The sequence below is a fragment of the Diceros bicornis genome, chromosome 30 (genome assembly GCF_020826845.1).
Source record: "Diceros bicornis minor isolate mBicDic1 chromosome 30, mDicBic1.mat.cur, whole genome shotgun sequence".
Taxonomy (NCBI): domain Eukaryota; kingdom Metazoa; phylum Chordata; class Mammalia; order Perissodactyla; family Rhinocerotidae; genus Diceros; species Diceros bicornis.
The window spans coordinates 10,881,136-10,953,224 of NC_080769.1; the positions used below are offsets into that span (position 1 = coordinate 10,881,136).

Consider the following 72,089-nt stretch of genomic DNA (forward strand, 5'->3'; position numbering starts at 1 on the left):
TAGGATTGCAGAGGACCATGATGTCAGCAAACAGGAGCTCTTTCTAGTAACAGCTTGGTTAGGACTTCACTTAATTATCTGTCTTCTGTCATGATAACTCAGTCTTTGGGCTCCTTTTGAGTTCTACCACATGGGTATCCGTCTCCCTTATAGATGTCACACATCATTTTTGTGGTAGTAATCTTAACTTTCTGAAAAGCTGTCCATAACTAGTTTAGTTTACTTTGCCTTTAAGGAAAATCACCTACTAAGTACATTGCTGAGAAACTTTGATATTAGAGAAAGGAATGTAGTGGAAGAGGATTAATTCAATTTATATGAGTTAATGGGAAGAGATTTCACCCAGTAAAAATTACTAAAATATTATATTTGCGTATCCATGTATGCAAACCTACATGATAGCCAAAGAACTTTGGAAAGTGCCAAAGTAAAGTTGCTTTTTTATGTGTGTGGTTTAATTTCCAGTTTATGTTCTATTAAATTTACTACCTCTGGTTTTCATATTACATCATTAAAATTCACAAAGGGAAATGAATATAGAAATTTGAAATCTGAAAATATTATAATAGAACATAGATACCTGAGTACTAAACCTAAACTTTCTACTTGTTTGAAATACTTTTCCATAATGTTCACAAGTGGTAAAATGGGAGTAATACACTTGTATCACAAGGTAGGGTTGAATTTAAATGATAAAACAATGTGAAAATTATTTAATTTTAAGATGTTCCCAGATGACTAGAAAATGGGATATTAGACTTACATTTCAACTTGTCATACAGGCCAAACACTTTACATCCTCTTTTCTGGCTATTATAACATATCATTAGTTCTTCTGGAACAGTAGTGATCAAGACAAGAAGTATTATTCTGGAGGTAGATGCATCTGTTTGCACACAAAAATGGGGCATTTCTTGTTTTGTTTTGTTCAGTTTTTTTCACAGAATTATTGAGACATAATTGACATATGACATTTTGTAAGTTTAAGGTGTACAAGATGATGTTTTGATACACATGTATATTGCAAAATGTTTACCAAAATAAGGTTAGTTAACACACGCTTTACCTCACATAATTACCATTGTGCTGTCTTGTAGTTATAGTGAGAACATTAACTCTACTCTCATAACAACTTTCAAGCACACAACACAGTATTGTTAACTATAGTCACCATGATGTACATTAGATCCTTGGAACTTATTCATCTTATAACTGAACGTTTGTACCCTTTGGCCAATATCTTTCCATTTCCACCCCCCATCAGCCCCTAGGAACTACTAATCTACTCTCTGTTTCTATGAGTTCAATGTTTTTTAGATTCCACATATAAGCAAGATAGTACAGTATTTGTCTTTCTCTCCTGGCTTATTTCACTGAGCATAATGCTCTCAAGGTCTATGCATGTTGTAACAAATGTCAGGATCTCTTTCTTTTTCATGGCTGAATAATATTGTATTGTGTGTGTGTGTGTGTACAGAACCTGAGTCTTGAAGTGCTTAGAGCTCAAAGTTCTTATAGAGGATGAAGCCTGTGTGGTGGAGAGTATCTGAGATGCTCCCAATGATCTCAATTCCTGGTTTTCATGCCCTTGTATATATCGCTCCCACTGAGTTAGAGATGGACATAGTGACTCGCTTCCAACATTAAGAATGTGGATCAAATGTTTGGAAGTCACTTCTGAGAAAAGAGTGAAAAAAATCTGTCTTTCTTCTTCCTGCGTCTCTCTTGCTCTCTTGGTTGCTCATGTTGATAGAACCCAACTGCCATGTTGTGAGCTGCCTCATCAAGAGACCCATGTGTCAAAGACCCGAGAGAATTCTCTCTTCAATAACCTGAGAACACGTGAATCTTGCCAACAACCCATGAGTGAGCTTGAAAATAGGCCTCTGCCAGTCAAGCATCGAGATGACTGCGGCCCTGGCCAACATCTTGATTGCAACGTTATAAGAGGGCCTCTGAAGTATTTAAATAAACTATCAGTTGCCAAATAAACATGTAAAAATCAATAGTTCTGTAATATGCCAATATAGTTCAATTAGCTAAAAAAATGTAGAATTGAAGATTATCTTGAAGATAATCAAACTTGAACTTGAAGATCATCAAAATTAGCAAAAAGCAAAAAAAAAATTAAAAAAAACACCTATAAAACTCCAACATATTAAATGCCAACCCAAGCAAGAGCTAAGAAAACAAAAATAACAACTTAACCTTAGAGACAAGTATAAACTGAATGGAAATAGTATCACATTCTTGGTATAGAAGACCTGAATCTGCCTAGATTTTGTGAGTAATAAAATGGATTTATAGATATCAAAATCACACACTGAGTTGTTAAATTGAAAAGAAGTCTGAATTTTATGTTAAGGTCCTGTAACTGGGAAGTAAGAAGCAAGGAGTACGGTTGAACCGCCTCCTGAGTAGAGGAAGGATCCAGACCCTTCTAAGGATATTCACTTGTCTCCTTTTCCTCTTCCATTAACATTAGCAAGTCCTCAGAGATTGGGATGACATGGACCAATTGGCTAATTATGAGCTGTGTGTATTGAGCCCCCAAGGTCATACAATTGTAAATAATTGGTCATACAACTGTAAATAATCGGCTGGTGCCACCAGCTCTTTACTTTGCCAGTTCTAGTATCATGCCTCTGGGCCTGTCTCTCCTCCCTTCATGGACATCTTCATCAGAAGGTCCCAACCTGAGTCTGTCTTCCTGCCAGGCCTGAGGAGGGACCCTGAGACTTCATTACATGCCAGGCTGGAGAGGGGCAGAGAATCTATACTCCTTGGTCATGCTCCAGCAGAGATGCAGCCCAGCCCAGTAAGTGCTGTGGGAGATGGTGATTGGAAGAGGGACTGTTGGGAGCAATATTTCCTCCTCAAGAAGGCAAACATGACAGTTGCATTAGACAGATGGCAGGGCACCAAAATACAAAATTTCAGATCAGACACCTATGAAGTTTATGTTCTTGGTTCTGGTGGGGGTGTGAGAATTCTGAGAGTTCTGCTTCCACCCTCACTAGTTCTGGCTCTGGTTCATATTTCCCCCTCCATAGCAGCTAATGTGTCTCTTTAAACTTTCTCCTAAGAACTTGAAAATGATCATGAAGGTGGTGATGAGGATGAAGAGGAGGAGGATGACATTAATCATAACAATGTTTATTGATGTCTTCCTAAGTGCCAGACACCAATGTATGTGTTTTATGTATCTTGTTGGATTTCATCTGCATGATCTTTCCCAAGTTATAAATGCACACACTATTATTATTTTCTGTAAGTGGAAAGGGCGGCAGCATTCTACGTAATTTTACCAGGTTGTGAGTTAGAAAGAGTTGCAGGCATATTTGAATCTGGGCAGTCTGACTGCAGACTCAGGGCATTTGCCCAGTCTTCTCGCCTGCTAAACCAAACGGTCATTTCACTTCCCTGTCAGTTCCGGCTGAGACCACTTGCTCACTATGCTCTTCCCTTTAGTGGTTTCTGGTAGACCACAGTGGAGAGTAGTAGGTGGGACTTGCTGTATCAACTATAGGAAGCATGGTTGAGATCACAGGCAATGATCGTAGAGAGTTGGCTCATGATAATTAGGGGCAGATCTCTCTCTCTCTTGCCTCTGCTCCTGGATTTCACTTCACCTGTCCACTTCCTCCCACATTCTTATTATCAGCCTACTCAATCACAGAAGGAGACATAAAGTCGAAGTCTTGGAGTCCATTCCTTCTCAGGAAACAGAAACAGTTAAAAATTGTATCTCAGATGTACCTGTGGTTATGACCTCTGTTCCTCTGCTTAAAATTTTCAGAAATTCTGGAAACAAAGAAGTTGAGTACATGGGACTCAGAGATGAACAATTTACTTTTGAATCCTGTCTGCTTTACTTATTATTAGCGTGTTACGAGGCAAGTTCTTAGTATCTCTGGGACTTAAGGTTGTCATCTGAGTTGGTTCCTAGTTGATACAGCTCCACCGAATAAGGATTAAACTAATAATAGATGTTCTCTATGCAATAAATATGAGATGAATGCATAAACTAAGGGCAAAATAAATTTCAGATATTTTATTACTAGTTTTCATGTCATTTGACTTAGATATCTGGTAACTTGAAGTTATGGTTTTCCTACATTCCTGACAGGACATTTTATTATTGTTTATACAAGTATATGGTTTGTATATGGAGAGAAATGACTGAGTCCTATTTCTGATTCCTCAGATCCTCTATCTTTCTGGCACAGAGGATGCATTGAAAACAAAATGGTCTCAGTTAAATATTGAATAGACCCTTGCATTGTTCATAGAAATAATGTGTGGGCAATATGGTTTACACACATTTGCCCATTCATGCCTTTTCAGGACTGTCCCATATGACTACAGACAAGTTAAAACAGTGTTTGTTTGTGTCTGTCGTAGACTTGCTATGGGACTTATTTTTTTCCATTTAATAGCATCTACAGCATTCAATTATCAAAAAACCATTGCAGAGATTTTCATAAATATAAAGAAAAGAGGCAGAAACAGACAAGGCAGTAAATCTTATTGCATGAGTTGAGACACACTTTAGGATTTCATGTCATTATATGCTCCAGTGTGCTGAGACAGGAAAGGTTCTGACCTCTCTGCCATATAATCCATAAAATGTAATTAAATTTTGGGGATTGTATTTCATTACTAAACACACTATTTCAATAATGATTTAAATTTTTATTAAAAAATAATCAAATATTTATGAAGTTCCAAACTTCCTTTAGGTGTCACACATGTTCCAGAGATGGGTGTTAGATTCTCCAAGAAGGAACAGAAACACGGAGAGGTTGAGAGATTTACACACACTCCACACATAGGTGGTGAAAGATTCACGACTGAAACATTGATCTTATCCCTGCATCGGTTCTCTGTCACCTTCACTGTAGCTAACCAATAGTTCTTTTCAAACCTACTTTGGTTCCACATGAGCAAATGGAGGTAGAGGAATTGATTCATCCTCTTTTGGTTCAGTGAGTCCACCTGTGAATTATGGTAATGAGCCAGTGGTTTATAGAGGCAATAATGGCATTAATGTGGTGGATTATAGGGCTTTCTATGAATAGTTGTGCAGTCTACAGTCAGTTATGAAATCTAAGATTGAAAATATTTTCTACACAAGATGAATATTTAATGTGGATCATGGAATGATTATCCCAAGTCAGACTTCAAGGATATTTTCAAATGTATACCTTAATATTAGAGGATGTAGCTGATAGAAAATGCTTTTTGTAATGGGACAATAAATATAGGCAATTATTATTAAAATTGAACATGCACTGAATGTTAGAAGTTGAATGACTTATCCCCACTCACCAATTGTATACAAATTTTCACTTGCATGATATGGAAGGGACACAATAATTTTCATAGAATTGCGGTAAGAAGAAAGTGATATAAAATAAATATAATAGAAATATAAAATATAGAATATAAAATAAATACTTATTTAATATATAAATAAAGTATATTAAATTATAAATATGTTATAATTTATATTAAAATGTATGAACTTCTATAAACTGAATAAAATTATGTCTTCTCTCATGTAATTATGTGCATCAGTAAAATATTTGAAGTAGTGGTACATACTTCACAAAGAGACTTAAACACCATCTCCTGGTAACAAGTACATTTCAGAGGCAACATATGTAGTACACTGTTTAGGTAAGCTTTTAAGAAAACTAGTTATGGATATATAAATCAATATTGACATCATGGAAACATTGACAAGAATATAGACCCATCAAATTCATAACACTGGTTGCCTTTGGAGGACAGGTATGCAGAGGAATCTGATTGAGCAGAGATACCAAGAAAAGTCAAATATTATCAATAATGTTTCAAATCTCTATAAAATATGAAATCTGAAGCACGTATTATTAAATGTTTATATTTTAATATAGATGGTGGGTACTGATGATAGCAATGATAGGTAATATTAAAGCAGCATTTTCTAAGTGTTGGGCAATATTCTAAAGCAATGTTTCTCAATCCCAGCTGCATATTAGGATGACCAAAACCTCCTGTGTAGAGATCCTGAATAAATTGGTTCTAGGTGAGGCCAGGGTTTCTGTATCTTTTAAAATAACCACAAGTAAATATATCAATCAACAGGACCTGAGGATCACTGGCCCAAGCAATTTAAATGATTTTTTTTTTCTTAATCAGCTGAGTTTTTTTTTCTTTTTTATTAAAAATCATGAAATGTAAGTAAAGTTATTTATCTTCAATAAATATTCAAAAAATAAATCTGAGTAGGGAAAGGAGCCAAGTACATGTCTCTCTTGTTTGCCAATAGAATCCAAAATATACCTTTTGCTTTAGCAAATAACATTAGGTATTTCTTTTTTTTTTTTTTTTTTTTGACATCTGTTTCGTTTATTGCAGTAGCATTGGTTTATAACATTGTAAAAATTTCAGGTGTACATCATTGTACTTCTATTTCTGCATAGATGAAATGATTTTTAAAAACTTTCTTACAGTATTGCTATAAGGTAGGTTCAATTATTATCCCAATTTTACAGATGAGGAAACTGCCCAGAAGCATTTATATTTTTTATTTTGCATTTTTTCTCAATGAAATCATAGTGTGACCTGCCAAAATAATAAACCTGAAGTACCTTCAGGTAGCTGAATTTAGAGAATTGCAGTCCCTGTATCAGGAAGGATTAACATGAAAATCTGCTAACTTGACATAGGAAGGCTGGGCCTTAAACCTGACCCTGGGACTTCCCCTAGAGCTAAACTCCCCAACTGTAAATAAGAGGGCTTGTGATCAGAAAAACAAGACCAACAAGTATCTGAAAAGGTGCTCAGCATCACTAATCATCAGGGAAATGCAACTCAAAATCACAATGAGATATCACCTCACACCTGTTAGAATGGCTATGACCAAAAAAAACAAAAGACAACAAGTATTGTTGAGGTCGTGCAGAAAAAGGGAACTCGGGCACACTGTTGGTGGGAATGAATGTTGGTATAGCCATTACAGAAAACAGTATGGAGTTTCCTCAAAAATTAAAAACTACTACTACTAATTAAAATGGAACTACCATATGAACCAATAACCCCACCTCTGGGAATACATCCAAAGGAAGTGAAATCAGTATCTCAAAGAGATATCTGCACTCTCATGTTCATTGCACTATTATTCACAGTAGCAAAGATATGAAAGATATCTTTGCAAAGATTGTAAAGTGTGTCTGTTGACAGATGAATGCATAAAGAAAATGTGATACACACACACATATACGCTGGAAAATTGTTCAGCTATAAAAAAGGAAATCTTACCACAGCAACAACATGGATGGACCTGGAGGACATTAGGTTTATTGAAATACTTCAGACATAGAAAGATAAGTTCTGTATGATCTCACGTATGTGGAATCTAAGAAAATCAAACTCATAGGACCAGGGATTAGAACTTGTCATGGGCTGAGGGTTGGGGGAAATGGGGAGGTGTTGGTTGAAGGGTGCAAACTTCCAGTTAGAAGATTTATAAGATCTGGGGATCTAATGCACTGCATGGTGACCATAGTTAATTATACAATATCTAATACTTAAAATCCACTAAGAGAATAGATCTTAAGTGTTCTCACCTCACACCAAAAAAATGGTAAGTATGTGAGGTGATGGATGTGTTAATTAATTTGGTTGTGGTAATCATTTAATAAGTATACTAAATCCTCACATTGTACAACCTAAAAAAACCTTCATGTTGTAAAACCTAAATATATACATTTTTTTTGTCAATCATACCTCAATAAAGCTGGAAAAAAAGAAAAAAACAATGAAGCAGTATTATTAGGCCACTACAGAATAGACTCCAAAAGCAGCGAAGAGTGGTTTCACACACCAAACATTTTACTGAGATTGTATGTGGTTGATACAAATAAATCTGTATAAAATTAAAAATAATTAGTGTTTCTTAAATTTTATTATTGTTTAATCATTGACAGATGCTCTGTACACTAACACCACCTTCGTAGTTATCAATGCTGTACGATTATGTGCACTTAAGTAAATTATATTTACCAAAATTTGAAGTCCATCAAAGCTGAAGATAGGAATTATACATGAAATGACTTTCCAAAGACAGCCATCATATTTGAGTAATCACTTATTTCCATGAAGGAGGTAAGACAGAAAACCAAGAATGATAAAATTCGTGAAGATAACTATCATATAAAAATGTTTTCTTTTTATAAACATTCAATTTTAATTTATAATCCAGATTACATAGTCCTGTCTTTTATAGAGTATTTTTTAAAATATTCCAAATGAAGAATATTTAGCATTGTATTTGAATAAAATAAGGTCTATTTAACTACTTCTTAATTTCTTTAAATTCAAATGATTTTTGTTTTTTCTTGAAAGGGGAAGAGTATTTCTTATTCTATATTTTTTCTTAAAGAACTAGGCTGTATTTTACCACTGTCAACTTAAAAAGCAAATTCACCTGTGATTTTACCCTCAAAATTAGTTTATTCAAGAATAGCCAAGAGTATTCCAATTTGAGATGTGCATGCTATGGTGAACCATAGGAAAATCTGGAAAAAAAAAAAACAAACGGGAGGAGCTGCTTTTATAGAGTAAAATGGAGTTGGGGGCGGAAAGGAAGAAGCAAATGAAAGTCTATTGGGGGGAAATAACAATCTATCGTGATAACAGCTCCTTACTGGCTAAGCTGCGACATTTCTCATTGGGTGGGCTGTTGCCAGGTGTGGAGAGAAATCTTCCTTCGTCATAAAGCAGTTTGACTTCCTGACCAAAATGCAAGCTTACATCTCTTCCTGTTTGGTTTAATTGACCATGTGTGATAGGGTGTGAGAGCTCCCCTTAGAGGCTTTCTTGACTTCAATTTAGTTTAGGTTTCTTTTATTAATTTCCACACTGTGATCATGGGTTTATTATCTCTAATGTTCTTGCTCCTCTAGTACTCTTCAGTTGAGTTTCTCTAAAGTGTGTATAGAAAGAGATGAATAACACAGAAACCAATGAGGAAACACTTCTAAGAAAACTGAATTTGAGACAGTCAGGAATATTGCTTAAAGGACTAGGGTGTTTGACTTTACAAGTGAATTGCTTGAATCCAAAATATAGACACAGTGCTGGGTGTTCATTGACTGTTTTCTTTTTTCCAGTGCTCTTTTCTTTTTCAAAAGGTGTCCAAGCTACACAGAACCACAAAACCTAACACATGTCTCAGAATTCTTCCTCATGGGCCTCTCAGATCATCCAGAACTGCAGCCTTTGCTCTTTGGGTTGCTCCTGTCCATGTACCTGGTCACCATCTTTGGGAACCTACTGATATCCTGGCTGTCAGCTCTGACTCCCACCTCCACACCCCGATGTACTTCTTCCTCTCCAACCTGTCCTTGGTTGACATTGGTTTCATCTCCACCACTGTCCCCAAGATGATTGTGGACATCCAAACTCACAGCAGAGTCATCTCCTATGTGGGATGCCTGACTCAGTTGTCTTTTTTTATCCTTTTTGGATGTATGGATGGTATGCTTCTAATTGCGATGGCCTATGACTGATTTGTGGCCATCTGTCACCCTCTGCATTACTCAGTCATCATGAATCCATGTCTCTGCGGCTTCTTAGTTTTGGCATCGTTTTTAATTAGCCTTTTGGACTCCCAGCTGCACAATTTGATTGTGTTACAACTTACCTGCTTCAAGGATGTGGAAATTTCTAATTTATTCTGTGACCCTTCTCAGCTCCTCAACCTTGCCTGTTCTGACACCTTCACCAATAACATAGTCATGTATTTTGTTGGTGCCATTTTTGGTTTTCTCCCTTTCTCAGGGATCTTTTTTTCTTACTACAAAATTATTTCCTCTATTCTGAGAGTTCCCTCAATAGCTGGGAAATATAAAGCTTTCTCCACCTGTGGCTCTCACCTGTCAGTGGTTTGCTTATTTTACAGAACAGGTCTTGGAGTTTACTTTGGATCAGCATTGTCACCTTCTCCCTGGAAGGATGTGGTGGCCTCAGTCATGTACACCATAGTCACCCCCATGCTGAACCCCTTCATTTACAGCCTGAGGAACAGGGACATCAAGAGCGCCCTAGGGAGGCTCCACAGCAGACAAGTCTAATCTCAGTTTATGTTCAGTCCATTCTGGAGCATGGGTTGGAAAAATCCGCAAAACCGTATATGTAGGCCAGCGAATACTGCTTCCTTGATCACATTATTTTCTCAGTCTCATGATATTAATTCCACTCCGTGTTTCAAATATGAATGCTACTTCTTTTGATTTGTCCTTAATTGGATGGGGGGCATGTTATGGGATCCTTTGTACATCACAATGAATGCATGAAAGGTTTTCCTCAATGACCCTGGTATCAGGTGAAGTGAACAACTCTCTTGTAGTGTACTTAAATTTTAAATCCTTTTCCATGGTTCCTGTGCATTTTCCATATAAATTTGGCATCTATCACATCTGTTTACTCAGGTAACATCTGAGGATGCAGTTCACTGTTCCTCAACCATGGATTTTATTGGAAGCCCCTGGGGAGTTTTATAAATATTGATGACTGGGTGTCATCACCAGAAATTCTGATTTAATTGGTCTAGAGTGTGTCTAGGTATGAGGATTTTTAAAAGCATCCAAGATGGTTCAGTGTTCAGTTCCTAAAGAGATGAAGCTCAAAGGGGCAAGTTATGAAAGAGCTTATTGTAGCTCCAGGCAATGTGATTTTCATCAAACACATTATACTTCCACACCCTAAGGTTTTCATTTGTGCTCATTACTGAGGTATTATCTCTCTGCTACAAACTCATTCTTCTATATTATCTTGTGGTGCTAGGGCGGGTCTCTTAAAATCACTACTCTATTTTCCATCTGGCTTTCTTGTTACATACATTTAATAACGGTCAGTACTTTTCACTACACTCTAAAGTTACGTATACCCCTGACACTCATAAGCCCTTGGTATTTGTTGGCTTCCACCTGGCACCACATTGTTCTGTTCTGTTCATTGTTGCCTTTGTCCTGCAGTAACTATTTAACCAACTTCCTATACTCAATTTTCTTCATTGAAGTAATTAGCTTGGTTTTATTTTTCCTGACTGAATCCTGAATGATAAATCATAGCATGGCATGAAAAGTATATTATGAATTGTGTGCAATTGGAATATTGCAAAATGTACTCAGAAAATAAAAGTGATTTTAAATATGTATCTTTGTCAAGAGTGTACAACTGAGATTTAAGTACTAGTATGATACTGGTAGTTGATGTGTGGCTCTAATGGTGTCTGAGGATTATTCAATCACAAATTTCATCATAAATAAATTGAATTTTGTCTTCTTTTAGTTTATCCTACACAGCAAAGGTCCATGTTGTCAGCAAAGGGGAACTCTTTCCTTTCACTAGTAACAGCCTGGTTAGGACTTCGCCGTGTGACCATGCTTCCCTGACTTCTGTCTTGATAACTCAGTCTTTGGGCTCCATTTGTATTCTTAAAAATGAGTCTCCATCTTTCTTTAGAGATGTCACACGTAGTTTTTGGGTAGTAATCTTGATTCCCTGAAAACCTGTCCAAAAACTAGTTTAATTTACTCTGCCTTTTTACTTTTAAAGTAAATCACCTACCAACTACATTGATAAGGAACTTTGATGTTGGAGACAGGAATGAACTTGGCAGATGATGAAGCCATAGCAGCTAGTGGGAAGATATCACATAATAAAAATTACCACATTTCTATATTTGCGTATGTGTTTATGCAAGTCTACGTGATAGTCAAAGGACCTTGATAACTGGTAAAATATGTTGCCTTTTGATATCAAATGTTAGACTCTTCACAGAGTAGCGCTTTGGTCTTTTTTTAGATTTAGATTTAGATTTAAAGTGCTAACGATGGCTTAACACTAATCACGGTGTGACAATGCTTGATTAGAATAGGAAACACAGATAATAGAAAGAATGTGGGCTATGAAGACACACCACTGCCCAGATAGTGACTCAAAAATTTGAAGCTTTTGGCCTCTCAAAGTTCCTTGCTGAGCCTCAAAATCCTCAGCAGCAAATTAAGTGCAATAGTGCTTATCTTCCAAGGCCATGCAATAATTATACATAATTCTGTCACTGACTGGTCAAATAGTAGTTTTCCATCAGATGATAAATCCTATTGTAACATTAAGGAAGTTAATGTAAATAAGCATTTCAGTAATTCATATGTAACCTGATGTCAAAAATTGTGTAACTTTAAGTATCGTATATAACATTCCTATTTAAATTCCTCATCTGTAGAGTTATGATAACAAGAGCACTTACCTGAGGCGGGTTGAGAAGATATTACCAAATGGACTGAATAGAACACTATTTAGTATATAGTAGTGGATCAATAAGGCAAACTATCATAATCAATAATTAATAGGCCAGTGTATAGTCTCAACACATGGACTTCGGAAGTTAAATTTTGATTTGCAACATTGGCTCCTCTAACTTATTACCTGAGTACACTGGGATATATTTTTATAACTCTCGTGGCTTCTAATGCTTCATTTTTAAAGATATTTGGCTAAAAGCACTCTAGGATTAAACAGACAATATGCATATGGTAAGAACTAAGTAAATATTGATATCATTATGCTTACCATCTACCATAAGGTTGATGTATCTCTTTTTTTCAACTTTACTGAGATATAATTGACATATAATACTGTGTAAATTTAAGACGTACAGTGTGTTGATATGAAACACTTACACGTTGCAAAGCGATTACCACCATAGAGTTAGCTAACACCTCCATCACATTACATAAGTACCATTTCTTTTTTTTTTTTTTTTTTTTTTTTTTTTTTTGTGAGGAGATCAGCCCTGAGCTAACATCCGCCAATCCTCCTCTTTTTTTTTGCTGAGGAAGACAGCCCTGGGCTAACATCGGTGCCCATCTTCCTCCACTTTATATGGGACGCCGCCACAGCATGGCTTACCAAGCAGTGCGTCGGTGCGCGCCCGGGATCCGAACAGCGAACCCCGGGCCGCCGCAGCGGAGCGCGCGCACTGAACCGCTTGCGCCACCGGGCCGGCCCCAGTACCATTTCTTTTTTGTGGTGAGAGCATTTAAGATCTATTCTCTTAAGAACTTTCAAGTATATAATATATTATTGCTAACTACGGTCACCATACTATACAATAGATCCCCAGAAATTATTCATCTTATAAGTGGAAGTTTTTACACTTTGAACAACATCTCCCCATTTCCCCCACCCACCAACCCCTGGTAACCACCATTCTACTTTCTGTTTCTATGAGTTTGGCTTTTTTAGATTCCACGTATAAGAGATATCATGCAGTGTTTATCTCTCTCTATCTGACTTATTTCACTTATCATACTCCCCTTGAGTGTATCCTGGACGTAGTGACTTGCTTCCAACCAACACAACATGACAGAACTGAGGACGTATCACTTTTGAGATTAGAGTACAAGAAGACTCTGACTTTCATCTTCCTGGCACTTATTTCTCTGTCACCTATCTGCTTGTTCTGATAGAAGCCAACTGCCATGTATGAGATTTCCCATAAGAGACCCATGTGGCAGAGAAGTGAGGAAGGCTTCTGGCCAACAGTCCACAAAGAACTCTATCCTTCCAGCAACCGTATGAGAGGGCTTGGGAAAGTTCCTCTCCCAGTCAAACCTTGAGGTGACTGCAGACCTAGCTGACATCTTGACTGCAGTCTTGTTAGATACCCTTGTTTATTTAAGAGAAGTATCAAGTTATAATAAGAGCATAAAAGTCAATAGTTTTCTAATATACCAACATAAATCAATGAAAGAGATGAACTAGAATTTGGGCCATCATCTAGATTAGCAAAAAAGCCTAAAAAAGGAAATAGAAAATTCCTCTTCAAGACAGAAATCTTAACAGAGAAAATGGACATGGTTTCAGATTCTTGTTAAAGAAAACCCAAGTCTCCCTAATTTACTTCAACAACACAATGGATTTGCAGATGTCAAAGTCTAAAAGTCATAAATTAAATTGAAAAGGAAAAGAGTCTGCATTTTACGTAAAGATTCTTGAACTTGGAAATCACAAGCAAGGTGTACAGATGAGCTTTCTTCTGAGAAGAGGAAGGTCCCATGCTCTTCTAAATACATTCACTTTTCTCCTGTTTCTCTTCTGTTAATATTAGGAAGTCCTCAGAGATTGAGATAACATGGACCAATATCACTAATGATGAGCTCTGTGCATTGAGCTCTCAAGGCCTTACAGGATTAAGTAATTAGCCCATGTCTCCAGCCTTTTAATGTGCCAGTCTCAGCTAGGCTATATACTTGTACCTCCTCTTCCCAGAGTCATTGTCTCCACTGGGGGGTTCACGCCTGAATCTGTCTTCCTACAAGTCCTGAGAACAGAGCCTCAACCCTCATCATTCACCAAGCAGGAGAGGGCAGTGGATCCAATCTCCTAAATCATGACCCAGCAGAGATACAGTGCAGACCAGTGAGTGTCAAGGGAGATGGTGGATGGAGGAGGGATTATGGAGGATCTTGTTTCCTTATTATCAAAGCAAGCAAGACAAGTGAGATCGCCAGATGGGAGGGCATCAATATGCAAGTTTCAGCTCAGAGGCCAATGAAGTTTATGTTCTTTTTTCTGTTAGGGATTTCGGAACTCATTTTCAAAATGCTGCTCTCCTCCTCCACCATTGCTAGCTTCCGTAGGCATGGCCCACACCACAGCAGGAAATGTACCTCTTCAAACCATCCCCTAAGCACTCCAGAATGACCATGAATATGATGATTATGATCATGAGGGTGATGAGGAGAATAACCATAATAATATGAAACTTTATTGAGAGTTTCCTGTGATAGCCTCCAAGCAATGTGCTATGTAGCTTTTTAATTTTCATATGCATACTCACCCCTCAAGATATAGCTACACACATTCTCATAATTTTACAGTTGAGGAAAGGATTTTTATTTAATTTGAACCGTGTCCTGGGGTAAAAAGGGGTGAAGTCAGGTTTGGATCTGAGCAGCAAGACTCTGTTCATAGGGCAGAGGACAACGTCTTTCCATAGAATTTAGTTTCATGTGGTTATTGACCCTTGAAATGTGGCTAGTCCAAATTGAGATTTGCTGCCAGTATGGAATACCAGATTTTGAAGATATACAAAAAAAATGTAAAATATACTAATTTTGTATATTGGTGACATTATAATATTTTTTGTATAGTTGGTTAAATATAATGTTAAAATTAAAAAAAGAAAAGCAACCAGCCTACTCAACATTTTCTTTCTCTTTTCAGGTCACTCCAGGCAGAATGCTTACAGGGAAATGACTGAGTCTCATTCATTTCTGATTCCCCAACACCACACTCTGGTTGGCACAGTGTATGCAACCAAAACAAAATATATATGTATAAAAAAATCTCTTTTAAATGTTGATTATCATTTGTTATTTAACAGGAACACGGTGTAATCAATACGGCTTCCACACACTGGGGCTTTCCTGCCTGGGCTTTCATCCCTTCCAGGGATGTCCTATATGACTAAAGAAATGAATGAGATTGGTCATTTCCCTCCAATCACTCCTCCAAGAGTGACAAATTAATGGAACCTGAGGAGAAGGTCATGGGAACCTCCAATTTGTAGCCAAGTTGAACAGAAGTGGGTAACCTGGGGACCTACTACTTATGATTGGCATCTGATGTGGGAGCAGTCTTGGGGGACTGAGCCCTTAACCTGTGGGATCTGACACTCTAGGCAGATAGTGTCACAAGTTAATTAAATTGTAGGACATTCAGCTAGTGTTGTGGAAAATTGCTTGGTGTGAGGAAACTCCCCCACTTTTGGTGACCAGAAGTGTCAGAGATGAAGGGTTCTGTGTGCGAGTAAAGGAGACAGAACGGGAGGTGAAAAACTGCTTGGGTTTTTCCTATACAGGGTCAAAGACTTAATTTAGTTTTAATTTAGTCAGAATGTCCCTGCCCACTCTGGGATTTTTGAAGGCAATGGGTGCTATTACAACAGGGAATTCAGGCAAGACAATAGTTCCAGTGGTGAAGGTGAAGCATACTCTTTGTCCACTAATTTTATGTTCAAGAACCTCGCTAAGATTATAGAGAGTACCTTATTCAAATTTATTGGGATCCACAGCTATTACTATAATTTGAGCCCCAGTATTTATTGAGGACATGAAGATTTGCCCATTGGTGCTTTTCAGCAGACATTAAAGCTAATTCAGAACCTACTTTGAAGACATGCAGAAGCTGATCGGTGCTGTTTCATTTTTTGTTCTATACATTCTTTTAATAAATGTAGGACTTCCAATGGGGTCAAACTATATACTTCTCTTCCAGTTTTTTGTTTCCTCCCTCGTATCCAGGTTTCTTTCTTTCTCTTCTTTTTCTTTTTTTATTTATTTATTTGTTATCACTAGATATACTTCAAGGGAGGTCTTCTCTATCCCGCTCATATTTATAAATTTCTTTCTCCAGACATCCTCTAATCGGTATCTTCATGGTTAGGGACCTCCTCCGTGATAACGGCTGTTTTATGGGGTTTATTTTCCCTGTGTTTAAGTCAGGAATGAGTTAACCCTTTCACTGGGCTACAGGGATGCCGTGGGTGTTTCTTCCTATAACCCTGAATGCAGCACAGTCCAAAGTGCAATCTTCCAGGAAGCAGTAGCTCAAAGTGCATGCTTGTCATCAGTCAGCAGAGCTAGAGGGAAAACCAGAGCAAGAGAAGGAAGACCTCTGAGAGTGGTGGTCATTGTCTCAGTGCCCTACTTGCTGCATCAAGTGTAGTGGACACTCTGCAGAAACAGGATGGACTTCCACTCTAAATTTGGCTTGGATGTTGAGGCAGATAATGCCACACACACACGAGGATATAAAATGTTTTATTCCTCATATAAAGATCTCCCTGTCTGGGGAGAACATAGCAGGCCTCCTAAGCTGGTCTGAAATGACATAAGAGTTCAAAGAAAGTGGCTGACATGGATTTTTTATTGTAGTTACAGTGTGGGCTCACAGTGACAGTTCCTGCATATGTGCATGGGCTTGTGAGGTTTCAATCTCTCACTGTCGCCAAAGGAGGATGGACCCAGGCTTTCCATTTTTTTAAATTAAGGTATAATTGACATATAATACTATATTAACAACATAATGATTCAGTATTTGTGTATATTGTGAAGTGATCAGTACAAAAAGTCTAGTTAACCACACATAGTGGTTACCACACATAGTTACAATGTTTTTCCTGTGATGAGAAATTCTAAGATCTTCTCTCTTAGTAACTTTCAAATATGTAATACAGTATTATTACTATAGTCACCATGATGTACATTAAATCCCTAGGACTTTATTTTATAACTGTAGGACCCAGGTTTTTTGATTAGGTAGTTCAGATGTTGGGCAGAAGGGGAAGAGAGAGAGGCATGATTTAACAATTGTTAGCAGCCAAATATCACACTCAAAAAAGGGAGCCAGGCACTTTATTACATAGTTCTTACAGGGGATTTATAAATAAGCCAAATCAAGGAAATTAACTGGCCTGCATTTGGATAAAATAAAGTACATGTGAATGCTTATTAATGTCCTTTAATTAAAATATTTTTTCTTTAAAGGAGATGATATATCTTGTTCCTTTTGTTTCCTTCAAAGAAGGGAACTGCTATGTTAGTATGCCTATGGATTTTTTGAATGTCTAAGTATCATTGTGCCTCTAATTTCTTTAGCCCAGTCTTTCCAAAGTGGAATGAGTGAATGGAAATGAGTGAATGGAGTAAAAGCCAATGAGAAAAGAGTTCTAAGAAGAATACGTTTGCCACAAATGAGAAATATTGCTAAAGGGGTATGGTCCTCAAGCATGATTACTTTATTTATGGATCGCTTGAATCCAAAATATAGACACTCTGATGGGTACCTGTATACTTCTTTCATTTATATCACCTCTCATTTATTTTCCAAAAGGTGTCCCTGCTATGTGGAACCACCGAATCTGACAGGTTTCTTGGAATTCCTCCTCCTGGGGCTCTCAGATGATCCAGAACTGCAGTCTCTAATCTTTGGCCTGTTGCTGTCTATGTACCTGGTCACCATGCTAGGGAATCTGCTGATCATCCTGGTTGTCAGCTCTGACTCCCACCTCCACACCCCCATGTACTTCTTCCTCTCCATACTAACCATGGCTGACATCGATTTTACTACTACCACGGTCCCAAAGATGATTTTGGACATTCGAACTCACAGCAGAGTCATCTCCTATGTGGGCTGCCTGATTCAGTTGTCTTTTTAAAAATTATTTGGATGTTTGGACTTTTACTCTTAGCTGTGATGGCCTATGATCGATTTGTAGCTATTTGTCATCCCTTGCACTACGTGGTCATCATGAACCACCGCCTCTGTACTTGCTGGTTCTGGTGTCTTTTTTGATCAGCCTTTTGGACTCCCAGCTGCACTGCTTGATGGTGTCACAACTTACCTTTTGCACAAATGTGGAAATCCCTCATTTCTTCTGTGATCCTCCTCAACTCCTCAAGCTTGCCTGTGATGATCCTTCCACCAATAAAATATTACTGTATCTTATTGGTGCTATCTTTGGTGGTGTTCCAGTCTTAGGGATCCTTTTCTCTTACGTTCGAATTGTTTCCACCATTCTGAGAGTCCCATCAATAGGTGGGAAGTACAAAGCCTTCTCCACCTGCGGCTCTCATCTGTCAGTTGTTTGCTTATTTTATGGAACAGTCTTTGGGGTGTACCTCAGTTCTCCTGTTTCACATTCCCCCAGGAGGGATGGTGGCCTCAGTGATGTACACTGTAGTCACTCCCATGCTGAACCCCTTCATCTACTGCCTGAGGAGCAGGGACATCAAGAAGGCCATGCAGAGGCTCCTCAGCAGAACAGTCTAGTCTCAATACTTGGGCCTTTTTTTGTTCTGTGGATTAGAAATGGTTGCAAAATTAAACATCTGGAATTGGCAAACATGCCTCTTTGGTCACGTAATTTTTGTACCTCATGGTTTTTGTTCCTCTTGATTTATCATATCTGAAAATTGCTTATTTTGGCACATCTTTGATGGGATTAAGGGAGTATTCTGGGATCCTATGTATGTCAAAATCACTGCACAGCTGAATCCTATTACATCTTTGTAATCTTCTGTGTTTGTCACCTATGAACCAGACATCTTGTAGAAATTCAGAACTCTCTTTTTTAATATACACACAGCTGTCAACCATTTCACTTCTCATGTCTATTTTCTGTAAAACTTTGACTTCAATCAAATCTATTGATGAAGGTTGAGTGAGAGAATGTATGTCACTGGTCCTCAATCTTGACTTCATACTGGAAGCATGTGATGAGCTTTAAAAATCCTCATGGCAGTGTCCCACCACTAGAGATTAAGATTTAATTGGACTGGAGAATGAAAAGAGCATGAATGGTTTTAACAGCTCCCCACGTGAGTCTAATGTACAGCCAAAATGCAAAACTATTGAATTTTGTCAGACCTTTCATTCAAAGAGGACTTGTATGTCTTGGCTCCTTTACTCTTCATGATCAGATCCTGAAGATCTTAAAGTGATCAGAGCTTGAAAAGGAGAAGATATGAAAGAGTCTGCCTTAGTAACAGGCAATGTGATTTTTTTCTCATATTCCTGGTAATATTTTTTCACATATCTTCTCCCTCCACACGCTAGAGCTGGTCCTATATGCTGGATATTAAGCTATTGTTTTTCTGCTCCAAGTTTACCCTTCTGTAATTTAATTTGTGATGCTGCGGGGGCGGGGTGGTTCTGAGAATCTATAAACCAACGCTCGATTTTCCATCTGGCTTCCCTTTAGATTCTTCCCATTATTGTCAGTAAAGTTCACATGCACTAATGCCCAACCTTTTCCCTTTATCCCTTAGCTTATCATATTGTAACTATATCTTACAGCTATCGCTCTGTTACCATATTTTTCTTTTATGCTTTTCGCCTTTTAATAACTATTTAGCCATACCTATATTAAATTATTTTCATTAAAATAACTAGTGTGGTTTCTCTTTTCTTGATTGAACCCTGGCTGATAAATCCTAAATCTACGTCGTGAGATGCAATTGGAAGATTGCAAAGTGAGTTCATGTTAAAAGGTGATTGTGATGATTATGTCTTGGTCAAGGTATGCAATTGATATTTAAAGTAATGGTTTGATATTTCCAGTGGCTGTGTGGTTCTACTTGTGCCTGTAGATCATTGTCACCCAAGTTATTATGAATAAATTTAACTCTATCTTCATTTTCATTACTTGAGGATAACAAAGGACCATGTCCTCAGCAAATGGGAGATCTTTCCAGTCACTAGGAACAGGGTCTTAAGGATTCCAGTTTATAAACATGCTCCCCTGTCTTCTGTCATGATCAATGTGTCGTGGGCTCCTTCTATCTTCTGCTACATAGCCAGGTACCTATGTATATATCAACCTTTCCTTTAGCGATGCTACCTATAGTTTCTGAGGTGGCAATCTGAGACTTCTGAAAAGCTATCTAGTAACTGGTTTAATTTACCCTGCCATTTACCTCTAAGGTAAATTGCCTACCAACTTCACTTACAATGATCCTAGTATTTTATTGGCTCTTCCCATTATGAAATTACTTCAGTTTTATTTTGGATTTTTCTTCCCATCCAACATTCTAAAATGTCTCAACACTCACACTTCTTTCTCTAGTCCTTCTCTGTACTCCTGCCATGTGGTCATTTGGGCTCCCTAAAGTTTTCCCCTGCCATTGATACACACACACATAATTAGTATATTTTCTCCCATAGCCAACTTAATTGGGTAAATACTCATTTTCTTCATATCAGTTAATGAGAAATCAATCTCTGAGTTCCTAATACAGAGACATCTGAGCCAACAGGACTGCAAAGATAAGATATAGAGGTTGCCACAAATCGTGATTCCAATACATTCTACTTTATCTCACTATATAAGCCAAAATCACATTTTCCTTTTTATTTTTTTGGTTAGGAAGATTGGCCCTGAGCTAACATCCTCTTTTTGCTTGAGGAAGATTATCCCTGAGCTAACGTCTGTGCCAATCTTCCTCCACTTTGCATATGGGATGTCATCACAGCACAGCTTGACAAGCGGTATGTAGGTCTGCACCCAGGATCTGAACCCGAGATCCGAATCCTGGGCTGCTGAAGCAGAGCACACAAACCCAACCACTACCCCAATGGACCAGCCCCCAAAATCACATTTTTAAAAAGACCAAGAGTTCAAATACAAAGATTATAAGGAAAATATATTTGGAGAGAGATGAGCCCTTACTAGTTGAGCAGAAATCAGAAGCTTCTAGAGCTGCGTACGGAACTGGTCCTGAAATTGCTGTGGATTCTCCTGGCAAAGATGAAAGGACTTGGTTGGTATAAGAGAAACCAGGGAGACTTCTTCTATGACATGGTCAGGAGCAGCATAGTGGGATCAGCAGAAATATCTAAAACAGCAAGTTTTTACATCTGCTAGTTCTACTCCAGTAAAGTTTTGTTGAACAGATGGTGACGTTAAGAGTTGGGGACTCTGCTGGAAAGCAGAGAGACATCTCTAGAATCCTGTTGTGCTTACAGACCAAATTCCTGATAGAAGTAAGGCTTTTGTTGTGGGCAGCTTCGAAGCTGTTCCCAATATACCCTGCCTCCTGTTATTTGTGCCCTTGCATTTACCAAACTCTAATTGGGCTGGACCTTGTGTCTTGTATCCAAGGAACGACACTTCAAAAAATATTGGGATATCACCCCAACATTAATGTGTAAATAGACTCAGGCTTCCAACTGACCATCCCTCATCTGCTCTCTTACCAGCTCATGCTGATGGAAGATAGTAGCCATGTTGTCAGTTGCCCAGTGGGGAAGCCCATACGGCAAGAAACTGAGAGATGTCTATGGCCAACAGCACACAAGGAACTGAATCTTGCCACTGCCATGTGAGTGAGCTTGGAATCAGATCCTCTTCTAGTCAAGCTTTGAGATGACTGCAGCCCTACATTTAAAATGCAGACATCTGTGAACCCCCTTATAGTATTTAAACAAAGTATCACTTTAATAAGTATGCCAAAATAATTATTTAATGTGCCAACATACATAAATTCTACAGAAAAATTAAAACTTTGGCTGTCATTCAAAATAACAAAAACATACATCTGTAAACATAAAATCCGAAACGCCAAAGTAGGAATATGGAAAGAAACTTAGGAAACTCCCCTTAGAGACACAAATTTTATTTGAGAAAATGGAAATTGCATTAGATTCTTGGTATAGAAGACATAACTCCCCCTACATATCATGATAATTTCAATGAATTTGCAGACATACTAGTCACACATTCGTTTTTTAACTGAAAAACAATCATCTGAATTTATAAATCCCTGCAACTTGGAAGTCAGAAGTGAGGAGTGTGGGTAAGCTTCTTCCTGAAGAGAGGACTCTTTCAAGTACATTCACTTTCCCCTTTTCCTCTTCCATTAATAGTAGCAAGTCCTCAGAGAATGGGATAACAGGGACCAGTTTTGCTAATTATGAGCTCTGTGCATTAAGCTCTCAAGGCCATACAAGAGTAAATAATCAGCCTGTGCCTCTAGCCCTTCAGGATCCTGGTCCCAGTCCAGCGGAGTTCACATCTGTGTCTTCTGCTCTCAGAATCTCCATATGCATCAAGAGGCTCATGACTAACTCTGTCTTTCTGCCAGTCCGGGGGAAAGAGCCTGAACCTTCATTGCTTGCCAGGCAGGAGATGGGCAGCAGATTCCCATTCCTTGGTCATACTCCAGCAGAGACACAGAACAGGCCAGTGAGTACCATAGAGATGGTGGATGAAGAACAGACTGCATGGATGGACATTGAGGGTATTATGCAATGTGAAATAAGTCAGAGGGAGAAGGTCAAATACCGTATAATTTTCTTCATTAAGTAGTAGATAACAACAACAATAAACAAACACATAGAGACAGAGATTGGATTGGTGGTTACCAGAGGGGAAGGGGGGAGGGAGGAGGGCGAAAGGGATAATTTGGCACATGTGTGTGGTGATGGGTTGTAATTAGTATTTGGGTGGTGAACATGATGTAATCTATGCAGAAATAGAAGTATAATGATGTACACCTGAAATTTATACAATGTTATAAACCAATGTTACTGCAATAAACAAAAAATTAAAAAAAAAAAAAGAACAGATTGTTAGGAGCATTGTTTTTTCACGATTAGGTCAAACAAAAGAGTTGAGACAAACAGATGAGAGGGGATCAATATGCAAAGTTTAAGCTCAGAGCCCCATGCAGTCTATGTTCTGGTGGGGATCCCAAAACTCTCATTCAAAGTTCTGCTTTTCTCCTACAGTAGTTCTACCATCATAGGTATCTCCTCTATGACAGCAGGCATGAGTCCCTATAAACTATTCCCTAAGCATCGAAAAGGGATCAGAATGGTGATGAGGATGATACTGATGAAAGCAATGATAGTATCACAATATTACATAACTTTACTTAGAGATTCTAAGTGCCAGGCTCTGAGCTTAGCTTTTTATGTAGGCTATTACCTTTATCTGCATTAGCACCCCAAAAACAGGGAAACATGAATTATCATCAGTTTACAGTTGAGTATAGGAGCGCAGTATTTTATGTAATTTTTACCAGGTCTTGCAGTCAAAAGAGGTGAAGTCAGGTTTCAGTCCAGACAGTGAGACTCCATTCACAGGGCACCTAGACAATATTATCTCCTGCCAACTCAACCTGGCATTTATTTTCCTTTCATTACAGGCCAAGGCCCCCTACTGACTCACTGTGTTCTTCTCTCTGGGTTTCTAGTAGAGCACAGTAGAAAATAGTGGGTTGCTTGGCTCATGAGCTATAGTAAGTACGACTGAGACTGCATGCAGGAATCACAAAAAGTGTTGACACATGATAATTCTGGGAAGATCTCATTTTTGTCCTTGCTCCCAGATTTTGCTTCAACTGTTACACTTCCCTCTTCATTCTTGTAATTTATCCCTTCTTGTTCTAAGGGAGACATAGAGTCAAAGTGTTGGGTTCCATTCTTACTCAGGAAAGAGTTAAAAGGTGTACCCTAGGAAGTTTGGAATAGGTTTCTGGATATCTGCTTAAACCCCAATTGTTAAAGAGTGAACATTTTCAACACCTGGTCCTCAGAGATACACCATTTAATTTTGAATCTTACCTTTTCTGTTTATTTTATTTGTGACACCGGGCACGTTGGTAGTATCTTTGAGCCTCAATGTCATCATCTGAGTTGATCTCCAGTTGATACAACTGCACTGAGTAAGAATTAAATATGAAGGGTATTGAACATGAGATGGATGCATATAGTAAAGGCAAAGTAAATTTTAGGCCTTTTTATTAGTATCAAGGCTAAGCACCAGAGACCCAACTAAATTATCCTGTGCTCTACAGGTTTGGTTTTCTCTAGATCCTGAGAGAACATTTTCTTTTTATTTTTAGGCAAGTAGACTTTGATCCTGAAGGGAAACAACTTAGTCTCATTCATTTCAGATTCCTCACAGCCTATCATTGCTTGACATAACATATGCTACAAGAACAGCAACAATCTCTGCTGTATATTGAATACACCCTTCCTTAGTTCTCAGAAACAGAACAAAGGTAACATAACTTCCACATACCGAGCACTTTCCTGCCTGTACTTTCATTATTTCCAGCGACATTACACAGGACTAGACAAAAGATAAAAGTGTGGTTGTATCTATGTCTCAAATTTTCTAAGAGAGCCTTCATTCTCGATTTAGTAGAATCTAAAATATTCAATTATAAAACGTGTAGATTTTCTTAAAAATGAAAGAAAAATAAAAGAGAGAAAAAGAGAAAGGGACGTAAATCTTACTGTGTGAACTGAGACATCCATCCATTAGGATTTCCACTCATTCTATGAACAAATTCCCTGGGACATGATAGGCTTCTGTCTTTCTGCTACATAAGAGAATAAAAGGTCATTAAGCCTTTCTTGGGGATCGTGTTTCATCAATAAATCCACTATTCCAATAATGATTTAAATTCTGATTTAAAACCATGGGTAGGTATTTATGAAGTGCAAACCTCTGTTAGGTTTTAGCGATGTCCGAGAGATGGATGTTATTCTCCCCATTTCTAGGTAAGGGACATCAGCACAGAAAGATGGGGAGATTGACACACACTCCACATTTAGTAGGTGAAAGATGTGGAACTCAGACGAAGGTCTCCTGACTGCCATTCCCGGGCTCTGTCCTTTTGAACGAGGTGGAATGATTGTTTTCTTATGAAACCTGCTTTAGTCCTAGAAGAGTAAACAGAAGCAAAACCATAGATTCTTTCTTTTGGGATTTGGTGAGTTCACTTGTGAATTAGGAGAATGGGTCAAGTGGTTTACAGGGGCCTTTAACTCATGAATATTAAAAAACATAGTATTCTCTATGAATACTAATGCCTTTTGTAGCCCATTTGGCAAATCTGAGATTTGGAAATATTATTGCCTGTACGAGGTGGGAATTTTCATGTGGACCTATCATGGAAAGGCCATTGCGAGACAAAATTGAGAGATGTCTCTGATTCTGTACCTTCACAATAAAATCAAGAACAGGTAGTTGATTTTGTCTACATTTTCTATTGGTAAAATAAACATAGATAATTAATAGTGAAATTGCACGTGCATTCATTTTTACAACTCAATTACATTTCATGCGTATATCTTATGGAAGTTCTCACTTTTGTGATATGCAGATGAGCACTAGACTATTATTAGGAATATTGTTATCAGAAATTGAAAGACAAAGTGAAGTTCATCTCTCAGGTAATAGTATGAATCATTTAAATTGTTTGAAATAGATGTGTGTACTTCATAGAGACTTAAAATACAATATTTTGGTAAATGAGAACGTCTCAGGAAATAATATGTGTATTATGACAGCATTTAGGTAATTTTTCAAGAAAACTGTTTATGAATACATAAATCAATACTGATATTATGGAAACACTGAAAGGAAAATACATCCACCAAATTCATGACAGTGTTTTTCTTTGGGCAACTGAAGTGCAAGAGAATGGGATCACCCAGGGATAGCAAAAAAACATAAATTTATTGGTAAATATGAGTTCTGAAGTAAGCGTGATTAAATATTTATATGTTTAATATGAGTAGTAGGTAATAATTATAATAATGACAAAAGTTAATATTAATGGAGCATTTACTAAGTGCCTGGCAATGCTTCTCTACCCTGGCTATGTGTTAGTATAACCAAGGTACTTACATGTAGAGATTCTGATTTAACTGGTTCTAGGTTGTGACCAGCACATCAGTAAATTTTTAAAGATCAACAGGTAATTCTAATGACCAACTAGCTTGAGAACCACTGTCTAAGCACTTTATCATTATTATTTAATTTGATTTCTTATAGCAACCCAATAAGGCAGGTTCAGTTAATATACCCATGTTACAGATGAGCAAACCTACCCAGGTGTTGGTAGTAGTATTCTCTGTTCTTTTCATATTTGCATTTTTCCCAAATTAAATGTTTTTTGACATGCCAGGAGAAATGAAGACCTGATTGTCTTCACATTGCTGAATTTAGGAGAAATGCGATACCTCTTAGGAAGGATTGACTTAAAAAGCTCTTAAGTTGGCATAAGAAGGCCAACTTAAGGTTTCAGACCTGGGTTTGGTTTTAAATTTAACTATTTATAAGAGGTTGGATTTGAAGAAAAAATAACCCTGCACAAATGTTTAGGATAAGAGACATATTTAAGAAGTTTTACCAAGCCATTGTAAATAAAAACAGCAAAAAGTGAACTTAACCTCAGATGTTTCCCTGAGATTGTGTAGCACTGATAGAAAAAACCTGGCAAAAAATGAAAGCTAGATACAGAGTGTTCATCAAAATATAAATATCACTTATTTATTGGTGCATTGTAAATTAATGTCATCTTTGGGATCAGTGATGCTATATGATTTTGTGCATTTATTAAAAACATATTTATCAAAATAAGTCCATCTAGGCCAAATATTTATATATTGAGTTATTTTGAAAAGTCCTTGAGAGACAGTCCACACATTGGAGTGAACACTTATATGCACAGAAGATGGATGTCATACAATCAAATAAAAATGGAAACCCAGGAGCATAATTGGCATATAAAATTTCTATCTGATTATGAACATTCTATTTTAATTTAGAATCCAGCTAATGGGGTTTTAGCTCTTCCAGGGCTGAATTCCAAATCAAGGGCATTTCTTGCACTGCATTTCAATAAGGTAAAGTACATTTGACTGCTTCTTAGTGTTCTTTAACTAGAATATTTTACTTTCATACAGGGAGAAGGATATTTCTTATTCCACATTTTTCCTTCAAAAGTAGGGTACAGACATTTACTGTGTTCACGTTGTCTCAAAATATGCTTGCTTATCTAATATTCTTAGGCCCAGCGCCTCTAAAGTCGGTATACGTAAAAACAGGTGAATAGCCCAGACATCAATAAGGAATGAGTTCTAAAGAGAATTAACAACTGAGAAAAACTGATGAAGGTAACGGGGTGAAAGGTCCTCAAGTACGAATACATTAGTTGTGAATTGCTTGAACCCAAAATATGAGCATTCAGCTGAGTGCCTCTAGACTTGTTTTGTTTATTCAACACTCTCTTTTTCAAAAGGTGTCCTCTCCAGATGGAACCACAGAATCTAACAAGTGTCTCAGATTTCCTCCTCCTGGGTCTCTCAGATGATCTGGAACTGCAGCCCCTCCTCTTTGGGCTCTTCCTGACCATGTACGTGGTCACTGTGCTTGGGAACCTGCTGATCATCCTGACTGTCAGCTCTGACTCTCACCTCCACATCCCCATGTACTTCTTCCTCTCCAATCTATCCTTGGCTGACACCAGTTGCAGCACCACTACAGTGCCCAAGATGCTGGTGAACCTCCAGATACACAGCAAATCCATCACCTATGCAGGCTGCCTGACTCAGATGTCCTTGTTTTCTCTTTTTGCATGTTGGGACAGTCAGCTCCTGGCTGTGATGGCCTATGACCGGTTGGTGGCCATTTGTCACCCCCTACACTACCCAGTCATCATGAACCTCCATCTCAGTGGCTTGTTGGTCCTGGTGTCATTTTTCCTCAGGCTTTTGGATTCCCAGCTGCACTACTTGATGATGTCACAGCTTACTTTCTGTGCAAATGTGGAAATCCCTCATTTCTTCTGTGACCCTCCTCAACTCCTCAAACTTGCCTGTTCTGACTTCTCCACGAATAACATATTAATCTATTTTATTGGTGCCATCTTTGGTGGTGTTCCACTCACAGGGATCCTTTACTCTTATACTCAAATTATTTCCTCCATTCTGAGAGTTTCATCATCAGGTGGGAGGTACAAAGCCTTCTCTACCTGTGGATCTCACTTGTCAGTTGTTTGCTTATTTTATGGAACAGGCCTCGGAGTATACCTCAGTTCCACTGGCTCATCTTCCCCGAGGAAGAATGCGGTGGCCTCAGTGATGTACACTGTGGTCACCCCCATGCTGAACCCCTACATCTACAGCTTGAGGAACACAGACATCAAGAGTGCCTTGTGGAGGATTGTCCGCAGAATAGCCTGATGTCCACACCTGTGCTGTGCTTTTGGTTAATAGGACTGGAAAAAGCAGTAAAATCAAACATGTGCAACAAGAAATTCTAAGTCTACAGTCACATAGTTGCATGTACCTACACAGCTCTCTGCCCTCAATTTACACAATTTTCCCTCTTAGTGTAGCAGCAATGAAGTTGGGAGCTTTTTTTGGACTCCCCAGTTAAGTCACAGCCCCCCCAGGATTATGCATCACACATCAGTACACCATCACACTTTCCTTACACATTACCCAGGACCTTTGGTCATGAGCAGTCTTGTTTCTATCATTGCGAAATAATCATAGCTCTTTCTATCTCATTATTTATTGTTTCCATACCTTTCCCAAGATTTTTTTCTATATGTTAGGAGGATCTAAGCCCTATCTTAAGGACAAAGACATCTACTATATTTTTGCTGCTTAATGATCTTGGTCAGATTCTTGAGAAGGTAGGGTGATCATTTAATTTCCTGTCCAAACCAGGGTAGTCTTTTGAAATTGAAATGGAACACTGTTAATACTGAGTTTGAATAAACAGTTATCAACTTGGACTTTCCTAGGAAAACTGGGTTGTATGATTCCCAAGGAGAAAATGGGAGATGACAACAGGAGCAAAGGCAATTCCCAATTTCCCTGATAATTCTCCCTCCCATTCCATCTAATGTCTCACCAATCATATTACATAACTAGACACAAAGGGAGAAATGTTGTATGATTCAACTTATAGGAGGTGAGGAGTCAAATTCATAGAAACAGATAATAGGATGGTGAGTGCCAGAGGCTGGAGGAGGAAAATGGGGTGTTAGTGTTTATGGGGACAGAATTTCAGTTGCAGAAGATGAAAATGTTCTGGAGATGGATGATAGTGATGGTTGCAGAATAGTGTGAATATACTTAATGCCACAGAACTGCACACTTAAAAATGGTTAAGATGGGGGCCGGCCCCATGGCTTAGTGGTTAAGTGAGCGCGCTCCGCTGCTGGCGACCCGGGTTCGGATCCCGGGCTCGTGCCTACGCGCTGCTTCTCCGGCCGTGCTGGGGCCGCGTCCCACATGCAGCGGCTGGGGGGATGTGCAGCTGTGACACGCAACTATCTACTGGGGCTTTGGGGGGGAAAATAAATAAATAAAAAATCTTTAAAAAAAAAAAAAAAAAAAAAAAAATGGTTAAGATGGTAAATTTTATGTTATTTTAACCACAATTATAAAAAAAAGTTATCTCCTATCAGGAATGAGGGACATGTTGCTACAAATGCTGGGTGTGTTACTCAGCCTTCAGCAATCAAACCATATAGGGACCTGCCTCAGCTGCAGAGAGCCACCTTAACCAAGATCATGCCTTCTTTCTGGGGCAGCCCACATTGGATAATTGTTTGATGGAGGGATGTAAATACTCGGCGCCTTTGTCCCAATTCCAGCCATCTCCCATGGGTTATCTGAGCTCCGGATCTCCCTGGTGACTTTTGGGGGCCTGTGATGGGCTTCAACTTGGCTTGGCTTTTTCCACTGCTCTTCCTTGCTACAAAAAGTTTGCCAAAGTGTAATGTCTGAGGGAACAGTCCCCACAAGACTGCCCTCACTTCAGACCATTTGGCCACAATTTTGGGGACTCCCTCATATTCAATAATTTGCTAGAATGATTCAAACTAAGGGGACTCAGTCAGGTTTGATAATGCACTAGAATGACTCACAGAACTCAGGAAAGCATTGTACTTATGATGACCGTTTTATCATAGCAAAACGATACAAATTAGAACTACCCAAAGGAAGATACACATAGAGCATATGTGTATGGATGGGCCCCATATGTAAAGCTTCTTGTCTTTACATACATAGGGAATTCAGATCCCAGACCTATGACTTTCTCCTGTATGATGTGTGACAATACTCAAAGAGTATTTCCAACTAGGTAGCTCACCTGAGCTTCAATGTCCAGAATTTTTCTTGAGGCTTCATTACATTGACACGATTAGTCGAATTATTGCCCATATTTTTGAACTCAATTTCCAGCCTCCCTCCCCAGAGATTGGGCTGATATCACTTTGCCCAAAGCTCCAATGCTTAAATCTCATGATGATTGGTCTTTCTTGCATGGCCATCTCCCATCCCGAGTCATCTCAGTAGCATAAACTATCAGGAATGGTCCACAAGAGGTGGGCCCACCATGAATAACCAATCACTCCTATCACTAGGGAAATTTCAAGAGTTTAAATGGTACCTCCCAGGAACTGGGACAAAGGTCACATCTCTCTTTAGGTGAGGCTGAATTCCTCACTACACATCTACCTTTCCATAGGTGTTGATTTCAGGAGGACTGCTGCTTAAACATCCTCATGTTAATCACTTTCTCAGAGTCTGCTTCACAAAGAACTCAACTTGGGATGTCTTCTTACTAATGAGATCAATTAGAGAAGATTTTAAAGACAGTTCCAAGAGAGTTATTTGAATAGTCAGTGATGTTCTGTGAATTACAAACCCAATGGAGAGCTCACTGATGGGAAAATTCAAAGAGAGAGAGGAAGTCAAGATGGCGGGGTAAGCAGACTCTGAACTCAACTCTTCCCAAGGACACAACCAATTTACAACTACTCGTGGAAAAATTACCCCTGAGAGAGAACTGAAAACTGGATAAGAGGAACTCCTGCAACACAGGACAATCCTAATTGAGTTGGAAGAGGCAGAAACTCCCTTCTGGAGAGAAAAAATGCCGCCTTCACAAGCCGCCAGCTTCACGGCCACCCAGGAGCAGCCCAAAGGTCGCAGCCCTGCCTGGAGGAGCGGGGCCCTGAGCCTGGGATTGCTCCCACTGTGGGCATTTTGTGGACCCAGCACGATCGAACAAGTGGCATAATATCTGACTTTGCCTGCTACTAAAACATTGGGGAGTACCCCCAGAAAAGCTGGTTCACAAAGAAATTAAAACTGGCTCTTAAAGGGCCCATGCACAAACTCACCCGTTTCAGAAAGTAACCTAAAATCACCAGAAAAAAAGGTGCACAGTGCTTTGGTGAAAAGAGACTCACCTGATAGGCTCTGAGTGCATTGCAGTGAGAGGTGCGACCACTCCAGGGACTGGGACATTGGTAGCGGCCATTGTTGTGGGCTGGTGTGGGCATGCTGATACAGAAGCCATCAGAGTTCTCCCTGGGGCCTGCTAATCCCAGGGTCTGCCCCACTCACTAGAGCACCGATTTAACCCAGCTCAACCAGGGCAGGCAGCCCACCCTAGGGACTGGCCCCACCCAACAACAAGCACTCAGGCAACTGTGGGCCTGCATAGATTGGTGACTGGATTATCTGCAGCCTGGCAACTGAGCCCACTTCAAAGGGGCAGGGCATGCACAAGGAGCAGGTGGAGAGTGTGGGGCAGTGGTGGAGTGTGTGGGTGGACCTGTGGACAGTTCCCACGGTGGGGAGACTGGGTCCACTTCATGAGGTCGGGGCGCGCACATGGGGCAGGACTGTGTTGACAGTGTGTGTGGACCTGTGGACAGCAGGGCTTGTCAGCTGCAGAACACTTGTGCCTCTCAAAGACCCACATAGGGGTTTGCCCCACCTTCTAAAGCCTGAAACAATTGGGTGCTCCCATGCCTGAGGCCAGCCCCACGCAGCTGCAATCCTCAGAGAGCTGACAAGAGACCTAAAGACTGGAGGCTTATAACAATTGTAAGCCCCTGAGCCTAAAAACCTGCCACGCTGGGGACCTACTCACTTAAAAGAAATACTGCAACACAAATGTGGTATTAGAACTTGCAGCCAACTGTGCTGGGCCTCCCCACACCCGATAAAGAGACTTAAGGGCCCACAACAATTACAAGCATCTGAGCATTACAACAGCTGGCCAGGAGCATAACTGAGACTCCCTGGGCATCTACAGGGAGACCAAACATGCCACAACAGAAGGACACACGTAACCACATAGAGGTCACCCATGGAACATTGAGAACTGCAGGAAGCACACTGCAGGCCTCCTAAGGCATCACTTATATAAGATCACCGATCCAAGAGCAGAAGATGTAGCTGACCTACCTAGTACATACACACAAGCACAAGGAAAGAGGCAAATTGAGGAGGCAAAGGAATACATTCCAAGTAAGGGAACAGGACAAAACCCCAGAAAAGGAACTAAGTGAAACAGAAACGAGCAACCTACCCGACAGAGAGTTCAAACAGAGTGTTAAGGATGCTCACTGATCTGGGGAGAAGAATAGAGGAACTCAGTGAAAATGTCAACAAAGTTATGGAAGATATAAAAAAGAACCAATCAGAAATGAAGAATATAATACTGGAAATGAAAAATTCACTAGAGGGACTCAAAAGCAGAGTAGAGGATACAGAAGAATGGATCAGTGAGTTGGACGAAAGACTAGAAGAAATTACCCAAGCTGAACTGGTAAAAGAAAAAAGAATTAAAAAGACTGAGGACCATCTAAGGGACCTCTGGGACAACATCAAGCACACTTACATCCGTGTTATTGGTGTCCTGGAAGGAGAAGAGAGAGACAAAGGGGCAGAGATTCTATTTCAAGAAATAATAGATGAAAACTTCCCTAACCTAAGGAAGGAAACAGACATACAGGTACAGGAAGCACAGAGAGAACCAAACAAGATAAACCCAAAGAGGCCCATACCAAGACACATCATAATCAAAATGTCCACAACTAAAGATAAAGAGAGAATCCTAAAAGCTGCAAGAGAAAGACAAGTTACATACAAAGGAAACCCCACAAGGCTATCAGCTGACTTCTCAGCAGAAACCTTACAGCCTCGAAGAGAGTGGCATGATATATTTAAAGTGCTAAAAGGAAAAAACTTACAGCCAAGAATACTCTACACCGCAAGGTTATCATTCAGAATGGAAGGAGATATCAAAAGTTTCCCAGACAATCAAAAGTTAAAAGAGTTTGTCACCAAGAAACCAGTGTTACAAGAAATGTTAAAGGGACTGATTTAAGAGGAAAAGAAAAGACCACAAATAGGAAAAATTATCTATTTCCATGATAAGAGGGTAATGGATACAAATGCACACACACACAAAAAGGTTAGATATGATATCAAAAACATAAAAGGAGGGAGGAGGAGAGTTAAAGAGTAGAGCTTCAAGACAGAGGTCAAACTAAAGAGACCATCAATTCTGTATAGAAGGAGAAAGGAACAGAGAAGTACTACTAAAACACTGAGAAAAAAAAGTTAAAAAATGGCAGTAAGTACATACTTATCAATAGCTACTTTAAACATCAATGGACTAAATGCTCCAATTAAAAGGCATAGGGTGGCTGACTAGATAAAACACAAGACCCATATATATGCTACATACAAGAGACACACTTAAGACCTAAAGACACTCACAAACTGAAAGTGAAGGGATGGAAAAAGATACTCCACAGAAATGGCAATGAAAAGAAAGCTGGGGTAGCAATACTTATATCAGACAAAATAGACTTTAAAACAAAAATTGTAAAAAGAGACAAAGAAGAGCATTACATAATGACCAAGGGAACAATCCAACAAAAGGATATAACACTTGTAAATATCTACGCACCCAATGTAGGAGCATCTAAATATATAAAGAAATTATTAACAGACATAAAAAGAGAAATAGACAGTAACACAATAATAGTAGGGGACTTTAACACTCCACTTACACCAACAGATAGATCATCCAAACAGAAGATCAATTTAAAGAAACATTTCCTTAAATGACACACTAGAACAGATAGACCTAGTAGATATATACAGAGCATTCCATCCAAAAACTGAAGAATACACGTTTTTTTCAAATGCACATGGAACTTTCTCCAGGATTGATCACATATTAGGCCACGAAACACGTCTACATAATTTTAAGACTGAAATAATACCAAGCATCTTTTCTGACCACAATGGTATGAAACTAGAAATCAACTATATGAAGAAAATCAAAAAAGCCACAAATACATGGAGATTAAACAAAATGCTACTGAACAACGATTGGGTCAATGAAGAAATCAAAAGAGAAAGCAAAAAATACCTGGAGACAAATGAAAATGAAAACACGACATGGCAGAATTTATGGGATACAGCAAAAACAGTTCTAAGAGGGAAATTTATAGCAATACAGGCCTATCTCAACAAACAAGAAAAATCTCAAATAAACAATCTAACAATGCACCTAAAGGAACTGGAAAAAGAAGAACAAAGAAGGCCCAAAATCAGGACAAGAAGAGAAATAATAAAAATCAGAGCAGAAATAAATGAAATAGAGACTAAAACAAAAATAGAAAAAATTAATAAAACCTAGAGTTGGTTCTTTGAAAAGATAAACAAAATTGAGAAACCTTTAGCAAGAATCACCAAAAAAAAAGGAGAGAAGGCACAAATAAGTAAAATCAGAAATGAAAGAGGAGAAATTACAACAGACACCTCAGAAAAACAAAAGATTATAAGAGAATACTATGAAAAACGATATGCTAACAAATTTGACAATCTGGAAGAAATGGATAAATTCTTAAGATCATCCAACCTTCGAAAACTGGATCAAGAAGAAATAGAGAATATCAATAGACCAATCACTAGTAAGGGGATCGAAACAGTAATCAAAAATCTCCCCCCCAAAAAAATCCAGGACCAGATGGCTTCCCTGATGAATTCTACCAAACATTCAAAGAAGAATTAATATCTATCCTTCTCAAACTCTTCCAAAAAATTAAGGAGGGGTGGAGGCTCCCTAACTCATTCTATGAAGCCAATATTGCCCTGATATCAAAACCACACAAGAACTACACAAAAAAAGAAAATTACAGGCCAATATCACTGACGAACATCAATACAAAAATCCTCAACAAAATACTAGCAAATTGCATACAACAATACATTAAAAAGATTATATACCATGGTCAAATGGGATTTATTCTAGGGATACAGGAATGGTTCAACATTCGCAAATCAATCGACGTAATACGCCACATTAATAAAATGAAGAATAAAAATCACATGATCATCTCCATAGATGCTGAGAAAGCATTTGACAAGATACAGCAGCCATTTATGATAAAAACTCTGAATAAAATGGGTATAGAAGGAAAGTACCTCAACATAATAAAGGCCTTATATGACAAACCCACAGCTAATATCATCCTCAATGGTGAAAAACTGAGAGCTATCCCTCTAAGAACAGGAACCAGACAAAGATGCCCACTCTCATCACTCCTATTTAATGTAGAACTCTAAGATCTAACCAGAGCAATCAGGCAAGAAAAAGAAATAAAAGGGGTCCAAACTGGAAAGGAAGAAGTGAAACTGTCACTATTTGCAGATGACTTGATTTTATATATAGAAAACCCTAAAGAATCCACCAAAAAACTTTTAGAAGTAACACACGAATATGGTCAAGTTGCAGGATACAAAATCAACATACAAAAATCAGTTGCATTTCTGTACACTAACAACGAAGTAGCAGAAAGAGAAATTAAGAATACAATCCTATTTACAATTGCAACAAAAAGAATAAAATACCTAGGAATAAACTTAACTAAAGTGGTAAAAGAGCTACACAGGGAAAACTATAAAACATTGCTGAAGGAAGTTGAAGAAGACACAAAGAAATGGAAAGATATTCCGCACTCTTGGATTGGAAGAATTAACGTATTTATGATGTCCATACTTCCTAAAGCCATCTATAGATTCAATGCAATCTCTATCAAAGCTCCAACAACATTTTTCACAGAAATAGAACAAAGAATCCCAAAATATATACAGAACAACAAAAGACCCCGAATAAGTAAAGGAATCCTGAGAAAAAAGAACAAAGCTGGAGGTAGCACACTCCCTGATTTCAAAATATACTACAAAGCTATAGCAACCAATACAGCATGGTACTGGCACAAAAACAGACACACAGATCAATGGAATAGAATCGAAAGCCCAGAAATAAACCCACACATCTATGGACAGCTAATCTTTGACAAAGGAGCCAAGAACATACAATGGAGAAAAGAAAGTCTCTTCAACAAATGGTGTTGGGAAAACTGGATAGCCACATGCAAAAAAGTGAAAGTAGACCCTTACCTTACACCATACACAAAAATTAACTCCAAATGGATTAAAGACTTGAATGTAAGACCTGAAACTATGAAACTTCTAGAGGAAAACATAGGCAGTACGCTCTTCGACATCGGTCTTAGCAACATATTTTCAAGCACCATGTCTGACCGGGCAAGAGAAACAATAGAAAAAATAAACAAATGGGACTACATCAAACTAAAAAGCTTCTGCACAGCAAAGGAAACCATCAACAAAATGAAAAGACAACCTAACAATTGGGAGAAGATATTTGCAAACCATACATCTGATAAGGGCTTAATCTCCAAAATATGTAAAGAACTCATGCATCTCAACAACAAAAACACTACCAACCCAATTAAAAAATGGGCAAAAGACCTGAACAGACATTTCTCCAAAGAAAATATACAGATAGCCAACAGACACATGAAAAGATGTTCAACATCATTAACTATCAGGGAAATGCAAATCAAAACTACAATGAGATATCACCTCACGCCTGTCAGAATGGCTATAATTAACAAGACAGGAAACAACATGTGTTGGAGAGGATGTGGAGTGAAGGGAACTCTCATACACTGCTGGTGGGAGTGCAAACTGGTGCAGCCACTATGGAAAACAGTATGGAGATTCCTCAAAAAATCAAGGATAGAACTACCATATGATCCAGCTATTCCACTGTTGGGTATTTATCCAAAGAACTTGAAAACACCAATGCATAAAGATACATGCACTCCTATGTTCATTGCAGTGTTATTCACAATAGCTAAGATTTGGAAGCAACCTAAGTGCCCATCAAGGGATGAATGGATAAAGAAGATGTGGTATATATACACAATGGAATACTACTCAGCCATAAGAAACGATGAAATCCAGCTATTTGTGACAATATGGATGGACATTGAGGGTATTATGCAAAGTGAAATAAGTCAGAGGGAGAAGGCCAAATACCGTATGATTTCCTTCATTAAGTAGTAGATAATAACAACAATAAACAAACACATAGAGACAGAGATTGGATTGGTGGTTACCAGAGGGGAAAGGGGTAGGGAGGAGGGCGAAAGGGATAATTCGGCACATGTGTGTGGTGATGGGTTGTAATTAGTATTTGGGTGGAGAACATGATGTAATCTATGCAGAAATAGAAGTATAATGATGTACACTTGAAATTTTTTTTTTAATTTTTTGTTTATTGCAGTAACATTGGTTTATAACATTGTAAAAGTTTCAGGTGTACATCATTGTACTTCTATTTCTGCATAGATTACATCATGTTCACCACCAAAATACTTGAAATTTATACAATGTTATAAACCAATGTTACTTCAATAAAGAAAAAGTTAAAAAAAAAAGAAACAAGTGTAGGCAATAAATAGTAAAATTTAACTGACATTGATATTTACAACAAAAACAACAGTCCTCCATGCACATATCAAATAAAAATTCTCACTTGTATGAAATGGATGAGGCGAAAGAATTTTCATAGGATTGTTGAAATAAGGAATTGATAAATGAAATGAAGTGCATTCCTCAGTAATACTATGTATCAGTTAAAGTATTATATCTAGCACTAAACACAATGTTGTAGTAAATAGGAACATTTAGATGCAATATGTGTAGTAATATACTATTTAGATAAATTTTCAAGAAAACCCTTTACAAATATGTAAATAATAACTAACATTATGGAAATGATGACAGAAAAATATACCCAGAAAATTGGTGAAAGGGGTTGTTTTGGGGGACAGGTGTTCAGGGCAATGGAATCATGCAGAGATTTAAAGAAAACTCAATTTTGTCTGTACTACTTCAAATCTCTATAAAATATGAGTTTGAAGAAGGTATTATTAAATGTTTATGTTTTTTAATATAGATATTGGGTATAAATTACAGTAATAATAGATAATACTAACTGAACATTTTCTCAGTGCCTGGAATATTCTAAGGCATTGTTCTTGACCCTGGCTGTGTGTTAGGATCACTAAGAACCAGGTGCATAGCGATTATTATTTAATTGTTTCTAGCCTGTGGCCAGGGCAATGGTATATTGAATATTGGTATATTGAAGAGTGGTATATTGCTTCTTGAATTTTATCGGATCCTTCAGGCATATTATCGGATCCTTTGTATATCATATTCACTGCATGACTATATTCTGTTTATATCTATGGAGTCTTCTATGGTTTATCATGATGACTCAGGCATCCCAGAAGGATGAACAGCTCTCTTTTTGTATATTTAAAAGTTATATCCTTCCCACAGCTCTTGCGTATTTTCCATACAAATTTCTCATTTCTCATTTCTGTTTATGCAGGTTATGTGTGAGGATGCACGTCACTGGTCCTCAACCTTGGCTTTTATTGAAATCATCTGGGAAGCTAAGAATACAAATAACTGGGTCACGCCATCCGATATTCTGATTTAATTGGGCTGCATTGTGGCCTGAGTATGAGGATTTTTAAAAGCCCCCAGGTGGTTCTATTGTGCAACCAACAATGAGAACTACTGATCTAAGTCAGATCTTTCATTCAAAGATCTGTATGACCTTGAGAAAGTTATTTACTCTCTCTTAGCTGCAGATACCTCACCTCTACAATGGGAGTAGTAAATATCCCCTACACCATATGACTGATGAGTAAATTAAATGATGATGCGTGCAATTTTTCTTGTGATTCCTGTTACATACAGTGGACACTTGATATATGTCAGCTTCTGTTCTTAACATCGCAATAAATCTCATTTATCACATTTTCCTTAAACTAGGGCAGTCATCAAAGATGGAATCTTGATCGTTATAAACACAAGTCTGTTACCTCTTTTGACCACCATGCAGCACTAATTAACGAAGATCCTTATAGCTTTCTCTTTCAAAGACTGCCAGCCAGGCAGATTCTTTTAAGAAAAGGTAAAAAAAAGCATGTGGACTACATAGATAAGAGGAAGAAACAAAATCACAAAACCATTAAATAAAATATAAACCATGTGTGAGTGTGTGCTCACCTGCACATGCTTAGAACTAAGAATGTGTTGTTTTAACAAGCAGTGGAATAATTTCAAAATATATGATTGACAGATTTGATAAAAATATTTAAAGCTTCTATAAAATGTCACCCTAAAAATTGAAAAAAATTTAAGATTTGAAAATAAATGTTTACATTTTCCATGACAGGAAAAAGATTCGATGTTATTAATATCTGGAGAATGCTAATAAATTAAAGAGAGAGGAGATCATTTAGGATACATTTAGTCTAGGGAAGTGGGTTGAAATGGCTTCTCTGAAACATGAATATTAGAGCTGTGAGAGGAAGGATGGGCAATTGTTAACCAGGGGAAATAAGGATAGGGCAAGCATTTTGGGCTAAGAGAACAGAATTTACAATTGAACTGTGGATCAGTGAGCTTGAGAATGGAAGGGATTTGAGACGCCAGTGAGGTGGAGAACAGAGAGTGAGGCTCAGGAGAACAGAGTGGGTAAGGCCCAGAAGTCCAGCACCCTGTACTATTTCTTGATGTGTCTCTCATGTTAGTAATTTTATGTTTATCCGCAGGTCAGAGGACACGAGTGTTTCTGCATGCCACTGTCTTTCCAGGTACTTACATGGTGCCTGGCACATAGTGGGTACTCCACACACACAAATGTTAGATATATAACAAAGATTGAGACCCAAAGCGTCAACAATAGCATACAAAACAAGTCCCTGAGATCACATATGCCTGAATATAGACACAAAATTAAATAAAATTAAATCAAATGTGTTTGTATCTATTTTAAGAGAATAATACATCATGAATAAGTAATATCTATTCTAGGAATGAGAAGCCATTTTAATACTGTGATGTTTGCTAACATAATTCATCACAAAAATAGGTCAATGAAGAAAAATCATAACCATAATCACAATAGAAAGTGCACTTGGGAAAATGTAACAAACATTACTTTGTTTAGCAGCCAGGACAGAGCTTCTCACTGAATGAGGACAGCAAGGACAATTTCTTAACTCAATAAAGAACGGTTGTTTTACAACTGTAGCCAACAGGATATTCTACATTGAAACACTAAAATATTTGTGTTAAATTCCTGAACAGACCAAAGCTGTCTACAAAGTCAATCACTCGATATTTTCCTGAACATTTAAAGAGACTGGTAAGATGACAAAAGAAAATTGAACTGGGTACAAAACATGAGAAATAATTAGGTTATTTGTTGATGATATGGCTGACTCTAAGGCGAAACAACAGCAACAATCGATACAGAACTATAAAGTGCTACCAGTAAGTCGAATCTAATGCAAAAATAGGGAATATAATAGAAAAATCCAATCATGTGAGGAACAAAATAGACAATTCTTGGTGCATAATAGGTCTCCAGTGAGTCGTTAGTGAACAAACAATCGGACACAGGAAATACAACAGGAGCCTACAATGATGGGAAAGAGGAGAGAAGAAGTGGAGACTTTCCACAAAATAACTCATTGATGAAAGGCTCTAGATTGCAAAAAGAGAGAGAGGGAAACAGAACAAGAGCTGGAAAAGACTGGTTTCAGTGGAAATTAAAACACTTTCAAAGTACAGAGACAACCGTTGTAGACTAAATAAATATGAGACTCTCCCGGTCTCATTAATCTAGAGGTAAAGCCCAGAACCCACTTTCTCTCCTCTTTTCCCTCTTACTCCACCAGCCCTCACTGGGACGCACTGACCCTCTCTGATGGTTATCACTAAAGCTTTTTGTTCTCTGAGGTCTGTTCCTGGGAAGCCCAATTGGATTTGCATTTGGCTGGTATCAGAGAATTATACATAAGAGGCAACAGAAACATGCTAAAAGTTTCCAGAATCTCAAGAGTTGAATTCTCAGAGCTTCTCACTCAATAAACTGTTCTGTTTACTCCTTTCTCCAAACAATTCAGGTCCCTTGGGGTACAAAGATTAGATAATGGACTGTTTAAAGACAATATTGTGTCTGTTCCAGCAGCAAAGGGGGAAATGAATTTATTTTCTTCAAGGAGAAACTCCTCTCTTTGATCTGACATAAAAATTACAAGGTGTCCCCTAAAGAAACTTTAGTTTCTATAAGAACCAAAACCAGGAAACAACTTTATTGATGTTCTTCTCTTAAAATGTCTTTGGAGATTTTATGGGTCACTTGGTGTATACAACATGATGGAGAAAAAGAGGTTCTTTCTGAAGAAAAGCAGAGTGCTTAATAGTATTGTTTCTGTTGAAATACTAACCAAATGAGAACTGAAAAACATCCCTTGACATTTGCTGGTAAACTGGAGGCCTTTTTTGATATTTGGGAGGGCTCCATTTATTACTCCTAAATAGAGGAGTAGGAGCAGAAATAATCCAGGTAGGGTGGTTGAAGATTGGTTATTGAGAAAATATAGGTTAGAAATATAAATCATACATAAAATTTGTCAGAGAAGAGGAGGACAGAGTTAAAACATAGCCTAAAGGCAGTATCAGATAGGAGAGAGTTAAAAAAAATTAGTAGAAGACATTTCATTTCAAAGAATGTGATGATATTTGATGTAGGCATTGGAATACACAGGAAATGTGGAAGAGATAATTCACAGAATGTAGTACACATTCTAAAACAACGACAACCATAATGTGCCGTATCTCCATTTAGAGAATACGTGGGTCCAGAAATCAAAGGTTGGAAGTAGAAGCAGCCCCATCCAACATCAGTCCCAGTGAGCCACTTGGGGAGTTTGTGCTTCAGGTCTCCACAGTTCTGGCCTCTGCAGGTTTAGAGGTCTTGACTCCTAAAGGGATAACACTTCCAGAGACATGGCAAAATCCCTTTGAACTTCAACCTACTGACCAGTATGTTAAAGGACACTACAACATGGGTCAATAATTTTTATCCCAGGAATCTAAATATACTTCAGCTTTAGGAAATCTATTTACATTAGTTTATTTCAAAAATATATCAATACAAAAGCTGGCAGGTCCTATAGGAATCAAAATGTATTTGATAATTTTTAACAGCCATTGCTGCAAATGGTAGTATGTACATGTGTGTGTGTGGGTGGGGAGTGCAGGCTTTTAAAGTAGGAAAACAAGAATGTATCATTCAAATGATAAACAATATGGATTCTTCAATGAGAGCTAACATTCAATTGAACGTGGAAACATTAAGAAATGACAATTAATGAAGATGCAAGGATTGCTGCTATGAACCATAAGTACTTAATGTTATTCTGATAATTGAAACAAATGCAGAAGATGACAAAAGAAAGGGACATAAGCATTGTACAGTCAAAGACAAATGTATCATTGTTAGTAGATAACATTTTGGAGGTGGAGAGCCCTGAGATCTCTGAAGATGCAGCCCTGTGTGGGTCCTTCATCACGCATTTCAATAAATCGCCTAGGATAGTTGTTTTCAAATTTTAGCCATACATGAGATCCACCTGGATGGCTTAACACAAATGGCTGGGGCTGTCCCTGGAATTTCTGATTTAGTAGATCTGAGATGAAGGATAAGAATTTGCACGTCTAACAAGCTCACAGGGCATGCTGGTGCTACTGGTCTAGAGACACTTTGAGAAACACTTTATTGTCTCCCTGGTACTCTGATTTAATAACAGTTTTTCCTCCGCTGTTTACATCTCCCCTCACCCTACCCACCCCCAGCGTTTGCTAGCATACACTGGCTCTTTCTGATGTCATCATGGATACAAGAGGAGATAAGAAACGAAGGAGATCAACAGGGCTGTCTCCTATGTATGTTTCCTACCTGGTTATGGCAAGGTCGTTACTGGAGAACACTAGAAAAATAACCTAAAATACTGCTTTATAAAATCTTCATAGAAGCTTTCAGACAATGCCTGGAGCAATGTCCAATTTCTATGACATAGGGAATGCCACATATTCAACTATATCTAAGGTTCCTCTGACCAGATGATTTCTGGCTTTGCAGAGCACAACTCTGGCCCTGTCAGGGAATGATATATCCTTCATAAGGGGTCATGCCTTTTCTTATTGAGAAAAATTACTTCTCTCTTTGCCCCAGCCTTTCACTGATAGTCTTTCTCCACTAGGCTTTCAGTACACCAGCTCTCCTAGTTTCCTGCTACCTGACTGTTCTCTCCTACTCAGTCTCCTTTGCCGTTTACTCCTCCCAGAGCATCCCAGGGCTCTGCCTTTGGTCCTTCTCCATATTCACACTTGCTCCTTTGGTGATCTCAACCAGCTTGCTAGCCTCAAATACTACCTCTATGTCTTTGACCCTCCAATTTTTACTTCCAATATAGCCCTCTCTCCCAAACTCTAGTTTCCACTGGGATGTCAAAGTAACATCTCCATTTTTTTAAATTGTGGTAAAATATACATAAGATAAAGTTTACTATTTTAACTACATTTACATAACTACATTTACATAACTACATATACATAACTACATTTATGTATATACTTCTGTGGCGTTAACTACATTCACCCTGTTGTCCAACCATCACCACCTTTCGTCTCCAGATCTTTTGGATCATCCCCAAATGAAACTCTGTCCCCACTAAACACTAACTCCGTGATGCCCTCTCCCCCTATCACCTGGTAATCTCTATTCCAGTTTCTGCCTCTCTGAATTTGACTACTTTAGTCATCTCATATAAGTTGAACCATATGATATTTATCCTTTGGAATATGTCATATTTGACATTTCAAAACCTGAAATTCTGATCTCCCCTTTCTTTCCAAATTTGCTCCACCCATAGTCGTCGCTGTCTCAATTGATGCAATTCCACTCTTTCAGTTGTTCAGACCCAAAACCTGGAGTCATTCTTGTCTCCTCTCCTTTTTCACATCCATATCCTGCATCACAAGAAATCCACTTGACCCAGCTGACAACTTATGGACTCTTGCACTAATGCCACCCTCCATCCCCACCCCAGGTCCTAGCTTCCTATAACTCACCTGGCTTGCTGCAGTCAGCTCCAATCAGGTTTCCCAAACCCTACAATCCACTCTCAACTCAGCAGCCAGAAGGATTTTTTAAAACCCAAGTCAGATCATGTCATGTGTCTGCTCAAAACCCAGCCATGATTCACCATGTCACTCAAATTAAATGAATGCAAAAGTCCTTCAATGGCAGAGAAAGTCTCACATGATCAGCCCAATAACTGTTCTCCTCTTCTGCTATGCACGCTGTCACCCTTTATGCTGCAGTCACACACCCCCCAGGCCACTTCCCACTTGAGGGTCTTTGTATTATCCTTACCCTCTGCCTGGGCACTCTTTCCTCAGATTTGCGCTCACCTAAGTCATTCACTGTCTTCACAAATGGAACCTTCTCAATGAGGTTTATGAAGACCATCCTTTATATCATGACAACCTGTTCTCCCCACACACTTGATCTTCTTTATCCTGCAGAGTTGAACCTAAAATAATGACTGACACATAATAAATACTCAGTAAAAATACTTTTGATAAATTGAATAAACAGATGTGGTTCTGAGTGGGTGGACAGTGATATTGTCTCCTGACCACAGTTGATTTGTCCAAGGTGGGAAGAGCACATGACTGTGTCAATCACAATTCATTTCTGAGATTTTATTTTCACATGAGAAGCTAAAATAAATCCAGTTTGTATTCAATAGTGAAGCTACTAAAAAAGTGCTTCACACTAATGTGAGGTGTGAGTTGTGAGAGCTGCTGGTTTCTGTGTCTCATCTATTTACAAGTAGTCGGGCTGAGAAAATAAAGCTGATAATATGAAAGAAAATTCTTATAGTGTTTGAGACCCTGTACCCAGTTGTGTCAGTGTCCATCTGAGCCTCTGTTCAGCTGTGAACAGATGAATCAGGAAATTCTTTTCCATCGCTTATCAGCAAAGCAAATCTGAATAGTGCATCCTTATATTTAGATCAGCCAGGACCGTGAGATGATCATGCCCAATGAAAATCAGCAAGGAGTGCCAGACACACCATCCACCTTCTCAGCTCAAGGCATTACTCATCAATTTTTTGCAAATTCTAACTCACGTACATCTCTCATGGCAAGCCAAACAATAGCTGCCCAAAGATGTTCATGTACTAATCTCCAGAATGTGTGAATATGTTGTCTTAGATGATGAAAGGTACTTTGGAAGTGTAACTAAGTAAAAGATCTTGAGATTAGAAATTTATCCTGAATTATCTGGGTAGGCTCAATGTCATCACAAGGGTCCTTATTAGAGGAAGCAAGGAGGGCTACAGAGAGAATTGAAGATGCTATTCTGTTGACTTTGAAGATAGAGGAAGGAACCACAAGCTAAGGAATGCAGGGAGCCTCTAGAATTTGGAAAAGGCAAATAAACAGATTTGCCTCTAGAGTCTTCAAAAGGAAAGTAGCCCTGCTGATACATTTTAGACTTCCGAATCCCAAACCTGTGAGATAATAAATTTTTCTTGTGTTAAGCCACTCAACTTATGGTAACTTGTTACAGCAGCAATAGGAAAATAATAGACCTCTTTTCCAAAATCTGCCTCTCTTATTGCCACTGGCTTAGATCGGTCCCCATCATCTCTCCCCTGGACTACTTCCACAGCCTCCTAACTGTTCCATCTGCTTCCAGTTTCTCCTACTCATAACAATCTTAAATTCCTCCTATTATATGTATGATTACAGCATGGCCCTGGCGCTCAGTTGCTTTTAAAATCCTTAATATCTCAAATTACACTCTCAATAACCTGCCCTCCAACTATATATCTAGGCTTATTTCTAACAACTCAGTGATAAGTTCCATACATCCTCCTGAAATGCCTGAAATGCCTTACTCTTGAATTTCTCCATGCTTATGTGCATGTGGTTCCTTCTTCCTCTAGATCCCACTGTCTTATCCTCCTTGCTCCCAACCCAAACCCATTTTCCAATTAAATTCTGTTGATTAGTTGTTACCCAGTGTTCAAGCACATTCCCCAATGAGAAGTTTTTTCTGAATCCCAAGTGTTGGCAAAGATGTGGAAAAACTGGAACCTTCATTCAGTGTTGATGAAAATGTAAAATGGTGAAGCCACTTTGAAAACATTTTGGTAGTTTCTTAAACAACAAACATAAATTTACAATATAGCCCAGTAATTACACTCCACATTATCTACCCAAGAGAAATAAAAACACATGTCAACACAGAGACATGTATGCAAATGTTCACAATAACCCAAACGGGAAATATCCAAACATCTGTCAACTGGTAAGTGGACAAACAGAATATGGTATATCAACACATTTGAATACTGTTCTGCAATTATAAGGAACAAAACACTGATACTTGTCTCCACATGGATTACCCTCAAAACCATTATGCTAAATGAAAGAAGCCACATACAAAAGATCACGTATTCTGTGATTCCATTTATATAACATATCTAGAAAAGACCAATTTATAGAGACAGAAAACAGAGAAGTGGTTGCCTAGGATGGAGGCGGGAGTGGGAATTAAGTGTAAATGGGCACAAGGGAACAATTTGGGATGACACAAATGTTCTAAAACTGAATTACTATGATGGTTGCACAACCATAAATTTATTGATATTATTGAGTTACATTTTTAATGGGCAAATTTCACAGTATGTTAATTAAAAATCAATGAATCTGTAAAATCAACTTTGTAAAGTTTTCTTTGGAATTACTCAAGGTGATTAAACACTTTTACCTTTGTTTTCAACATGCTCTATTGAACCCCAGTATTATTATGCTCACCACTTTGTGTTGCAATCCTGGCTACCTCTTTGGGCCCCTCTTCAGTTTGTATACAGTAGACAAAATACTCACTCAACTAAAATTAATAGAATCAAAGTGAATGAAAGCCACATCAAGTAGGTTTTTCCTCACTAGCAACAAATTATGATTTTTCAGTAATATGAATATCCTATAGATACACAATTCTTGGTTTCTTTATTTCTTCTTTTCCCAAAAGTCCAAAGTTCCATTCATGGTATTGTTTTGATACCCTTCACGGCCTGTATCACTTGCTTTGGTTTTTTCCCCCATGAGCAAAAACTGAGCCAAGATTTCATGCTCAAGCACTTTATTGGAAGGAGTAGAAAACACGGAACATGGGTTAGAGAGAGAAGTGATATAGGGAAGAAAATGCATCTGATAAAGCTTACTTTAAGTCAGCTCCCACAATAACTGAGCAGTTCTCATCTTGTATGGAAATCATGGAAAATGGCACAAAATCCAAATTTCAAAATGATCTTAGCTAAAAGGGTGAAGGAGATGGTATACCCTCCACCTCTCCAGTAAGGGCTGTTTCTGGTGGGCATAATTCCCTGTCACTTCTGCCATCATGCATTGGGAAAAGCATGTTCCACCTACTGTGAACCATGGACAGTCAGGTAATCACGCAATGGAGATGGTGAAAGGATCCCACGGAACATGGGAGAAATGCTGACAGCTTCTAATACTTCACCTTTCACTGTAGACTCAGTTCTTTCAATATTCTTCTCAAAAAGTGAACTAAGTTCTGAATGCATTCCACCAGTGTGTCACTATCACTCCTGATGGCACCTCCAGGGAGTTTCTTCCCCCCAAAATAAACCATGGGAGAGAAAAAGTCTTACTCTATTATATTCAGTATTATGTGTGTTTGGATCTTTGGGTGTATAGTAAAACTGAAATGATGAGAAATAAACGTCCAATAACACAGGAAAGAATAGGAAGAAAGGAAAGAAGCAGGAAGGAAGGCAAAGTGTGAAGTGATATCTCAGAGTTATTCTATGTAATATATTCCTATGAATCACCTGGAGAAACTAGCTTTAAAATTTAAATTCCTACTCTTGAAGTTGAAAATCACATCACTGTTTTCATGAAAAGTATGATAGCAGAGTTAGAATGTGGGCTCAGTGTCAGGTTTCCAGATTAGAGTCCATCCCAATTTCAATCTTTTTCTCTGAAATATGGAGTAAATGAGAAAAAAAATCTCAAAGAAATGTTGTCGGGATTACTTAAAATGGTACAGGTAAAGGAACAGGAAGAGAAGTAATATGGCCAGCACGTTGACCATGACTATTGTATGATTTTCATTCCATTTCTTCAGGAAAAACAAACACACAATCAAATTAAAGTGAAGATATCGACATTTGAGAAGACAATTTTTGGGGGAAATGATGCAATCACATGTTATAAGTGCTTCAGATCTAATATTTGCAATCTCAGGAATGGCTGTAAGAAAGCTGACCAAAGATAGAACTTCGTGGGCTACATATAGGGAAGAAAAGTCAAAAAGGAATGACTGAGGACGCTATTGAGCAGAAACTACACAAAAACAAATAAAAGGACAGTCACAGGTGCTTTGGGATTGGAAGAAATGAAGCATGACTTTTAGGGGAGAAAAGGAACCAGGAAATAAAATTCATAATATTTGCTTTGGGACCTACCATGTCCACTTAGTTCTGAGGCAAGTGACGCCTCACAGACCAGGGGCAGCTTGGCTGAGGAGCCTTCCCAGAGCCTCCTTCTCTTCCTTGTTCCTTAGGCTGTAGATGAAGGGGTTCAGCATGGGGGTGAACATGGTGTACATCACTGAGGAAATCGAGCTTCTGTGGGAAGAATTTGTCACAGCAGAACTGAGGTAGATGCCCAGGCTTGTCCCGTAGAACAAGGAGACTGAAGAGAGGTGAAACCCACAGGTGGAAAATGCTTTATATTTTCATCCTGCAGAGGAAATTCGCGTTATAGAGGAGACAATTTGTGAGTAACTGAAGAGGATTCCAGTGAGAGGAAGCACACCAAACAGGGCAGTTGCCACATACATGGCAATGTTATTGATGAGGGTGTCAGAGTGGGCTAATTTGAGAACTTGAGCCAGCTCACTGAAGAAATGCAGAATTTCAGTACCTATACAGAAGGTCAGCTGGCTTAACAGTAGAATATGAAGCAGAAAGACCTAGAAAATGATAAACCAGCACATCAGAACCAGGAGACCACAGAGCCGTGGGTTCATGGATACCACGTAGTGCAGAGGGTGACAGATGGACACAACCTGGTCATACGCCATGACAGTCAGGAGGAAATGGTCCAGTACAGCTAAAATCATAAAAAAAAATACACTTGAGTGAGGCATCCTATGTAGGAAATATCTTTTATCTGTGCCTGGATGTTCACCAGCATCTTCAGGACAGTGGTCGAGGTGAAGCCGATGTCGACGAAGGACAGGTTGGAGAGGAAGAAATACATGGGAGTGTGGAGGTGGGAGTCAGAGATGATGGGCAAGATGATGAGGAGGTTCCCAAGCACAGTGACCAGGTACATGGACAGCAACAATTCAAAGAGAAGGGGTTGAAGTTCAGGATCCTCTGAGAGGCCCAGGAGGAGGACTTCTGATACTTCTGTGTGGTTTGCTGCTCCCATGAAGCTGGTGTGTCTGCTGGAGAAGGAGGCAAAAGCAATGTTCAGTGCACATCCAACTGGCACCTGAGCTAGTCTGCACCTCTTGGTTCCAAGTTTAGGTAGACAAACTTCACCCTTTGTTAAGTCTTTCCAATGACAGTGATTCACTCAGTCAGGTGGGAGCCCATTTCTTTTTTAAATGTAATTATTTAGCCTTTTTGAAACTAAGCAGAAATACCTTTTTTCTCTGGTTCCACTGTCTACTCACTGGTTCTAGTTTCGGTTGATACTATGGACATAAACCAATTTCTTCTATGATATGACCCTTCCAAAATAGTTCAAGTCATTTAGTATGTTTTCTCTGATAATCTCCATACTTTATCCTTCAAATAGCTCTGATACTTATTAAGATGAGGGTTCTCAACTCAAATAACTTTAATTTTATGATTTGATGCTTCCTATCCATGTCATAGTTTACATCCAAGTGCCTTATTTATTTTATTTCTAAAAATGTAGTTATTGCATTTACCTTCTTTCTTGGGTTTAGAAATGCCTTTGTGCACAATAGGATCTCAGTAAATGATAAGTATTATTATCATTATTATTATGTTCTCTTTATGACAATTATATTTGGTGTCTAACTCTCCCAAAGTACAGGACAGAGATGTGATTTAGAAAATGGGATCTGGAGTCAGACTTCCTAGAATAGAAGTTTGCTCCACCAAATTACTATTGATGTGATCTTGACAAAGTTATTTAGTCTCTTTTAGCTGCAGATACCTCACCTCTACAATGGGAGTAGTAAATATTCCCTATAATGTAAGACTGATGAGTGAATTAAATGAGATGATGCATGTAGTTTTTCATGTGGTTCCTGTGTCATACACTGGACACTTGATAAATGTGAGCTTCTGTTCTTAACATCACAACAAATCAGTCTTCTGTGGCTATCATTACCATTATTCCTCTTAAACTGTGACAGTCACTCAAGATGGAATTCTGATCATTATACACACAACAGACCTGTTATCTCTTTTCACTGCCATGCAGCATTTCTAATTAATAAAGATCCCTATGGCTCCCTGTTTCAGAAACTGCCTGCCAGGTGGATTCTTTCCAGGAGAGAGAAAAGTATGTGAACAATAAAGATAAGAGGAGGGAACAAAATCACAAAGCTTTAAAATAAAATACAATGTGTGTATTCTCATGTGGACATGCTCAGAAGTGGGAATGTGTTATACTAAAACCTGGTAGAATTAATTGCAAAAAATATAGTTGATATGTTTGATTAAAAAATATTCAAAGCTTCTATAAATCAAATAATCCTATAATTTCAAAGGAAAATTTAAGAAGTGATCATAAATGTCTACATGCTCCATGATATAAAAAAGGTCTAAGTTGTTGCTTAGAGAATCCTAATTAATTCAGAGGGCAAAAATCATTGAGGACCCGGGGCCGGCCCGGTGGCGCAAGCGGTTGGGTGCGCGCGCTCCGCTGCGGCGGCCCGGGGTTTGCTGGTTCGGATCCCGGGCGCGCACTGACACACTGCTTTGGCAAGCCATGCTGTGGCGGCGTCCCATATAAAGTGGAGGAAGATGGGCACGGATGTTAGCCCAGGGCCGTCTTCCTCGGCAAAAAAAGAGGAGGATTGGCGGATGTTAGCACAGGGCTGATCTCCTCACAAAAAAAAAAAAAAAAAAAAAAAAATCATTGAGGACCCATTTAGTCTTGGCAGGTGGGTGGAAAAGTCCTTTTCTGAAATATGAATATTTGAACTGTGAAAGGAAGGATGGGTAAGTGTTAACCAGGGGAAACAAGGAAAAGGCAAGCATTTTGGGCTGAGAAAACAGAACTCATGGTTAACCTCTATGTCAGAGAGCTTAGGAATGAAGGGACTTGAGAGTCCAGTGAGATGGAAAGCAGAGAGGAAGGGTCAGGAGGACAGAGTGGGGGAGGCCCACACGTACAGCATCCTGTGCAATTCCTGATGTGCCTGTCCTGTTGGTAATTTTATGTTTATTTGTTGGTCATAATGTGACTGGTTTTGCTCACCATTGTCTTTCCACTGATTTTCATGGTGCCTGGCACATAGTAGGTGCTCAAAACATACAAATGTTACAAGTATAATAAAGATTGAGACCCAAAGTATCTACTATGACACAAAAAAGAAACCTTCAAACTCACATATGCCTGGATATAGACACAAAATTCAATAAAAAGGTAGATTAAATTTATTCATATCTATTTAACAGAACAATACATCATGAATAAGTAATACCTATTCTAGGAATGGGAAAGTGGTTTAATACTAGGATGTTTACTCACATAATTCATCACAAAAATAGGTCAATGAGAAGAAATCATAACCATAATCAGAATAGAAAATGCATTTGAGAAAATGTAACAGTCATCACTGTGGTTAGCAACCAGGCAGGACAGAGCCTTTTGCTAAATGAGGAAACTGAGGACAATTTCTAAACCAAATAAAGAATTGTAGTTTTAAAACTACAGCAAACAGGAGATTCTACATTAAACACTAAAATATTTTTGTTAAATTCGTGAATAGACAAAGGAAGTCTACTCCAATTTCAATCACTAGATATTCTTCTGAACATTTAAAAGAGATTGATAAGATGAGAAAGGGAAATTGAGCTGAGTACCGAACATCAGAAATAATTACTGTAGACGATATTGTGAACACTCAAGTTAAACAACAATCAATACAGAACTATTAAGTGTTATCAATAAGGCAAACCCGCTGTAAAAATTGTTAGGAAATAAAAAAATCCAGCCACATTAGGAATAAAGTAGACAATACCTCAAGCGTAATAGATCTCCAGTGAGTAGTTGGTGAATAAATTATTGGACATCGGAAATCCAACAGGAGCGTACAATTATGGGAAAGAGTAGATAAGAGGTGGAGACTCTCCAGAAAATAACTCTTATCACAGAAAGTGCATAGATTCCAAAAAGTGAGAGAAGGAAACAGAGCAAGCACTGGAAAGGACTGGGCTCAGTTGAAACTAAAGTATCTTCAAAGTATGGAGATTTCACCATTGTAGTTTAAATAAATATGAGACTGTCTCAGTCTCATTACTCTAGACTAAACCCAAGTGCCCAATTTCTCTCCTCTTTTTTTCTTACTCCACCAACCTGGATACACTGACCCTCTCTGATGGTTATCACTGAAGCTTTCTCTTCTCTGAGGTCTGCCCCTGGGAAACCCAGTTGGCTTTGCATTTGGCTAGGATCAGAGAATTATTGGTAAGGGGCAACAGAAACATGTTTAAAGCTTCCAGGATCTCAAGGGTTGAATTCTCAGAGCTCCTCATTATATAAATTGTTCTATTGACTTGCTTCATTCCAAATATTTCAGCTCCCTTTTGGTACAAAGATAAGAGCATGGAAATTTTTCAGCCAACATTGTGTCTGTGCAAGCAGAAAAGGTGGGAAGTGATTTTTTTTCTTTGAAGGAGAAACTCTTCTTTCTCTGATTTGACTTAAAAATCACAAATTGTCCCCTAAGGAAACTATAATTTCCACAAGAACCAAACCCAGGTAGCAACTTTCTGTGTTGTTCCCTTGAAGAATCTTGGAAGATTTTATGAATCACTTCGTGTCCACAATGTCGTGGAGGCAAAGAGATCTTTCTAAAGAAAAGCAGAGTGGTTAACAGTTTTGATTTTCTTGAAAGGACTAACCAAGTGAGGACTGAAAAATATCCCTTGACATTTGCTGGTGACGTGGAGTCCTTCATTGATATTAGCGAGTGCTCCTTTTATTACCTCTAAATGGAGGGGCAGGGCAGAAATAATCCAGCTAAAGTGGATTGAAAAGTGATTATTGAAGAAATATAGGTGGCTAGTATAAGTCATACATAAAGTTTGTCAGAGAAGGGGAGGACAGAGATAAAACACGGCCTAAAGGCAGTATCGTATATGAGCGAGTTAAAAAAAAAATAATGGATGATACAGGAATACATTTAATTTTAAAGAAAATGATAATATTTCATGTAGGCACTTGAATACACAGGAAATGCTGAAGAGATAACTCACAGGATGCAGTACACCCTCTAAAATAATGACAATAATAATATGCTGTATCTCCATTTCGAGAACACATGGGTCCATAAATCAAGAGTTGGAAGTAGAAGCAGCCCCATCTAACATCACTCCCAGTGAGCCACTTGGGGAGTTTGTGCTTCAGGTCTCCATACTTCCGACGTCTGCGGGTATAGAGGTCTTGACTCCTAAAGAGACAACACTTTTAGAGACGTGGCAAAAATCCCATTAAACTTCAAGCTGTGCTGCTGCCTGACACTTCAGGTCCCTCATGCCAAGAAGAGGAGTCACCGTCCTGGCAGGTGTAATTGACCTGGTCATCAATGTCATTGTGTGATCATGACAATGGGCATGGACTGGTACCCTGCTGTGCTCAGTCAGTGGCAGGGAGCAGTCCAGGAGCAACCTCAGTGTAAACTCAGTGGTGGATGCAGATGGCTGTTGGTCAGTTATGTTCCTACAGCAAGAGATCTGAGTGCTGTTACCGTGAGTGAGGCAGCTTCCTTTAGCTGAGGGCATTTCTCAAGTAGGGCTGAAGACAGAGGGCTGTTAAATGTCTGTACTCCCTGCACCTGGGAAGGGAAGAAAAAGCCCTTAATCATGACGGAGGATCTGGGCAACACAGTACAGCATTCACTAGAATCCATATTTGGGGACGTTTCGATCAACTTCCTTTTATGTGAGGTATAATTGACATATAACTTTATATTAATTTTGGGTGTGTGACATAATGATTTGATATTTGTATATACTGGGAAACAATCACCACCATAAATCTATTTAACTTCTATCTCCATATGAAGTTACAAATTATTTTTCTGGTAATGAGAAACTTTAAGATCTACTCTCTTAGCAACATTCAAATATACAATACAGTGTTGTTAACTATGGTCATGTGCTTTATATTACATCACCAGGACTTCTTTACTTTATAATGGCAAGTTGGTACCTTTTGACCACCTTCACCCATTCCTACCCACTTCTGGCAACCACATATCTGTTCTCTGATTCTATGAGTTTGTTTTTTTGTTTGTTTTCATGACTATCTTGATCCATATGTTAAAGAAAGATAAAACAGATCAATACTGCTCATCCCAGGGATTTAAATATGCAACTTTAAGCTATCTATTTACATTCATTTATTGCATAACTACATCAAAGAAAACCTGGCAAGTTCAATAGGAATCAAAATGTATTTGCTAATTTTCAACAGACATTTCTGCAAATGTTGTTGTGTACTTTTCTGGAAGTTGCAGGCTCTCAAAGTAGGAAAATAAGAACACATCTTTCAAATGATAAATAATGTGGATTTTTCAATGAAAGATAACAGTCTTTTGAACATGGAAGCATTTAGAAACGACAATTAATGAACATACAGGGATTGTTGCTATGACCACCATTATTTAATATTAGTCTAATAATTCAAAGCATAAGATGAAAAAAGAAAGGAAACACAAGCATTGTAAAGTCAAAAACAGATGTATGACTATTACTAGATAAGATTTTGGAGGTGGAAAGCCCTTAGATCTCCAGAGATGCAACCCTGCATGGGTCCTTCATCATCCATTTCAACAAATTCCCTAGAGCAGTTGTTTTTGAATTTCAGCCATGCATAAGATCTACATGGATGGCTTATTAAACATAAGTGTCTGGGCCTATGCCTGGAGTTTCTGATTTAGTAGATCCAGTATGAGGGACAAGAATTTGCATGTCTAACAAGCTCCCACTGATGCTGGGGCTGCTGGTCTGGAGACACTTTGAGAGACACTTGTTTATGTTCCTAGTACTCTGGTCTAACAAAGGTTTTCCCTTCACTGTTTACATCTCCCCTCCCTCACCCCACCCCTAGCCTCTACTAAGATACACTGGCTCTTTCAGATGTTGAGATGGCACCATGGAAACCCATGGGGGCCCTGGATCTTTCTCCTGCAGTGACTTTTCCCCAGAAAGTACAAGGAGATGCTCCAGCCAGGAATTTCATTACTCATATCTCTGGGAGGCCCAGGATGGTTTGCCTTGGGAACACTAGAGCCTTATTTAAAGTTTCCACGACATTGGGAGCTGAATTTTCAAACCTTCTCATTAAATAAATTGTTTTGTTTTCATTCTACTCTAAAGAATCAAGCTCCCTTGGGATACAAGGAGTATAACAGAAACAAAACTTTCTGCCATTTCTGTTTCCCTGAAGATAGCTGTGGAGAGAGATGAATTTCTTTCTTCCATTTATTCTTTTTTATCTGGTAGATTGAAACATTTGCAGTCAACCCGATAATTCTCCTGGAAATTAAAAAATATTATCTTCTTTCAAAGAAGTCTGTCTGGGCTCCTTAAGATCCTGCCCTAATTCATGCCTCCCCTTCACAAGATGTAATTTCAAAGTTAGCAGTTTCTCCCTGAAGGATGTGTTAATGTTACAAGGAGCCCAATAGACTTGACTCTCATAATCCCATTGTCACAAAAATAAGATGAATGAGAATGGTCCCTATTTTCAGAAGGAGAAGGCAGCCATTAGTGACACTGCTACTGAAAAATCAATCATTTTTAAGAGAGGAAATATCCCTTAGAATTTGCGGGGGACATGATGTTATTGCAGACCTCAGGGAAATCAATTATGATGGAGGAAGAAAGACTACAGATGAGATGGATGAAGGGAGATTGAGCATAGTGGAAATGCAAGTATAAAGTATACCAAATTCTCCAAAAGTTTAGAGCAATACTCAAAGGGGAGTATACATCTCTGAATGAGTTTCATTTTCATTGAAAGAAATGAGAATGTGGAACATATCCATGACCTTGGAAATTATAACATTTCATTTAGACATTGGAATATACAGGACAAAGGAAGGATAAGTGATAATGTAAGTTCTCCCAAAAGTTAGGAAGAGATGGATTTCAAAGTTCAGCTGGAGGTTTTTAAGAGGCAGTCACTGATATAATAATTATGGAAATAGTGATTTAATTACAATGGTGTCTAATATTGTGATGGATGGTATAGTGTCCTATGAGATCACATATCTAGTGTGGGCCTATAACTGAAACTGAAGGATCATGAATAGGATTCAGCCCTGTATCAGCTTGTCTTTCTAACTGCCAACTCTCTCAACAGGAACTTCTCCCTCTTTCTCTACAATTACTTGATTTATGCTGCCACCTGTGCAGACTGATGATCACCAGACCAACACATTTGACCTCTGAGATAATAGCACAAATGTGACATTCTATTCACCCCTCACTTCAACCTTTCCAAGATTCAATTGATGTTTTATCCCCCCTAAAGTATTGTTTTGCCTTTTATTCCCATACTGTGAAAGCTAACACCATCAACTCTGGCACCCATGGATTTGTTCTATTCCCATGATTCTCAATCAGGCTGATTTGCCCTCTATTTGACCACTGGCGATGTCTGAAGACATTTTTGGTTATCACAACTAAGTGTTGGCATCTAGTGTGCAGATGTCAGGGTTCTCAAAAATCTTATCATTCACAGGACAGCCCCTCATGAAAAATAATTATATAGACCAAAATGTCAATATAGTCGTGGATTAGAAATCCTGGTAAAGACTGTTGAGAACTAATTTCAAAACTCTTATCTAAAAATCCCCAAAATTCTCTATTGTTATATAATGATAGTGAAAATATTATCTGAAAGAAATCTCACAAGCCCACTTCATTATTTTGTGCCACTTTATCTTTTTCATTGTGCTTAAATTTGTATAAGACGCAATGTACTGTTTTGACTATTTTTAAATGTAGAATTCTGCACCCTTGTCATTAAATACATTCACATTATTGATCAACCATTACCACCATCATCTCCAGAACTTTTTCATTTTCCCAAACTGATACTCTGTCCTCATTATACACTAACTCCCCATTCCCCCTCACTCAGCCCCTGGCACCCACTTTTCTACTTTCTGTCTCTGTGAATTTGTCTCCCCTAGTCTTCTCATATAAGTGGAATCATATAATATTTATACATTTGGAATATCTCAGTTTTCACATTTCAAAAGCTGAACTTCTGATGTTCTCTTTCCGTCCCAAATTTACTCCCTCTCCCACAGTCCTCCCTGTCTCAATGGATGCAATTCCATTTTTCCAGTTGTTCAGTCCCCAAACCCTGGAGTCATTCCTGTCACCTCTATTTCTTTCACTCTCATGTTTTGCCTGGCAACAAATCCTCTTGACTCTATCTTCTAAATATAGCACAACTGAGCACTTCTGAATTCTTTTACTACTGTCTTCCCCAGGTACTAGCTACCTATAGCTCCCCTGAACTGTGAGAGTCAGTTCCAAGTAGCCTCCCACATACTGTACAATCCATTCTGAGCAGAGCTATGTTCAGATGAATCGGGAAATTCTATTCTATCACTTGCCACCACAACCAATCTGTCTGGTGCAAGCTTGTATTTATGGGATCCAGGACCATAAGAAGATCACACCCTATGAAAATCAACAAGGAGTGCCATAGCAGGCCCTCAGTCTTCTCAGCTCAAGGACTTATTAATCAATTATTGGCAACTTGTAACTCACATGAATCTCTTATGGTAGATTTGATAATAGCCCCTCAAAGATATTTGAACCTGTGAATATGTCACCTTAGATGGCAAAAGGCACTTTGCAGATATGATTAATCAAGGATCTTAAGATAGATTATCCTGAATTATATAAGTGGGCTCAATGTAATCATAAGCATCTTTATAAGACGAAGACAAGCAGTCTAGAGAGAGATTTGAAAATACCATACTATTAACATTGAAGATGGAGCATGGGTCCATGAACCAATGAATGAAAGAAGCCTCTAGAATTTGGAAAATACAAAGAAACAGATTCTCCTCTAGAGCCCAAGAAAGCTTCCCTGATGACACATGTTACATTTCTGACCTCCAGAATTGTAATATACCAAATTTGTGTCATTTTAAACCACTAGACTTCTGATAATTTTGTACAGTAGCAAGAAGAAACTAATACATCTTTCTTCCAAAATCTGCTCATCTCATTGCTACTGTTGTAAGTCAGATCCCTGTCATCTCTCCCCTAGACTATTTCCAGCCTCCTAACTGTTCCTTCTGCCTCCAAATTATCCCACTCAGGGCAATAGAAATGTCTTTACACTATATGTATGATTACAGCATGGTTTTGGTTCTCAATTGCTTATAAAATGCTTAGTATGTCAAATTAGACTCTCAATGGTCTGTCCTCCATCTACATAACCAATCTTATTTGTAACGTCTCAGCCATAAGTTTCATTTATCTTCCTGATATGCCTCACTCTTGAATGTCTCTTGAATGTCACCCAAATATATTGCCCAGTTAAAATTCTACTCATTATTTGTTATTTAACATTCAAATATATTCTCCTTTTAGAAGTTTTTCCTGAATGCCAAGTGTTGGCCATGATGTGGGAAAACTGGACCTTCATGCATTCCTAGTGGGAAAGTAAAATGGTACAGCCACTTTGGAAAATAGACAGAAGTTTCTTAAAAAGCTAAGCATGAATTTACCACAGAGCCCAGTAATTTCACTCCAGGGTAGCTATCCAAGAGAAATGAAAATGCACGTCAACCCAGAGACATGTGCACAAATGTTCATAGCAGCATTATTCATAATAATTCCAAACTGGAAATATCCAATGTCCATCAAATTATAACTGATAACAGTTATCATCAAATGATAACTGCATGTGGTATATACATGCAAATAGAATAGTATTCTGCAATGAAAAGGAGCAAAATATGGATACATACTTCCACAAGACTTAGCCTCAAAAATATATGCTAAGTAGAAGAAGCCAGAGAAAAAGACCACATAATGTTTGATTCCACTTATATAAAATATTTAAAAAGAAGCAAATTTATGAAGACAGAAAATGATAAGTGGTTTCCTAGGGCTGAGATGGAATAGGAATGAACTGCAAATGACACAACGGTCCTTTTTGAGGTGATAGACATATTCTAAAACTAGATTGTGGGAATACTTGTATAACTCTATAAATGCACTAAAATCATTGAATTTCAATTACCATGGGTGAATTTCACATATGTAAATTATCTCTTAGTAAAAATGTTAAGAAATAAATGTCTAAAGAGTTTTCCCAGAATTACTCAAAGTGAGTTGAAAATTTTTACCTTTGTTTTGCAAAGCATTTACTACATATCCAATATTATTATGCTCACCCCTCTGAATTGCAATCATTTGTATCTCTCTGGTCCCCTCCATTTCCCCACAGTAGACAATAAACGCACATTGGATTAAACTTAATGGAATCAATGTGAATTGAAGCCATGTAAAATAAGTCTTTCATCACTAGAAAATTACATTTTTGAGAAATTTTGCAGTTCTTACTATGTCTCCAAAAATTAATGCCTTTTTTTGCTCTCAAAGTCCCTAAATCCTTTCATGATATTGTCTTTATACACCAGAGTCTTTATCACCTGTGTTGGTTTTGGTTTCCACAGAAGCAGATGTTAAGCCAAGGATTCATAAACAAGTACTTTATTGGAAGGAGCAACAGATAGGAGCCAGGGGAAGTGGACGCAAGAAAGAAAATACATCCAATAAAGCTTGTATTAAGTCAGCTACTGTAGGAAATGAACAGTTTCATCCTGTGAGATAATTCTGGAAAATGATAGAAAATCCACCCTCAGAATTATCCCAGGTAAAACATGAAGGTGATAGCACACCCCACATTTCTCCCTCAAGAGCTGTCTCTGATGGAGCATAATTCTGTCTTACTTCTGCCACTACATATTGGGCAAAATAGATTCCAGTTTGTGTTGCCCATGGGCAGTCATGTGATGGAGATGGTAAGAGAATTCCAGAGAGTGTGCAAGGAATGTTGACAGCATCTATGACTCCATCCTTCTCTGCAGACTCAATTACATCAATATTCTTCTCAAAAAGTGAACTATGTTTTCAACACCTTCCACAGGTGTGTAACTATGATTCTGAGGGCACCTGCAGAGAGCCCCCCCAAAAAATTAAACCATGTGAGAAAACAATTTTGATTCAATTGTATTCATTAGTACATGTTTTAGGATCTTAGAGGGTTTATCTCAAAATTTCAATAGGGGGAAATGAAAGTCAAATGAAAGAAGGAAAGGAAGAAAGTAAAGAAAGAATATCAAGGATAGGAATACCGTGATAAATTTACTTTGAAATATATCTTTCAATATTGCCTATAAAAAAAAAAGAAAGTAAGGAAGGAAGGATCACAAAGAATGAAGCAACATCTCAGAGTTATTCTCTATGGTTATTACTATGAATCATCTAAAAAAAAATCAGCTTTTAAATCTGCATTCCAAATTTGAAGTTGAAAATCAGATCAGTGTTCTTATGAAAAAGGATAGCAAAGTCATTGTCAGCTAGCCAAGTTAGAGTCCAACTCAACCTTTGCCTCTTCTTTTGAAAAGTGGAGTGAATGAGAGAAACATTCTCAAAGAAATGTTTTCAGGATGCAATAAAGTTATATGTGTGAAGAAACAAGTACAGTCCTTAAGTGGTAAGCACTAGTGACTGAAATATAATTTTCTTTATTTTTATTTTTTTGGTTTATTGTGGTAACATTGGTTTATAACATTGTATAAATTTCAGGTGTACATCATTATACTTTTATTTCTGTATGGAATACATCATGTTCTCATGTTCACCACCCAAATACTGATTACAATCCATCACCACACAAATATGCCAAATTATCCCTTTCGCCCTCCTCCCTCCCCCCTTCCCCTCTGGTAACCACCAATCCAATCTCTGTCTCTATGTGTTTGTTCGTTGTTATTGCCTACTGCTTAATGAGTGAGATAATATGGTATTTGACCTTCTCCCTCAGACTTTTTCACTTAGCATAATACTGTCAATGTCCATCCATGTTGTCACAAATGGCTGGATTTCATTGTTTCTTACGGCTGAGTAGTATTCCATTGTGTATATATACCACATCTTCTTTATCCATTCGTCCCTCGATGGTCACTTAGGTTGCATCTAAGTCTTGGCTATTGTGAATAACGATGCAATGAACACAGGGGTGCACGTATCTTTATGCATAGATGTTTTCGAGTTGTTTGGATAAATACCCAGCAGTGGAATAGCTGGATCATATGGTAGTTGCATCCTTAATTTTTTGAGGAATCTCTATACTGTTTTCCATAGTGTCTGCACCAGTTTGCACTCCAACCTGCAGTGTATGAGAGTTCCCTTCTCTCCACAACCTCTCCAACACTTGTTGTTTCCTGTCTTGTTAATTATAGCCATTCTGATGGGCATGAGGTGGTATCTCATTGTAGTTTTGATTTGCATTTCCCAGATAGTTAATGATGCTGAACATTTTAACATGTGCCTGTTGGTGATCTGTATATCTTCTTTGGAGAAATGTCTGTTCAGGTTTTTTGCTCATTTTTTAATTGGGTTGTTAGTTTTTTTGTTATTGAGATGCATGAGTTCTTTATATATTTTAGAGATTAAGCCCTTATCAGATGTATGGTTTGCAAATATCTTCTCCCAATTGTTAGGTTGTCTTTTGGTTTTGTTGATGGTTTGCTTTGCTGTGCAGAAGCTTTTTAGTTTGATGTAGTCCCATTTGTTTATTTTTTCTATTGTTTCTCTTACCCGGTCAGGCATCGTGCTTGAAAATATGTTGCTAAGACCGATGTTGAGGAGCGTACTGCCTATGTTTTCTTCTAGAAGTTTCACACTTTCAGGTCTTACATTCAAGTCTTTAATCCATTCTGAGTTAAGTTTTGTGTATGGTGTAACATAATGGTCTGCTTTCATTTTTTTTGCATGTGGCTGTCCCGTTTTCCCAACACCATTTGTTGAAGAGACTTTCTTTTCCCCATTGTATGTTCTTGGCTCCTTTGTCAAATATTAGCTGTCCATAGATGTGTGGGTTTATTTCTAGGCTTTCAATTCTATTCCATTGATCTGTGTGTCTGTTTTTGTGCCAGTACCATGCTGTTTTGGTTGCTATAGCTTTGTAGTATATTTTGAAATCAGGGAGTGTGATACCACCAGCTTTGTTCTTTTTTTCTCAGGATTCCTTTAGCTATTTGGGATCTTTTGTTGTTCTGTATAAATTTTAGAATTCTTTGTTCTATTTCTGTGAAAAATGTTGTTGGAACTTTGATAGGGATTGCATTGAATCTATAGATGGCTTTAGGAAGTATGGGCATCTTAACTATGTTAATTCTTCCAATCCAAGAGCACGGAATATCTTTCCATTTCTTTGTGTCTTCTTCAATATCTTTCAGCAATGTTTTACAGTTTTCGGTGTACAGATCTTTCACCTCTTTGGTTAAGTTTATTCCTAGGTATTTTATTCTTTTTGTTGTAATTGTAAACGGATTGTATTCTTAATTTCTCTTTCTGCTACTTTGTTGTTAGTGTATAGAAATGCAACTGATTTTTGTATGTTGATTTTGTATCCTGCAACTTTACCATATTCGTTTACTACTTCTAAAAGATTTCTGGTGGATTCTTTAGGGTTTTCTATATATAAAATCATGTCATCTGCTAATAGTGAGAGTTTCACTTCTTTCTTTCCAATTTGGATCCCATTTATTTCTTTTTCTTGCCTGATTGTTCTGGCTAGCACTTCCAGTACTATGTTAAATAGGAGTGGTGAGAGTGGGCATCCTTGTCTGGTTCCTGTTTTTAGAGGGATAGCTCTCAGCTTTTCGCCATTGAGGATGATATTAGCTGTGGGTTTGTCATATATGGCCTTTATTATGTTGAGTTACTTTCCTTCTATACCCATTTTATTCAGAGTTTTTATCATAAATGGATGCTGTGTCTTCTCAAATGCTTTCTCTGCATCTATTGAGATGATCATGTGATTTTTATTCTTCATTTTATTAATGTGGTGTATTATGTTGATTGATTTGTGAATGTTGAACCATTCCTGCATCCCTGTAATAAATCCCACTTGATCATGGTGTATAATCTTTTTAATGTATTGTTGTATGCAATTTGCTAGTATTTTGTTGAGGATTTTTGCATCAATATTCATCAGTGATATCGGCCTGTAATGTTCATTTTTTGTGTTGTCCTTATCTGGTTTTGGTATCAGCGTAATGTCAGCTTTGTAGAATTAGTTAGGGAGTTTCCCCCCATCCTCAATTTTTTGGAACAGTTTGAGAAGCATCAGTATTATATCTTCTTTGAATGTTTGGTAGAATTCATCAGGGAAGCTGTCTGGTCTTGGACTTTTATTTTGGGGGAGGTTGTTGATTACTGTTTCAATCTCCTTACTGGTGATTGGTCTACTCAAATTCTCTATTTCTTCTTGATACAGTTTTGGAAGGTTGGATGATTCTAAGAATTTATCCATTTCTTCCATATTGTCAAATTTGTTGGCATTTAGTTTTCATAGTATTCTCTTATAATCTTTTGTATTTCTGAGGTGTCCATTGTAATTTCTCCTCTTTCATTTCTCATTTTACTTATTTGAGCCTTCTCTCGTTTTTTCTTGGTGACTCTCGCTAAAAGTTAGTCAATTTTGTTTATCTTTTCAAAAAACCAGCTCTTGCTTTTATTAAGTTTTTCTAGTGTTTTTTTAGTCTCTATTTCATTTATTTCTGCTCTGATTTTTATTATTTCCCTTCTTCTACTAATTTTTGGCTTTGTTTGTTCTTCTTTTTCCAGTTCCTTTAGGTGCATTGTTAGATTGTTTATTTGAGATTTTTCTTGTTTGTTGAGATAGGCCTGTATCGCTATAAACTTCCCTCTTAGAACCGCTTTTGCTGTATCCCATAAATTCTGGCATGTCGTATTTTCATTTTCATTTGTCTCCAGGTATTTTTTTATTTCTTCTTTGATTTCTTCGTTAACCCAGTCGTTGTTCAGTAGCATTTTGTTTAATCTCCATGTATTTGTGACTTTTCTGTTTTTCTTCCTATAGTTGATTTCTAGTTTCATACCGTTGTGGTTAGAAAAGATGCTTGGTATTATTTCAATCTTCTTAAATTTATGGAGACTTGTTTTGTGGCCTAATATGTGATCAATCCTGGAGAATGTTCCATGTGCATTTGAAAAGAACGTGTATTCTTCGGTTTTTGGATGGAATGCTCTGTATATATCTACTAGGTCCATCTGTTCTAGTGTGTCGTTTAAGGCCAATGTTTCCTTATTGATCTTCTGTTTGGATGATCTATCTGTTGGTGTAAGTGGAGTGTTAAAGTCCCCTACTATTGTTGTGTTACTGTCTATTTCTGTTTTTATGTCTGTTAATAATTGCTTTATATATTTAGGTGCACCTACATTGGGTGCGTAGATATTTACAAGTGTTATATCCTCTTGTTGGATTGTTCCCTTGATCATTACGTAATGCCCTTCTTTGTCTCTTTTTACAGTTTTTGTTTTAAAGTCTATTTTGTCTGATATGAGTACTGCTACCCCAGCTTTCTTTTCATTGCCATTTGCGTGGAGTATCTTTTTCCATCCCTTCACTTTCAGTTTGTGAGTGTCTTTAGGTCTGAAGTGTGTCTCTTGTATGTAGCATATATATGGGTCTTGTTTTTTTATCCAGTCAGTGACCCTATGCCTTTTTATTGAAGCATTTAGTCCATTGACGTTTAAAGTAGCTATTGATAAGTATGTACTTACTGCCATTTTTTAACTTTGTTTTTTTCTCAGTGTTTTAGTGGTCCTTCTCTGTTCCTTACTTCTTCTATACAGAATTGATGGTCACTTTAGTTTGACCTCTGTCTGAAAGCTGTACTCTTTAACTCCCCTCCTCCCTCCTTTTATGTTTTTGATATCATATCAAACCTCTTTTTTGTGCATTTGTATCCGTTACGTTCTAATCATGGAAATAGATAATTTTTCCTATTTGTGGTCTTGTCTTTTCCCCTTAAATCAGTCCCTTTAACATTTGTTGTAGCACTGGTTTCTTGGTGACAAACTCCTTTAATTTTTGCTTATCTGGGAAAATTTTGATCTCTCCTTCCATTTTGAATGATAACCTTGCTGGGTAGAGTATTCTTGGCTGTAAGTTTTTTCCTTTTAGCACTTTAAATATATCGTACCATTCTCTTCTAGCCTGTAAGGTTTCTGCTGGGAAGTCAGCTGATAGCCTTATGGGGTTTCCTTTGTATGTAACTTGATATTCTCTTGCGGCTTTTAGGATTCTCTCTTTATCTTTAATTCTGGACATTTTGATTATGATGTGTCTTGGTGTGGGCCTCTTTGGGTTTATCTTGTTTGGGGCTCTCTGTGCTTCCTGTACCTGGATGTCTGTTTCCTTCCTTAGGTTAGGGAAGTTTTCATCTATTATTACGTGAAATAGATTCTCTGCCCCCTTGTCTCGCTCTTCTCCTTCCGGGACACCTATAACACGGATGTTAGTGTGCTTGATGTTGTCCCAGAGGTCCCTTAGACTGTCCTCACTCTTTTTAATTCTTTTCTCTTTTACCTGTTCACCTTGGGTAATTTCTTCTAGTCTTTCTTCCAGCTCACAGATCTGTTCTTCTGTATCCTCTACTCTGCTTTTGAGACCCTCTAATGAATTTTTCATTTCCAGTATTGTATTCGTCATTTCTGATTGGTTCTTTTTTATATCTTCCATTTCTTTGTTGACATTCTCACTGAGTTCATCTGTTCTTCTCCCCAGATCAGTGAGCATCCTTAACACTCTTAGTTTGAACTCTCTGTCGGGTAGGTTGCTCATTTCTGTTTCACTTAGTTCCTTTTCTGGGGTTTTGTCCTGTTCCCTTACTTGGAATGTATTCTTTTGCCTCCTCATTTTGCCTCTTTCCCTGTGCTTGTGTCTACGTATTAGGTAGGTCAGCTACGTCTCCTGCTCTTGGATAGGTGACCTTATGTAAGTGATGCCATAGGAGGCTTCCAGTGTGCTTCCCTCAGTTCTCAATGTTCCAGGGGTGGCCCCTATGTGGGCTACATTTGTCTTTCTATTGTGGCCTATTAGCTCTCCCTATAGGCGCCCAGGGAGGCTGAGTTATGCTCCTGGCCAGCTGTTGTAATGCTCAGCTGCTTGTAGTTGTTGTGGGCCCTTCAGTCTCTTTATCAGGTGTGGGGAGCCCCAGCACAGTTGGCTGTAAATTCTAATACCACATTTGTGTTGCAGTATTTCTTTTAACTGAGTAGGCCCCCAGCGTGGCAGGTTGTTAGGCTCAGGGCCTTACAATTGCTGTAAGCCTCTAGCCTATTAGGTCTCTTGTCAGCTCTCTGAGGATTGCAGCTGGGTGGGGCTGGCCTCAGGCACAGGAGCACCCAATTGTTTCAGGCTTTGGAAGGTGGGGCAAACCTCCTATGTGTGTCTTTGAGAAGCACAAGTCTTCTGCAGCTGACAAGCCCTGTTGCCCACAGGTCCACACACACAGTCAACTCAGTCCTGCCCCGTGTGAGTGCCCCGACCTCCCCAAGCGGACCCAGTCTCTCCACGGCGGAAGCCCCACACACTCTGCCACCGCCCCACACTCTCCACCCGCTCCTTGTGCACACCCTGCCCCGCTCAAGTCGGCTCAGTTGCCAGGCTGCAGAGAATCCAGTCACCAATCTATGCAGGCCCACATGTTGCCTGAGGGCTTGTTGTTGGGTGGGGCCAGTCTCTAGGGTGGGCTGCCTGCCATGGCTGAGCTGGATTAAATCGGTGCTCTAGTGGGTGGAGCAGACCCTGCGCTAGCAGGCCTCAGGGAAAACTCCAATAGCGTCTGTGTCAGCACGCTCACACCAGGCCACAACAATGGCCGCCGCCAATGTCCCAGTCCCTGGAGAGGTCTCACCCCTCACCGAGATGCACTCAGGGCCTATTAGGTGAGTCTCTTGTCACCAAAGCACTGTGCATCTTTCTTTCTGGTGATTTTAGGATGCTTTCCGGAACGGGTGAGTTTGTGCGCAGGCCCTTTAAGAGCCAGTTTTAGTTTCTTTGTGAACCGGGTTTTCTGGGGGTGCTCCCCAATGCTTTAGTAGCAGGCAAAGTCAGATATTATGCCGCTGGTGTCGATTGTGCTGGGTCCACAAAATGCCCACAGTGGGGGTGCTCCCCGGCTCAGGACCCCTCGCCTCCAGGGAGGGTGCGTACCTGTGAGCTGCTCCCGGCGGCCGTGAAGCTGGCAGCTTGTGAAGACGGCGTTTTTCCACCCGGAAGGGAGTTTCTGCCTCTTCTACCCCAGTTAGGATTGTCCGTTGTTGCAGGAGTTCCTCTTATCCAGTTTTCAGTTCTGTCTCAGGGGTAATTTTTCCACGAGTAGTTGTAAATTGGCTGTGTCCACAGGAGGAGGTGAGTTCAGAGTCTGCCTACGCCGCCATCTTGACTCCGCCCCCCCAGATAAGTCTATATTTTTCTATTATACTCCCTAACTACTTTTGGAGCAGATTCGAGTTCCTGATAGCACTTAACAGTTCTGCGTTGATTGTTTTTGTTGTTCCACTTTAGTGTCCACAATATTATCAACAAAAAAGACAATTATTTCTGACATTCAGTACTCAGCACAATTTCCTTTTCTCATTTTACATGTCTCTTTAAATGTTCAGGTGACTATTGAGTAATTGAAATTGGAGCAGACTGCCTTGCTCTGTTCATGAATTGAACACAAATATTTTACTGTTTTAATGTAGAATATCCTGTTGTCTGTAGTTGTAAAACAACCATTTTTTATTGAGTGAAGAAACTATCCTTAGTTTCTTCATTTGGCAAGAAACTCTGTCCAGGCTGCTAACCACAGTAATGGCTGTTACATTTTCTCAAATGCATTTTCCATTGTGATTAAGGTTATGATTTCTCTTCATTGACCTATTTTTGGGATCAACTATGTTAACAAACATCACAGTATTAAACCAGCTTCCCATTCATAGAATAGATATTACTTATCTATGGTGTATAATTCTCTTAAAATAGACATGAATGTATTTGAATTAACTTTACTATTCAATTTTGTTCCTCTATTCAGGCAAATATAAGCTTGAAGAATTCTTTTTTGTGTCATAGTTGATGCTTTGGGTCTAAATCTTTATTATACATCTAACATTTGCATGTGTTGAGCACCTACTATATGCCAGATACCGTGTAAGTCACTGGAAAGATGATGATGAGCAAAAACAGTCATGTCCTCTGACCCATAAATAAACTTAAAATTACCAATGTGAGAGGCACATCAAGAAATAGTACAGGAGGCTGGACTTGCAGGCTCACTTGCTCTGTCCTCCTGGCCCTCACTCTCTGTTCTCCATCTCTGGCCTCTCAAATCCCTTCCATTCCCAAGCTCACTGATCCACAGGGCAACCATGAATTCTGTTCTCTCAGCCCAAAATGCTCACCCATTCCTTATTTCCCCTGGTTAACAATTGCTCATCCTTCATCTCACAGCTCAATTATTCATATTTTAAAGAGGACTTTTCTACTCACCTTCCCAATTAAACTTAATCCTTAATGATTTTTTTCTTTCTCTAATTAATTGCATTCTCTAGGCATTAACAATGACAAAAATGACATTTTTTCTATCATGGAGAATATAAACATTGACTCACATTTTAATCTGCCTTTTAATTTCTTAAGGATGTTTTGATTAACACAAACTTTGTATATTTTTCATCAGTTTTATCATTCTTTTACCATTAACTAACTAATCATTAGTATAACACATCCCCACATCTGTTCATCAACACATGAGCACACACTCTCAAACATGCCTTGGATTTTATTTTAATGATTTTGTGATTTTCCCTTTCCTCTTATTTGTGTAGTTCACATGATTTTCTCTCTTCTTGGAAAAATTCACGTGTCAGATAGTTTCTGAGAGAGGAAGCTATAGGCATCTTCATTAATTACAGGTGCTGCAGGGCAGTCAGAGGGAGTAAAAGACCTATTGTGTTTATAATAAAAGGAATTACATCCCTGATGGCTGCCCCAGTTTAAAGGAAATTTGGTAAATGATAGCCATTCAAGATAGATTTATTGTGACATTAAGAACAGAAGCTCACATTTATCAAGTGTCCACTGTATGTCGCATGAACCACACTAGGAAAAATACTGACTCCAGATCTCATTTTCTAAGCCACATCTCTATACTGTGCTTTGGGAGACTTATCAAAAATATCAAAAGTGATTATCAAAAATAATGGTCTTAAAAGCAACATACTAATACCGATAATAATAGCTATCATTTATTGAGATCTTACTGTAGACAAAGGCATTTCTAAGCCTCAAATAAAGTAATGGTAGTAACCACATTTTTGGAAATAAAATAAATAAAGCACTTTAGTATTAACTGTGACATCAATAGGAAGCATCAACTCATAGAATTAAGGTTGTTTGAGATAGAATCCATATTTTAATAACCAGCACAAGGCATTAGAATGAAGGAAGTATGGAGCTTATTAAAGAAAATGCTTTTAATGTCTTCAATTATATTGGAAGGGTCATGTCATAGAAGAATTTGATTTATGCCAATAGCCTCAAATATGATTTGAATCAGTGAATAGGAAATGAAAATTTTAATTTTAAAAAGGCTAAATAATTACATTTGAAATGGAACTGGGCTACAACTTGACTTAGTGAATCACTGTCATTGGAAAGACTCAACGGAAAGTGAAGTTTTTCCACCTTAAGGTGGAATCAAGTGGTGCCGACTAGCTGAGGTGCCAGTTCGATGTTCATTGAACTTTGCTTTTGCCTTCATACACACAAGCCACATGGAAGCTGGAAATCACACCCAAGTGTCAGAATTCCTCCTCCTGGGTCTCACAGAGGATCCTGAACTGCAGTCCCTGGTGTTTGCAGTGTTCTTCTCAATGTACCTGGTCACTGTGGTTTGGAACCTACTCATCATTCTGGCCATCAGCTCTGACTCCCAGCTCCACACCCCCATGTACTTCTTCCTCTCCAACCTGTCATTTGTGGACATCTGCTTCATCTCCACCACCATCCCAAAGATGCTAGTGAACATCGAGGCACAGAGTAAAGACATCACCTACATAGGATGCCTCACTCAGGTGTATTTTTTAATGATTTTTCATGGAATGGACAATTTCGTCCTGACTGTGATGGCCTATGACCAGTTTGTGGCCATCTGCCACCCGCTGCACTACATGGTCACCATGAACCCACGCCTCTGTGTCCTCCTGGTTCTGATGTCTTCGTTCATCATTTTCTGGGTCTCCATTCTTCCTATTCTACTGTTGAGGTGGCTGACCCTCTGTATAGGCACTGAAATTCCACATTTGTTCCGTGAACTGGGTCAGGTTCTCAAGGTGGCCTGCTCTGACACCTTCCTCAATAACATCATCATGTATGTGACAACTGCTGTGGTGGTTGTCTTTCCTTTCATTGGAATCCTTTTCTCTTACTCTCAGATTTTCTCCTCTATAATGAAAATTTTCTCCGCAGGAGGAAAATATAAAGTATTTTCCACCTGTTGGTCTCATCTTTCTGTTGTCTCCTTGTTCTATGGGACAGGCCTAGGGGTCTACCTCACTTCTGTTGTGACCCATTCTTCCCACAGAAGCTCGATCGCCTCAGTGATGTACACTGTGGTCACCCCCATGCTGAACCCCTTCATCTACAGCCTGAGGAACAAGGATGTGAAGAGGGCCCTGGGAAGTCCCCTCAGCTGAGCAGACTCTTCTCCATGATGAGTCACTGACCTTAGAACTAAGTGGACATGGTTGGCCCCAAAGATAAATTTTGTGAATTTAAATCCCCTGGTTCTTTCTCTCCCCTAAAACACATTCTCGATTTCTTCAATATCCCAAACACTCATGCCTTTACTTTTATTTGTCTATATTAGTTTCTTCTCTAGAATCTCCTCAGTAATTCGTTTTTGAGCTGTATTGCTTATATGATGTTCAGAAAGTTCCATGTTCAGTTATCTTTCTTGAGAAATTCTTAAGGTTTCTAACTTGAGTTTTAAACCACTCATCATATCAATTGCTGACATGGAACGCCCACAATTATGCTTTCAAATGTTGATGTTCTTCATCTCAGTTTGATTGTGAACTTGTTTTCTCCAGAAGAAATGTATTGAAAATGATACAGTCACCACAACAAATGCTTACCACATCAGGACTGTGCTTGTTTCTTCACGTGTATGATTTTACTTCATCTATTCA

The 72,089-nt window shown here is 38.4% G+C and overlaps 3 protein-coding genes and 2 pseudogenes across 3 annotated transcripts; 4 read left to right on the forward strand and 1 right to left on the reverse strand.

The window, feature by feature from the left end:
- The first annotated feature begins 9,151 nt into the window (after positions 1-9,151).
- LOC131394608 (olfactory receptor 7E24-like) lies at positions 9,152-10,124 on the forward strand. Its single transcript, XM_058525997.1, is given in 2 exon segments — positions 9,152-9,325; positions 9,328-10,124. Coding segments are annotated over 2 exon segments (885 nt in total). The 5' UTR covers positions 9,152-9,237.
- Positions 10,125-14,449: 4,325 nt separating this feature from the next.
- Positions 14,450-18,894, forward strand: LOC131394609 (olfactory receptor 7E178-like; annotated as a pseudogene).
- Positions 18,895-27,657: 8,763 nt separating this feature from the next.
- LOC131394610 (olfactory receptor 7E178-like) lies at positions 27,658-28,605 on the forward strand. The gene has a single exon (XM_058525998.1). It carries the CDS (start codon positions 27,676-27,678, stop codon positions 28,603-28,605), a length of 930 nt encoding a protein of 309 aa, XP_058381981.1. The 5' UTR covers positions 27,658-27,675.
- Positions 28,606-49,048: 20,443 nt separating this feature from the next.
- Positions 49,049-49,989, reverse strand: LOC131394204 (olfactory receptor 7D4-like; annotated as a pseudogene).
- Positions 49,990-70,673: 20,684 nt separating this feature from the next.
- On the forward strand, positions 70,674-71,594 carry LOC131394611 (olfactory receptor 7D4-like). Its single transcript, XM_058525999.1, has one exon. It carries the CDS (start codon positions 70,674-70,676, stop codon positions 71,592-71,594), a length of 921 nt encoding a protein of 306 aa, XP_058381982.1.
- Positions 71,595-72,089: the final 495 nt, after the last annotated feature.

What these genes read in the sequence shown, in the direction of transcription:
- LOC131394611 (XM_058525999.1), top strand. Translation starts at nt 70,674, where the DNA reads ATGGAAGCTGGAAATCACACCCAAGTGTCAGAATTCCTCCTCCTGGGT.
- LOC131394610 (XM_058525998.1), top strand. Translation starts at nt 27,676, where the DNA reads ATGGAACCACAGAATCTAACAAGTGTCTCAGATTTCCTCCTCCTGGGT.